At 51.3% G+C, this 60,948-nt stretch overlaps 1 protein-coding gene across 1 annotated transcript; it reads left to right on the top strand.

Annotated features, from left to right (window-relative positions):
* Window positions 1-4,071: 4,071 nt before the first annotated feature.
* On the top strand, window positions 4,072-33,052 carry UBE2D2 (ubiquitin conjugating enzyme E2 D2; the record flags this gene model as incomplete). Its single annotated transcript, XM_082006325.1, has 7 exons — window positions 4,072-4,095; window positions 13,782-13,845; window positions 18,820-18,851; window positions 18,943-19,020; window positions 19,109-19,214; window positions 30,970-31,063; window positions 32,949-33,052. 7 exons carry the CDS (start codon window positions 4,072-4,074, stop codon window positions 32,992-32,994), a joined length of 444 nt encoding a protein of 147 aa, XP_081862451.1. The 3' UTR covers window positions 32,995-33,052.
* Between the last annotated feature and the right edge of the window lie 27,896 nt (window positions 33,053-60,948).

Here is a 60,948-nt window from a genome sequence, read left to right as displayed (position 1 = left end):
TCAGCAAAGAGAGAAAGCAAAGGACGTGAAAACCGTAGTGCCATGTGGCGAAAAGCCAACGGGAAATCTGACTGTGAGCTCGACAGGGCCAGGTACTCCCTGACTCTGCTCCCTGTGATCTTGGGTTAATGTGTATTTGTGCCTGATCTTTCTTGCATCTCATGGCATTTTTAGACATGTCTGAGCTCCAGTGGAAAGCATTTCATCTATTGCCACATCAGACAAAGCTCTAACTGTGAACGCTGAGGAAAATACCTTCTGGGTAAGACATGGCCCTATCTTCAATTCCCGGCAGCCTACACCAAGTTAACATCTATCCCTTTACAGCTACAGGCCAAATCTCAGAAGCTGCAACCGAGATTTACCTTTCAGCAATTCTAAGGGGACTGACCTTGTGAATAACAACGATGGAAATGACTTTTTTACTTCCACATCCATCTGGTAAGAAACTGTAGATCATAGTTACCCCTGGTACTAAAACCACGACAAAACTATTTTCCTATTTCTTTATTTTCAAAATTGTTTATTCCCTGAACTGAGTTTTATAATGCTTTACTACTTTTCAAGGCTTGACAAGGAAAAAGTAGCAATCCAGACTGTTTCTGTTGCTACTGTGAGCCAAAAATAATTTTCCAATTTGGGGACAAAATCCAATGCTTTTTTTCTGAGAATACTGGAAAAAGATGACTTTAATCTTGGCTGGTGTGCAGACTGCTGAGAAGTGAAGTCGTTAGAGGCTCTGACTTGAAGGTATATTGAAAATTGCCCCAGAAGCATGAGACGGATGCTTCCGGAAAGACGCTCGAGGGGCCAGAAGGCTTTCGTGCCCCAGCAGTCACCAGCAGGACTGCAATTCCAAACACTATGTGCCCTGTCAGGAGCTGGGTCAAATCTGAGCAAGGGGCAAAGCTATCGTGGCTGTACTGCTCTCGGGGACCAAGGGAGCATCTCCTAGTAAAGAGGAATTTGCAATGTCACTTCTGGTTCAGCAGGATCAGGCTGCCTGACCGGGATCAGATGCTGTCTGGGCAACAAAAGAGGAAAGCAGAAAACGTTGGAAGAAAGGCAGTTTTGCCTCTGACCCAGGACTCGGGGCGGGGGTCTTAAGAGCCACGACCGTTTGGGATTAGTATTTGAGCATTTCCAGTTCCCTTGTGCTGGGGGTGGCAGAGCAATGAACTGGGGCAGGGCTGCTGGCTGTTCTTCTGCAATCAACGGGTGTCTGGCAACCCAAAAAGTGACAGGAAAGAGGGAAAAGAGCAAGAAGCCACAAAATGAACCAAAATAGTTGAAAAAACAACACCAGAAAACCATTTTTATGAATCTGTGCTTTATTTTCTCCATACCAAATGTGGAGGAGCAAAGAGAAATTAATTCAAAACACACCCTATGCTAAAGCCACCAGTAAAGAAATCTTGAAGTGTTGCAGAAAGGCTGGCAGCAACATCAGCATGAGAAGAGACCACAACTATCACCAAGAAGCAGCAGTCCCCAGGCTCTTGAGAGGCCAGGGCAAGTGCTACCAGAGATCCTCACCTCCACCCTGAGCAGCAGCTATGTGGGCAGGAGGAAGGAGCAGGTGCTTTGGGAGGAGCAGGCACGAGTCCATCATCACCAACACATCAGAAGTAGGATGGTGTTTCCAAACTTTGCCTGTTCAAAAGCAGCAAGAAAATTAATCCTGCGGGTAGCTCTGCCGGCTACAGGGACTGGCTGGCAGAAGGGTGCTTTAGCAAAGGGACAGCCTGACCCCGAGGGAAGTTTTGGAGCTGAGCTCCAAGCCCAGAGCTGCTTCTTGCTACTTGGAGTGGAGTATTTCACTTACCTCTGAAGTCTCCTATTAAAGCCTTTCATCCCCCTCTGCCAAGAGATGCACAGGAGGTGTGGGATTGACAAGAACAGCGGAAAACAAGCCTGCTGCAGTACCAAGTGAGAAGACAGACAATAACAGAAAATCATAGTATAATTCACTAAAAATGTTAGTTACACAAGAGAGAAATTAATAGGAAATCAGGCTTTCCTATGAGTGCCTGTAAAGGAACAAAACCTGATGCCTTCTTGGAAAGTCTTACGACTTCCAACCCCGATTAAAAATGCTCTTGGCATTTTTCTTACTTGACTCGGTAGCAGGGCTGCCAGCCTGGAAGGGTCCAAGACAGCCCAGGGCACCATCCACCACAAGCCTAAGATGGAGGGGCAACCATCCAGTCCCAATTCATGATCCAAAGCTGGCAATGGGAAAAGAAGCAGGACCAACAGAAAAGACTCCAATTTGATGTAGATTTTAAAGTGTCTTAAAGGATGGCCCATGGGTTTGTGTACATGCGGGCAGTTTGGTTGTTAGGCTGAACTCCCCTGCATAGGTACCTTGTTTGAACATGTGCACAAAGTCCTTGTCCCAAGCAGTGCCCTGTTCCCAGCCTTGTTTGCTCAGTTTCTGATGTTTCAGACCTGAAGGGAGGTTTGTTTCTGAGCTGGCTCTTTACGGCAATTGCCCATTCATGCTTTGATTGTGCAGCTATACAAACAGTACCTGGTTATGGGGCTTGGAGGTTGGCTGAAGCTGTGCAGAACCCTTCAGCTCACTGGTAGCCATCAGACATATTATTTGATGACCTTTTTTTTGATACAAGCTGCTCAGTCATCTGAGAACGATTGTATTTTTGTCTGTATCGGTGTTCTCCACGGGCATGCTGGATGGAAGTGCATTTTTCTTCTGACCCTGGCACCAGGGCTACGGATGCCGTTGCTGCTGGAGTGCCTTTGCCTCTCGCCATGATGCCGCTGGCCTGCTGGGTCTCGAGCCCTTGGTCGGTTGCCTTGTACTCTTCACTGAACAGTGCTATTGGCATGAATCGTAAGCCTGATATTTGATTGTTATTTCGCTACATAAGTAAATGCCTGTTTGATGGCTCAAACCTTTATTATGCAGCCACGTGCTGATCTACTTGGTGCACTTTGTCCATCCGTCCTCCCAGGCCTGAAGAGGAATGACCGTGTGCCAGCCCTGTGCCGCTACCCATGGGTAAGGGACACCGAGCCATGTGCCACCCCCGCCAGGTACAAGATGTCACCAGCACGGCTCTTAGTGCCACTTCATGTGTTCCCCGAGGGCCTCTGCCTGTCGCGGATGCCCCCCTGGCAGGGTACACCGCCAGCCCGTGCCCCGCTGGCCCCAGCCCTCCTCTGAGGCCTCAGCCCGGGCACCTGGGCCCGGCCACCATCTCCCGGGGCAGGGAGAGCCGCAGGGGCGGCGGCCACTCCCCGCCAGGCTGCCGAGGCGCGAGGTCCCGCGCAGGCCCCCCGCACCGCCTCCGGCCCAGGCCCGGCGCGGCCCTCACCGGCGCCTCAGGCCTTCACCGGCCTCACGGCGGCGGCGCGACCGGGACTTCTTCCCGTCCCGCCTTCTCGCGAGAAGCCGCCGTCACACGCTCCACCGTCACACGCGCCTCCGTCCAACCACTGCATGGAGCAGCCGCCGCTGTATCCTTCCGCGCTCTCCCCCTCCCCCTTCTGGAGAGTTCTGCACGGTGTCCACACGACAAATAGTCCCCGCCGTCCGCCGCTCCCGCCCGGTCCTATCCCACCGCTCCCAGCCCGGTCCCGGACTCTGTCCCGGCGGCCGCCTCCGCGCCGCCAAGCGCGTGCCCTGCGGCGGCGGCGGCGGCGGCGGCGGCGGGAACGCGGCGGGAGCAGGGGATCCGCGGCGGAGGGATACGCGGAAGGCCGGCGAGGAGGCGCCAGCGCATAAAGAGGCGGCGGAGGGATGCGGTAGGAGCTGCGGCAGCGGCAGGGAGCTCCAGCCCAGCGGCGCCGCCAGGGGAGCAGCGCGCCCGGCCGGCCCGCCCGCAGGCCCCCCGCCCCCCCCCCCCCCTCCGCCGCCACCTTCCGGGGGGGCCCCCTCCCCCTTCCCTCCCCCCCTTCTCTCTCTCCTTCCCCTCCCCCCTTCCCCTCCCCCCTCTCCGCGCCGCCGCCACCTCCGCGCTCCTCCTTCCCCCCCTCCCCCTCGGAAAATAGTCCCCGCGGGCTGCCCCCTCCCCGCCCGCCCCTCCTCGCCGCCTCGCGCACACAATGGCGCTGAAGAGAATCCACAAGGTAAGGGCAGGCCCTGCCGCCCCGCCCGGCCCCGGCCCCGCAGCCCTGGCCGAGCGCTCGCCTTACATAACGCGGGCAGGCGGCCGCCGCCGCCGCCCCGGGCCTGGCAGGCGGGGAGGCCGGGCCGGGCCCTGCCCGGCGGCGCGGGGTCCCGCCGGGGCAGGCCTGGGGCTGCCGGCGCTTCTCTCCGCCCGCGCTGCGGGGACGGGCGGCCTCGTCGCGGGGCGGTGGGCGCGGGGGAGAAGCTCCCCGGCAGCGCGGGGGGCTCCGGCCCGGCCTGCCGGGCGCTTTGTTCCGTTCCCTGTTCCACCTCCCCCTCCCCCCACGCCGGGAAGGTCGCTCCTCCCCGGGGCCGGGGTGGGGGCCGTGTCCCGGCCCCCGGGGGCGGGTGCCGCGGCGGGGCAGGCCGAGGCCGGCGGTGGTCCCGGTCGCCGGGCTTCTCCGAAGCAACGTGGCCCCCGGAGCCAGGCCCCGGGGCCGCGAGGGGGCGCCGGGCCGGGCCGCGGGCGCCGGCAGCTGATGCGGCCTGAGGGGGGGGGCTCCGCGCCCCCCGGAACCGGGCGGGAGCAGCGGGGAGCCCTGCGCCGCAGCGGGGCCGCCGTCGTTGGCAGGAGACGGCCGGAGGAGCGGAAGGCACTGGAGTGTCGGCGTCGCTGCCCCGGGAGGCGGCCAGAGGCTCCTCTCGCCCGCGGGCAGCCATGGCCCTGGCGCTGGGAGCTGAAGCGCTGAGTGTAGTAAACTCGCCGCGTTCAACTGGTCAAAACAGTGTGATTTACTGTTTTAATGGAGCCAGCGCCGCTCTACAACCCGAGTCATCTGGTAGGCTTTCAGGGAAAGGTATGTGAGCTGCCTTCTCCTGGAGCAGGAGGTGCAGCGTGCCTGCTGTCCCAGCCTTTTGCAAAAACACTTCTGGCGAATATCCTGTCGTCTTAAAACCGTACTTTTCTTGATCATTATAATATCTTTTACCAAGAGACACACACACACACGCACACCCCCCCCATTCAAGAGAGGAATATTGAAGTGCTCTTTTATTACCTTGGTGAGTCAGGCAGGGAATTAATGTCCTTTTCCCTGCAAACCATGTACCTGTCAATGTGGAGCCTCTATGCAAGGTTCAGGTGTAGAAGCCAGTCTTCCTATAGGTTTTCTGGTCTCAATTACTGTGTAAATCTGACTTTTGCCTACAGCCAGATCTGGATCCACTAACTAAACATTTCAGATCAGTTTGCTGGTTCTCTTGTTATGTATGTAGCGTCGGATTTGGATTATATGTTAACATCTTTGCTTTGGTTGTAGGTTATCTTGAAGTTTTTGTGAAGCTTCATGTGTCATACAGATAAATTAAAGCTAAGGTGGAGAAGAAAACTGAAGAGAGCTTGAAGGCTTACTTATGCTCATGGAGTAGGTAGAGCTGTAGAAAGGGAAGGATTTTGAGTATAACTTTTGGGTATTGAAATTTCCGGAGGAGCGTAGGGTGGTGGGTTACACAAGGAAGCTGTGCTCTAGCTGAGCATCGCTTGTCTGCAGCATTCTGTCACTCACTCACTGAGCCATCCTCAATGCAATGTGAAGGTTGGTCCACAGTACGTTTTTGGGCTCGCAGGTGTTTTGAAAGAGCGCTTCCTCCTCGGGAGCGGGTTGTGTGCCTGCCATCAGAATAGACCTGGGAGGCACGGCAGTGAACGCTGAACAGGATAAATGGGACTCCTGAGGGTGGGGGACATGCACAGATAGTGCAGCGCTTTTGTAGAGAGGGTGTATCTTCTATCGGATAACTCGGGAAGCCGGCAAAGCTACTTTATTGTAGTTTAATGCATGCTGAGGTTCAGGATTCAGCGCGCTCAGAGCACTTCTGTTTCTAGTCTGTGTTTTTTAACAGGGGAGAAGCTGAATGTGTAGAGTCTTTGTTAACACTGGGTGCTTGCGGACTGATTCTTCATGCTGCTTTTCAAAGACAGGCATGAGTGGTAATGTGTAAGATTACGAGAGTCTTTAAAGGCTTGGGAAATGGTGAGAGTGTTGCCAAAGCAGTGGTGTACTTTGCAGAGCTCAACATACGAAGTGTTTCAGTGGAGAATGAGTGGTGGCTGTTGAGGAGAAGGGAGATGATAGGGATGTAGGCAACATTTCCAACAGAAACAAAGTATGTGAAGGGAAATAAAACCACTTTTTCTAGCAGACCAGATGCTTTAAAAGTTAGGTGGGAGTTAAGCTACAGACTAGAAAGGAGTACCCTTAATTTGAGTTACTGGGGTTGTCTCGCTCAACTACTTAAGTAATAATCACTGGTTGTTTACATTCTAGCGATTTTAAATCCTGTGCAGAGCATTTGTATCATCATCATCATCTTGTTGTTCTGGTCTTTGAGTAAAGCAGTGTTAGTGACCATCCCCGTCAGGATAGCGACGGGAACAGCAAGTTTCTGATCTTTGCTGTTGCACCTTGTGGCAGGAACAAAAGCCTGAAGAATGTGGATTAAGTAGACATAATCCCAGTAGACTTGAGTACAAAGCAGCGATGGGAAGGAAAGCTGCTGCTTAAGCATTTTTTGAGGGTATTATCAGTCTCGATATATCAGTGTTCAGGACTCAGTCTTGCCACTGGCTCTTGTGCTTGGCAATTTGGGTTTGATGCTCGACCACAGACTACGAGGTTTTCTCCAAAGTTTTTGTGTCCTTGGATAATATAGGGATGAGAACTTGGAAAGAAGCAGAAAATCCCAAGAGTAAACCTTTGATATGGTGTCAGCAGTGTTACCTGAAACGGCCTCTTGCATGTTGAACTCTTTTGGGCTGAACAGGGGCAGAACAAGAAGTTGTTTGCAGCCAGATAAGTGGTGGTGTTGCTGGTGTGTGAGGTAGCACAAGAAGCTGCACAGTCTGTCCCAGCATGTCTCTGGCAGCATGGTTACTCTTGGGGTTGGCCAGAGACTTGAGCCGGGGTAATGTGTCTGCAGGAAGCAGCAGCTGTTCTTTAAGCAGATGCTCTGAAAGAGCTCAGACATTTGACCTATCAGATTGCTGCTTCTTATTCACCACAGTCTTTCAGGCTGTGTTGTCCTTCGTTCTTGCTTAGGTGCTTACTGGCTTGCAGGTCTAAAAACTTTTTTTGGTGAGAAATGTTTGAGATGTAGGCAACTGTGCCATCTGGAGTCCCTGTGAAGTGTGGGGATAACAATTTCATTGGTATTTTTAGATCTATAACAATGACCTATTTTATCATATATATATATATATATTTAGTAAGAAATGCAGTGTGAAGATATCCAGAGGTAGGATTGCAGTGGTACTAGAGGGCCGTAATGAATGGCTTCCATTTTAAGGTTTAAGCCAAAACACTTTGGATTCAGCCACATCCCCATCTGTGTCGTTTATCTTTAGGAAACGGGTTACCTATAACTGAATAAGTAGGACACTGTTTGGAGTTGCTTTGGGTGGGAGAGGCAGTAAAAGGTTAGTTCACTGTCTTTTATGGATTTTCCCATATGAGCGTGATGGACCCTGCAGTGAGGGGGAAGGGGAAATCGGAAGCTGTGCCTCAGCCCTGCTGAAGTATAATGTTTTCTTATAGCAGAGGAGTGGTGGCTTATTACTGCTTGTAATGTAGAAGCCCAAAAACCAGGTAATGCTTTACAAAACTAAACTATATTCCATAGTGATGCCCCTGTTTAGCTGCAGAAGATGATGGGCCTGCTTGTGATCCAGAGCTGCTTGACCTGCTGGGGTGCTGAAGTATCACCTCTGCCAAAATGAATGCTACCTGCAGTTGGGATATGTTAAACTCACCGGCTCATTGAACATAGGTAGCGTTAACTGAGTTTTATGCACGCTACCTGTGCTGAGCAAACTGTGTTACTTTTGTGCTGCTGGTTCTGCGTTACAGCAGCCAGTGGAACAACTTGGTCCTTCTCTTACGGCCTCTTGCTGTGTTCGTGGAGCTGCCAGCACAGCCCATCTGTGTTAAACATCTTGTGTGTCACCGGTACAGAGAATACTGGTTGAGCTTCTGCTGCTGGCCAGGTAGGTTTTTCTGATACTTGGTTTCCACACCAGGAGGAAGTTGGGTGTTCTTGCTGTTCAGGCTTTAAAAAAAAAAAGTGACAGTTATATCAGAGCTTGTTTATAACGTGTACATTGGTTATTCCTGTAGTTCATACAGCTTGACTTTTCTCATGCTACTCGCTTAACTACTTGCCTTTTAACTTTTGCAGAGTCTTGTAAGAAGTCAAAGTCAGTGGATCTGAGCCATTTCAGGTATTGAAAAAGAGATTCTGTCAAAGAGAAAGGATTAAAATCTTTCTGAAGATTAAAATGCTTCTGTTAATAGGAGAGGTTGCCTTAGAATGGCAGATACTCTGGAATCACAAGAGTCCTGTAGACCAGGAAAGCACGTATGGCTGCTGTAGGGAGCTGGTGATCTGACCTTGGTGTGCACATGCAGGCAACAACCTTACACAGAGGGACCGCTTGGCAAGTAGCAGAGTTGTGTGAAGCACGTGGTGGATGTAGGCTCTTACACATCATCTTACACAGTACTTTCTGCAACGGGTAAAGGTAGAACCTGCTGGCCCAAGGGACGTGCAGCAGGCTCGTACCCAGCCTTGCGCATGTAGCTGGCCGCTGCCTGTCTGCACTGTGGTCGTGCTGCTGTGGTAAGGCAGGGTGCTGCCCATTTGACTTGGGCCCTGATTCTGTATTGTGTGGCACTGCTCTCTTGAAAGCTGCTAGCAATTCATGGTTAAGTGGCTGAAAGTTCCTTTTTGGTTAGATAAATCACAGTTTTGTAACACATCCCTAGACTGCCTCTCACAGAAGGGTTCAGGGGCTTTCAGGCAAATAAACCTGCTAAAGTCAGATTAAAAGCTTGTTTTGCTGTCAGGTTGCTGCTGTAAGTGAAAATTTGGCAGTGAAAATCAAGCTGTGATGTGGTCTCGGAGTAAAGAGGGTTTGAAAACAGCTCGAGCTGGAGTAGGGAGGAAAGACAATGGAGTCCAAGGTGAAAGGACTTTGGATAATCTTTGACTGTTTGAAGGCAGGCATCTAGTGTGTTGGAGTGTATTTGGGGAACTCTGCTGCGTACCAAGGTATATTAAGATTGCTGGAACTGACTGCTAAAGGATGATGAGTTTTTACTTGCATGATTGTTGCCAGTTATATTAGTTATTCTTACTAAAAGTTGTGCTAGTATTAACTTAATCAATCCTTTAAACTAGTCTTATCTTCTGTCCAGAGCTGTTTTTACCAGGAACCTGTTAGACTGGGGAGGGAATTGTCTAGAGGAATACCTTTGAACTCTCTAACAATTTACAATTAAAACTAATTATGATTTGAAACGTGCAGGGTTAAACTTCTAAGGTAAGACTGAAAACACTTGTGTTTGATAGTATTTTAAAAACTTCCTGTGCAGTTTGTGAACTCCTTGATCAAGATGCATTTTAAATGCAATGTACTAGCTGCTGGGTACGGGAGGAGGGTAGCAGCTGATGGTGGCATGGGTCTGAGTGAGGCTTATGGCCCTGGCTTTCCTGTGTGCCCTGAGGCCTTACTGGCAGCGGATGCCTTCATGACTTGGGAAGCACAGCTAGGGTTGTCTGTGGCATAAGCATGATCCATCTTTCAAATGCTTTCCTGGAACCCCTGAGTAGGGGTATATTTTGCTTTGCCCCATGCTTCCACTTCCTCATTTTTGCTGAGGAACTAATTAATACTTTTAACTGTAAGATGGGTCAGGTTAATGATATGATCCTGAGCAGTGGGCCCAACCCCAAGGGTATTTTGCTTTAGGGGAGATGGCAACTTTTAAGTTCTGTAAGTTGGCTTTCCAGCTGAAGGCAATTCCTGGTGAGGTAGCCTCCTGGGAGCTGAATGACTCAACCCAAAACTTCATTTAAAGGATGCTTGAGTCTTCACTTTTGAGTTCCTGAAGCAAAACCTTCTACGTGTTCTTAAGGAACAGAAACTGTCTCAAAAGGTAACCAGCTACAGCTTTTTCAGGTTTTGGTTTAAAATCAGTGTTGTCCTGATCAGACTTGGTCATTGACTAGAAAGCCTTCCCAGATCACAGAGAAACAGAGCAGGCCTTGCAACTTCAGGTCTAATACATGCAGCAATGGCTGGGTTGTAGATGATACCAAACTGTAATTGAATCCTCCATGTATTACGAGTTCCAGTTTTACGTGAACTCCAGAGTTGTTTATTCTGAGTTACAAACGAAGTGGTTCTCCGTCTCCCTCAGCAACCTCTGGAAGCAACGACCTCGTGAGGTCTGGTGTTGTGGTAGCATTACCTTGGAAACTGCACAGGAGTTTTCAAAAAGTAGAGTAAGCTTTTGGACATCCACTGTGCTGCAGCAGTGGATGCTCCTCTCGCTTGTACCTGGGATAAATGCAGCTGTATGTAGCTACCATGCCTGTTCTTAAACTTGGCTCTGTGGGTCTGACAAGTGAGTAGTGGAAGTCTTACGAGCATGTCAGCAGCTTGACAAGAATGGCATGTTCATCCGTGGAGTGAATGGCATGTTCATCAAGTGACCATCTGTGCCCTGCCAGGAAATCCGGTAATGTGCTAGCCCCTCTGGTGAGCCGAGGCAACTGGCGGTCTACTGCGGCTACTGGCTGTGTTCCAGAGGTGTCTTGTGGAGGTTCACCTACCTCGTTGTTATCTGAACTGTTGTCTACAAAAGCAGGGAGGTTTTGTATCAGAGGGGCTTGAATTGAGAGTTGTTCCTTCAAGCACAAGGAGCTTATGCATTGCTTTTTACACAGGCCTTTTAATCTGTGAGTTTATAGAGCAGAACCTGAAATGATGCCTTCGGTGAGAACTGCATCACTGAGACAAGAGTGGTATTGGTATACAATGAGTGACAAGCTCATTGTCAATGAGATACACAGCTTCAGAAAACCAAAGTATTCCTTCTAGCTGGAACTGAAGATTGAAGAGAAAGAAATAGTATTTTGATGAGAAACAGGGCTGCTGCTAACAGCTTCATTGTTGCCTCTACATCTGTTAGGAGATTTACGTCATTTGGTATCACTGAAGGTGTGTTGTTTCATCGAGTTTGGTGGAGCAGCGGGATGTAGGGTGAATGTCGGGGCAGCTTTGGAGCTGTGTTTTGTACTAGCTGGTAGAATATGTGCTCAAGCTGCAGCCCATGTTTGTAACTGTTTCCCCTTTATAGTAGGGAAGGTGCATGCTAGGTTCTTAAATATACTCTGTAGTAGGCTGTGGTCTTGCATGGAGAACATGGATTCTTACAGTTGTACTCCTTTCAAGTCTAGTGTTGTTGCGTTTTATTTACACATAAAACAGGAGTGAAGGGTATGAGAAGTGGTAAGCAGAAGAGGCTTAAATGTGTTTGGGGTTTTGGGTACTGTAGCATTAAATTGTCTTTTCCCAGAAGATTAGAGTCAAATGGCAGTTGGAAGTGGCCTGTACTATATACAACTTAAGAAAATGTAGGTGTATTCCTGTTTAAGTTTTCATGCCCGTACTTCTGAATCTGTGCACGCGGAGACTCACTTCGTTCTTTGTGGCAGCGACTAGACTGACCACGAAGAATGCGTGGCCTTCAGGTGCCAGTGAAGTTGTGTGTAAAGTGGCTGCGTGTTCCTTTGCTGCACTTGTTGTGCAGGGTGTCTCTTGGCTTACTGATGCTGAAGTAGAGCACAGTGCAGTTTGCAACTCTTTTTCAGGCTGTCACTATCTGAAAACTTTTAGAGTACATGTGCTTCTGTAGGGTGGAGCAGTATTTTTCTGTTGCTCAGGATGATACTTGACATGTTTAATGTTCTGGAGTTAAAGCAGGGCGGTGTACAGCAGGTGGTGCAACATGTGCTGGTGGGGAGTGAGTGCATTACTGATCTTCATGCTCGCTGATACCTGCAACCAGGAGGTACGGAGGGAATCCTCACTCGGCTGAAGTTGGCTACACTGAATTGACATGTATAACTGACAACTCTGAAGGGCTTTCCTCCTTCAGAGGATATCGGGAGATGATCCCCACCTTCAGGAGGCTGTAGGCTCTTCAGCAGGTGTTCCATGCTCAATATCTACTCCTGTCCACATCAATGTTGAACTGTGGTGGGAGCAAGGTTTGCTTGGGTCAGCACTGTAAGAAGCTCAGCAGTAGCACTAGGAAGGCTTCAGTAGTCTGTAGTGTCAAGTCAGGAGGCTTTCAGCTGGGCTCCTTAAAAGTTGAGAGCCACTGAAAACAAAACCAAACTTGTGTATGCTTTACGGTAGTTGGGGTATGTGGAGCTCTGCGTCTCTACTGCAAGAATTCTGGGGGACTTCATACTTTGGGGAAAACCCCAAGATTTACCTCTTTGATGTAATGCAACTTTCTGTTGTAACAGAAGAGGACTTGGTTAGTGGTGGCCTCACAATTCGTGGGAAGTAGAAGCTGGAACTCCTAGAGCTCGTCTTTTCAAGAGCTTAAATACTGCCTGTAAATAACAAAAGGCCATTAAGTGACAAGCTTTTTCCATTCCTGCAATCAGCTTGTCTTGATCATTGTCCTTAAATGTTTTGTCTATCAAAAGCTTCACATAAGTCTGGTATCCGAGACTCCACTGTGGACTGTTCCTGGTAACCCTTGCAGGCTGTGAGGTGGAAAGCTGAACGTATGATGGGCCAGGGACAGCATGGGAGCATTTCCTGAACACTAGATTTAGTTGTCCTGGTAATGGTTGTCTGCTGTTTGTTTAACTTTCTAGACTGAGCTAGTACACAAAAAAGTTAGTGTGTTTGGGCCCATCATGCAAAGCAGGTCAGTGGCTGAGCCAGAAATAGAGCTGACAAAGTTTCACAAAATTTTACTCTATTTGCACTTCCCACTAAATGTCCTCCTCCTGAGCAAATTGCCAGTGTGAGTTACTGGTGACAATGTGTGGACTCTCTTTCTGTTCTGGGCTGAAATTTCGCTTCAAATTGAAACTCGGTCTAGTTCAGCAGTATTCTGAATTACTCAACCTGTTCAGCCAGAGCAATTGAGAGTCATAATAGGATTTCTTCAGAGGGAAAATGTGACTGACACAGGTACTTGAAAATTGAGGATTTCCATTTGTGGGCTAGAAGTTCTGTAGGTGCAGAAGGCTTTGTGTTTTATTCCATTTAACCTCCTGTATTCCCTGATGCATACGTCTGGAGGTGAAACAACCAGAGGTTATTGAAGTTTTGTATACTGCAAAAAGGATACTGCAGGCTTGAGATGAACTAGATCGCTATAGCTGGAGCAACCTGGGAGCCGTTACAATACAGGGGATAAAATAAGGCTATTGAGATACTGAGAATTGTTGGATTGAGGTCATCTTACCTCCCCGTGACCTGGAGATAGTGGAGCATATAATACCTGATAGTGCTTTGGATTTCTTAAGTTCTATTATCAATGAAGGCAAACCTGATAGACCCTGTGACTTGATGAGGATTGCTGTGACTATTGAGTGTGGAAACCTAGAGAGGAAACTGATGCCTATGCCAAATGTGTTACCTGGATTTAAGATGTAACTTCACTTTCTGGGGTCCTGGCTATTAGTTTTGTGGTGTTGCCATTCTTGTGGCTTCAGGAAACTCACTGATGTGAGCATCATGAGCAAGAATGGTAGCCAAAGTGCCCCTAGCAGCTTTTTTAGCAATAACATGATTGGTTTTGAAATTAAATGAACTAAACTGTTCCTGTTTTTTTAGGAGTTGAATGATCTGGCACGTGATCCTCCAGCACAGTGTTCAGCAGGGCCTGTTGGTGATGACAGTAAGTATGCTACCATCAGCAAACACCTGCAGTCTCTAACTTTCTTTCCTTTCTTCTAAAATGGGATGTCCTGTTCCTTTAGCAAGGAGAAGCTCTCTGTTTCTTTTGGTTAGAGTACTAGATACTACTTAGCATACTAATCTTAAATCAGTTACCATTCTGTATCTCTTAATACCTTGTGCATCACTGGAGATCTATGTTACTCCCATTTTATTGATTGGGCGACCCTGTGCACTGAGGACACCTTAAATGACGCATTTTGAATTAACTGTTCCGGCGTTCTTGTAGGGCGTGCTGTCTGCAGAAGTTCGTAAACTTTAGTAGCTCTGTGGCCAAACCAGCAAGCAGCTGCACACAGCTTTCTGGACTATTTTGATAGCTAAACTGTATATGCTGTAGTCACATGGTCCTGTAGCAGTAAAACAATCTACTCCTAATACTAGATGCTAGTACAGCAAGGTCAAAGTTAACTGTATCTTAAACAGGAGTTAGTTAACACTGCATTTTTTAAGAGGTTTACATGTAGTCCTTGGGGATAAGAGGTTAGAATGTGAATGGAAGGAAAACTGGTTGGTAAGTTAAAGCTTGAATCGGGAAGTAATGTTAAATTTTTTTTAAAGAAGTTTATTAGTTACTGTGGTCAAGTGAGTTATAGGAACACTGGAAACGTTGATTGTTCTTTAATCTATTTTTGTGCTATTATAGAGCACACCAGGGTATAAGAACTGAAAAACAGGTTTGACTCGTAATTTTTAGGCAAGATTTCATTCAATTTGGAGTACTACTTGTGGCTTTCTCAGTAAGCAAAATCAGAATGTCTAAATCCTGCTGTTGTGACTAAGTTGTTGCTTGATTTGGACATAGCTGCTTAGGTATGAGATAGGAGGTGCAGGTGGCGTATCCTTACATCACATGATGCTGTTTGATTTGAGTACAGTTTTCAAATATGTTAGCCCTGCCAGGTTGCATGTAAGGGATAGCCTAGGACTGTCTTTTTGGCCTACACATCAGCTGGTCATCTTTCTTGGGGAAAGGTGCAAGGTGTGTGATTTGGAGTTGTTATTCTGTCCTTTTGAAGCTTGAGGAGCTGTGTTAAAGCAGCAAAACCCCAATTATCCCTTAAAGTCCTACTTTTACTTTTTTTTTGGTCTAACATCATTTTACAGTAGGATCATCTGTCACCTTGTGCATGTATTTTTGCCTAGGGAGGAGGCCAAGATACATCATGTGACTTGACCTAATGGTGTTTTTGTGGATGCTTCGTAGTCGTAGGTAATGTTCCCCAGTCTGGTTTGATTAGCTGTGAATAAGGCAACTTAATTGTTGCCCTGTACTTTATGGTGGTTTTCTGTGAGAGGCCTTTAAACTGCAGTGGTTTTGCAAGCTGTACAGTTGTACATATTAACTAAGTTTTCACACTTCCTGGTGAACTGCTTTTTTTATAGCAGCATTAAACTCTTGGTCATAGCTTAGATGAGCAGGATCAGTAGGATGTTTGCAATGAGAGAAGAACGCTTGCAAATTCACCTTTTTGCTTTAACTTTACCATGGGCCTGCATTAAATGCAGTGGCATTTATGCATAAAATGCCTGAGGTGAAGGAATGTTATGCTCTTGTAGCAGCTCTGCTGTGTAGAAAAGGCTACCTAAGAACACTTGGAAGCCTTGACTGGGATGCCCATTAAACGGTTTGCATTGAAACTTGCTCTGCAGTGTGGTCTCTGTGACAAGTGTGCTGTTCGGCAAAGTATCCAAGCTCATGAGTAAGGGATATTTAAGTAGGGGAACCCTCCATCTATGTGCGAAGAATTCTAGGTTTAGGTATCCTTTCTAAAAGGAAAAAAATTAGCTGCCAACCTCTTTCTGAATCATTTCTGAACTATTCAGAAGTGCTGAAGCATATAGAAACTTACACATTCCTATAGAAATCTAGGACTAGATAGGTTAAGTGCATTTTTTGAGAGAATGAAAATGGGGAAATTAGTGGAGATGTTACTGTTCTGCAATGCTCTCAAATAAGTGAAAGCTGCATTTGGTTTTGAGGGTTTTTAGCAGTAGTGTCAGGCTGCTTCTAGTTACTCCACAACTTATTTCTGCTTTCAGAATAGAATTTCAAAGAAGCTTGTAGTTCCATGGAAGAGAAATCACTAAGATGTAGAGCCAGTCTGAGGCTTTTCTTCCCTTAAATTATCATGGCACAAATTACACTTGCTAAACTACTTCATAGTTCAGAAAGACTATCGAAGGTGATGGAGATTGTCTGGTGCAGGAGGTGGTATCATAAGTTGGTGAATGCTTGTAATGGAAGGTTAACTGCTGAACACAGAAAGCTTTAAAGTAATACTCAATTCTTCTCCTCATGCCATCTTTCTGAAAGACTTCTAATGAAAGACTTTGACTATTGAGAGCAACACTTTGGGTGTATGTAAGTGGGATAGCAGTGGCAGCAACAGAAAGGTCCCTTCGCTGAGATCGCTGTGCTCTAGGTCTGCCTCAGTTGCCTTGTCAGAATGGCGTTTCTCAGAGTTCAGGACATGCTGTGCTTGCAAAGTGGTACCTTGTGGCCAGTCCAGCCGATGTGAGCTGTCCCCAGTTACAAGCTTCTTGTCCCTGTAGTTCATAAGCTTCAGGAAGTGAAGAGCTGTTTCTGCCTTATTAACTGTAGGGACAGGATTTTCTTTGTTGTGGTAACATAGTTTTAGTTGTCTTCCAACTACCTCTGGCCTTTGTTTTAGAAATACAATTGGGACTGGATTATACTAATACACTTCCGAAGTGCTATGCAGTGGCTTAGTTCACTTCCAAATGTGTACCTGTGCTTAGCTACTGAAAGTCAGCAACCCCCTTACTTTGTAAATAACTTTTTGAATGGCTGATTTCAAAGTCAAGAGTCAATTGAAATAAGCTCTGCATGACAATTCCATCATTTAGTTCATCAAACTTGTCCTGGATGTTGTGAGAATCTAAAGGTTAAACAAGGACTTTCTTTGAGTCTGGGGTGGGAGTTGGCAGGGGGGAACCAAAACCACCAACTGACCTCTTCTAGTTTGTAAAATGTTAAGATTCACGGTGTTTTTCTTTCTGGTTTCTTCTTGGGTTTAAGACAGAGTTGGTTATATTGGCTTCCCTTTTCAGTGTGCAGAGGTATGCAGGTTAATGTCCAGCGCTGTCGATGTGTGCTCCAGTGCAGTCACAGTGAATCTTACCAGCATCTACTGATGCCTGTGAAATTCTTGGTGTTTTTTCTTGTGATTAGCCACACTCTTCACTGCTGGGTTTCTGCCCCACCCTTTGTCCTCTTCTAGGTTTCTCACTGTCCTGCTGCGGGTGAGGCAGACTTCCTGTAAAGCTGTCTGAACCTTTTAAAATGGGTGAACACTACCTGTAAACACATGGGCTACTGTCTTGATTTCCTGACACTACAAATGAGTGTAGAGTTTCTCAAAAGGCTAGCTGGTGTTACCAGCTGTAGTACCCTTTGTAATAAACCTGCTGCTTTAACCAAACGCTCCTCTCCCCTTGCCTTGGCAGGGCTGTTCCCACTCTGCTTTTTTTTCCTTTCCTTGTATGAGATCATTCCCAGTTATAATGCCTGTACCATGTGTCATTAAAAACTGCTTATGCTAGACTAGAACAAGTAGTGCCACTGTGGGCCAAAAGTACTTTTGGCACAGGTAGTCTTAAAAGCTATAGATATTAGTTGCAAGTTAAGTACATAGCTGCAGGTGACTTCAACTTCTGTCTTGAAGACTTGCCTAGCAACAGCCGGAGTCTTCTGTACAGCTCCCCAGTTGTATATAGCTCTGCTACATTCTGAAGATGCGATGTAGCTGATCTTCGTGCAAGAGGGAAACTTCCCACAGTACTGCATAGCAAATGATTTGTTAGGCTGGTGCTCTTAGCACAAGCTAGCGTTAGAGCCTTTGGAGAACGTAGGAACCTCAAGAAATTCCTAATGTGCCTCATACAGATTAACAGCTTTGATGGTTTCCTTATGTTCTGCAGCATAAAGACATTCTTCACGAATCTTCTGTATTGCCAGATTAAGACGTTCTCTTGGACAGATGCATACAAGTGAGACTTAATTTTTGTCCATTTAACCTGAAGTGGGTACTAGCAGATCCTGGTCACAAGTGTTGAGCAGACTATCATTCTTGCATTCTCTTAAGACTTGTATTGCTTTGTGCTGCTTTAATGAAATCTTGAGGCCTCTGTGGAGACTAAGCTTAAACGCTCAGTCAAGGTAACACTAGCTTAGGTTACCTCTTTACATATGGTATATTCAAAGCTTAGGCTTGCCCTCCATTTAACTAAGGATCCATGTAGGAAAGATCACAGAATCACTAGGTTGGAAAGGACCTTCAAGATCATCAAGTCCAACCATTAATCCAGCACCACCATGTCCCCTAAACCATGTCCTGGAGTGCCACATCCACATGTTTTTTGAACACTTCCAGAGATGGTGACTCCACCACCTCCCTGGGCAGCCTGTGCCAATGCCTGACCACTCTCTCAGTGAAGAAATTTTTCCTAATATCCAATCTAAACCTCCCCTGGCACTCCCCTTACCTAAGCAAGCTCTGAGTTCATACTGTACCTTTACTGTAGCTCGCTCTGAGGGCAGTGCAGTCATTGGAAACTGGGCTTTCATTCGGGTGCTTCACTGGAAACAACAAAGCTGAACTCACAAATTTGTTGGATCTGAAATGTTGACTGTGACTGGATTTCTATTGTAAAGGGATTTTTTGCAGGGCACAACATGTGTGTGGCATCACAGCAATCCCAGAGTGTGCACCAAGTGTATGTGGAGTGTTGAGTACTTAGCTCTGTCTCTGTTTAATTCTTTGGCTTGCTTCCCTGCAGTCTTTCAGAAGACTTTGTTTTTAAAATAGACTTTTCTGTGGTGCTTTGTCTGGAAGTAAGTAGTTCATTACTTGAGCTTCCCCAAACTGAAGTAAATCTTTCTCTTTTTCAGTGTTCCATTGGCAAGCTACAATAATGGGACCAGTAAGTATAGGAGAATCGATGTTCATAATTTTTTATGACCAGTCTTCTTGTAATAACTCCTCAAACTGCAATGATTCTTTTTCATTAACAGAATGACAGTCCCTATCAAGGTGGAGTATTTTTCTTGACAATTCACTTCCCAACAGATTATCCTTTCAAACCACCTAAGGTGAGTGGCTTGTACCATAAATCTATTAATTACCATATAGTGTGATGTACATTTGTGACCCTACACTGAAATTTTCCTTCTTCTGCAGGTTGCATTTACAACAAGAATCTATCATCCAAATATTAACAGTAATGGCAGCATTTGTCTTGATATTCTACGATCACAGTGGTCCCCAGCACTAACTATTTCAAAAGGTACCTCCAATGCTCGTTTCATTTTATTCTGCTGAAATGTGTTATTGATTTGGATTTAGAATGTAAAAACTGCTGCATTCCTGCTGTCAGCCATTTCTGTGGTCACTACTTCAGTCTTGCAACTCTAAATCTAGCTTGCAGCCAATTCATGAGCACAGGATGCTCTCGACATCCAGTTTCCCTGTCACCACAGGGAGACTGTTCAACTTTGCCAGTGGATCAGAGAAGTCCTCCTATGCTAAGTACATAGTCTTGCCACCTCACCTCAGTCTAAACACTTTAACTAAAAAAAAAACAACTAAACCAAACACAGAACCAAAACAAACAAAAATCCACCCCCAAATTAAACCTAATACATGACAATGGAAGACTTCAGTGTTCAAAATGCACACCAAGTAAAATACATAGGGGAACAGTTGTGGCCTTTACAAAGCACTGAACTGCTTTGATTCTTTGTCATTTTAAAAAAAGTCCCTTTTTCAAGAGAACATCAGAACTCGGTGTTGGTCACATTTTTAACAAAACTTCCAATGATGTGAGTTACTAAAACATGTTTTAAAACTTAACAAGCTTGCACTATCTTAATTTTTTCTTTAGCTAGAAACATCTTGGTCCCTGTGAACTGTGTTAGCTTGTGGGGTGCTGGAATATGTCCTTTGCCTGGCAGAACAGTATTCATATTTAATGCAAATAGGAGGTTTTAAATACCTTCAAAGAAGACCCAGCGTGCAATTTGACTGATTTTTCTGGCTATTGAAAGTGTAGATCTAGGGATTGTAGATCTAGCCATGGCAATAGAGGATACTTTTGGTCTCTTCTGTGCATGGACCATGTCCTCACCATTTCATTTTTTGTAGCTTCACGCTGTTTTGTAATTAAATGCTGCAAACACCACATTTAATTACTATATCCTTCATGTTGTGTTTGTCCCAGCTCTGTGAGGCTATCTGGTTGCCTGTAATTATTCTCTCCAACTACATGTGGTGTTCCCACACACTTTCTTTTTGGTTCAGATGTATGACTTGTGTTAAATCATAACTGTCCCCCTTTTACTGAACTCACAAAAGTTCCTACCTTCTCTGTCCAGCTAAAGGCTTCTGTAGTTGTAGAAACAGATGAAAAGGCAAACCAATATCTTGACTTATCTCTTTGACAGAAATTAATCTACCAGTGCATGAAGCTGAAAGTCTTCACTGAGTTGAGGGAACTGAAGAGATGGTGTCAGTCAAGGGGAAAGTGATTGTCAGGTTGATGCAGCTTTGCTTACAAGTGCTTTCAGTCAAGTACTGGCTACTGTTGGAAGCACTAAGTTAGCAGACATCAGTTCTTAGTACTACATTTTGATTAAATTGCTCTATAGCTGGTTAGAATACTGTAGTTGGAGAATGTGTAATGTGGCATGGTATATTACTTTCATTTGTTTTAGAGTCATAAAATGACCATATAGGCAGTGGGGTGATAGCACGTTTGAAAATACTGGAGGATAGACTGGAATTAGGACAGTTGGAAAAAGATGGGGTAAGAATTTAAGAAGGGCATCAATAGACTGCTTATTAATGGCTGTCAGCTTTAGTCACAAAATACATCTTGACATTAATTTTGCAGCCCAAATACAGTTGCAGTTTGCTCTTAACATCTCTTATCTTCTCCTGTTCTCTGCCTTGAACTCTTTTTTTTCTTACCCTCTTTAAACTGCATCCTTGTGGCCTAGCTAGAGTAAGCCATGGGATCGGTGTGGCCATTCTAGGCTACTTAGCCCCTTCTATCACCCAGTCTCTATCTTAAAGTATGCTCCCTGAGATTAAGTGTCTTTATTGTTGATCACTTTTCACTCATTGCAGAAGTGTTCATATGAATGCACAAAACCCATACAGATGTCACCAGTGAGAAAACAGTCTTGTCCGAGTTCCCTTGGTGTTCATTCCATTAAGGAATTAAAGGCAGCAAAAGAAATTCTTATGGGTGACTTCATAGAAATTCAGAATACTTCCCTCAGAAATAATAGGGATGTCTTGTCAGAAAGCAGACCTCAATAAGAGGCAAGAGCTGATACTTAAAAGAAGCATTCCCATCTTGAACAAGTATAAATAAATTCCACGAAGGCAACTTCAGTCATGTAGGATGGAGATCTTGTTTTCAGTCAGTTTAGAATTGTGTCTTTGTAGACTCTGGAGCTATTTCAGCTCTCTAGTAACTCTTTGATTAGCCTTATCAAAGAATAAATGTGTTGCTAGTACGAAAATCTGTTGCGATAGGTAATTAGAAGCGAGTAACCAGACTTAAGTTATTCAGCATGAAGCTTGCATCCCTTCAAACCAGCAATTTAGTATTTGTAGTGTAGGTTTCTTAAGAGTATTTCTAAATTGTGCCGCCCTTTAAAAAGGGATGCTATTGGGAGTAAGCTGTTTGAATTTAAAACTTGTAAGCAGGTAACTAGAACACAGCTATAAAAGTGTATAGAGAAATCAGGGAAGACTAGAAACAGTTCTTCTAGGAAACAGTTTATCATACACAACTTCCTGCTCCTGGGGCATCTGGTAGACAGCATTGTCAGCAGCTCACATGGGCTAGATGTTATGTTGCAATTAATGTGTGGTACATGAATATGTTTTTCACTCTCACCTGCAAGGAGAAAGGTGAAGGGGTATACATTGACTTCCTTTTAATCTGTAGTGCCACTCTTCTGGTGGGAAGACTGAAAAATCATGACAGTGCTACCTAATCATCCCAGTTAAGGTGTTGGCTCCTCATGCTCTGGAGGATGGTAGGCTGCTCCAGACAGCACTCAAAGTATCTGGTTTGGGAGCCTGCCCCTGCTCCCGTTGGGTAAGACGGCAAAGGCCTGAGTGTGGGGCTATTGGAGCAGTTTTGAGACAGCTAAATAAATAAGGAAGTTACTCTCCCTCTGTAAGCAACTTGATAAAGTCATCTTGGCTTGGATGTGACAGTAGAGGTGGCTAGTGTCTTGGGTTTTTGTTCTGTCTTTCTAAATGTTTGTCCCTCCTAGACTTGTTAAAACAGGTTCTGATGAATTGGGAGAACACCACTGAGTGTCTCAGTAGAATAGCTAACTTCCTTGTATTAGTAATACTAAAGTAAGTGTTCCTTAAAGAATATATACTATAGAATAGATAATCTAAAAATACAGTCTTAAACACACCTTGGTGGTTAATTTAAACTCCAAAGCTTAAGCAGAATGCGTAGGCCTAAATTAAAAATGTTGTCTCAAAAGTCTGCATAAATAAGAATCCCTGTGGCCTTAAACAGGGGAATAAAGTGTTTTAACATGATCATAACTGTTCTCAGACATTTTTGGGAAAAAACCCGCTTTCTCTTGAATTTGGCAAGTGAATGTGCAAGAGTTAATACTAAACTGAGGTACTGCTTCAGTAAAGGTCAGGCTTACTTGCTCTGTCCCATCCCATGTCTCCCCACTGTATTTTATAACTAATGAACCACGGTGCTTATATTAAGTGTGGTGAAGACCCTGCCTGGTGAATGGCAGTGAGCAACTTCAGTCTTATTCACTCAGGAGTTCAGCTCACACTCTTCAAACTCTTCCATGCCCAGTGCAGTGTGAATTTTCTGTGGTGCTGCTCTTACAGGTGTTCAAGAATTGCGTTACTAAGACTTACTGGGTGAGAATTCCCAAGTACCCAGCAACCTAAATGAACTTGATCTTCGCAGTGCAGTTTTCGAAATTGGGAAGTTGGTTTCTGATCATCCTCTTGGCATTTAGTTTGCCTGTTGTAGTGCTTAACCAAATGGCTGGGGGTGGGTCATGACTTTGTCACATAGCATGGATCAGTCTCTTCGTATGTGCTGAGTTAGGGTTGTATAGGAGAATTTCAGTCTAGAACTTCTGCAGCTTTAATGTAGCTTCTCATGTAACTTCCCAGATGTTGCCCTTGCTGCAAAGAAGGCTGCACTATGAGGAGTGTTGCTAGCAGGTTGAGGGAGATGATTGTTCCTCTGCTTGGCAGTTGGAGCACTGTGTCCAGTGCTGGGCACTCCAGAACATGAGAGACATGGACATACTGGAGAGAGTCCAGTGGAGGGTCATGAACATGATGAAGCATCTCCTGTTACAAAGACAGGCCAAGAGAGCTGGGACTCTTTAGCCTGGAGAAGAGGAGGCTCAGGGGGTATCTTACCAATATATATAAATACATGATGGGAGGGTGCAGAGATGGCAGAGCCACTCTCCTCAGTGGTGCCCAGTGACAGGACAAGAGGCAGTGGGCACAAACTGAAACACGGGAGGGCCCCTTGGAACATCAGGAAACACTTCTTTTAATGTGAGGATGCTGAGCACTGGCGCAGGTTGCCTTGGGAGCTTGTGGAGTCTCCCACATTGGAGATATTCAAAAACCATCTGGACATGGTCATGGACAACCTGCTTTAGGTGGCTGTGCTTGAGCAGGGGGGTTGGACAGGATGATCTCCAGACATCCCTTCCCACCTCAACCAGTCTGTGATACACTGGGCAAAACTTAACTTTTCTTCTCTTGTCACCAGAAATTGTTGAACTGACTTAGCAGGAATTCAAGTTGCTTTGAAGCAAGAAGTTTAAACTGCTCAGATTTAAAGGTACACTTCCTGTGAGACTAGGTAAGACTGCTGGAAGAGTTTGAAATGGGACTATGGTTAAGAAATAGGATTTAACTCAAGCAGAGTCTGGAGTTGCTTTAATTTGTGCAAATGCATCTTGCCCATTCGCAGTCAGAAGACAGTAATTTGGTAGCTAGCCCTTGAACTTGTTGGACAGTAGTGTTTTCAGTTGTGTGTTAATGTTACAAGCTTAACATTTGTGAGTGCTAATGAAACCTTCTGACAACTGTATGCCTCAAAGGTTTCAAGGGTCTGGGGCCTGAAACTCATAGTGATTGTATGGGTGAAGACTCCTTCCAGGAGTCAGCTTTCTTCCTATTTTTGAGGAATAGTGATGTAAGTAGTAGTGGACCTTGATGTGGAGGCTTTTGGCTGTCAGGCTGATGATTAGCAAGGGGAGGAGCCCTAGCTGGTGTAAGAAGTAGGACAGCTGGATAAAGCCTCCAAAATGGAATTAAGAATTCCTCAGCAGCAGTATATGTCCAAAGCTCAAACTGATGCCAGCAGGGATGTTTTATAATCCTCAGAGTTCCAGCCTGAATTAAACCTGAGCTGACAAACTTTGTTACTTTCATATTTAGAAACTTGGCTGGATGAGCTGGATCAAAAAGAGCAGCACTGTCTGTCAGAGCCTGTGGCCTGGTCTCCAGGACGATGGCAAATTGCTTTCCATAAAGAACTTACTGTCGTAATATGTGTCATTCACCTGGGGCAGACCAGGCAGGATGGGCTGCTTCCATTACTGTCAACTCATGATGCTGGCATGGTGTGCAGGAATTGACACTTCCCTGATATATCTGACTGCTCCATGTCAGTGCACGAGCTTTTTGATTGTGTGGTGATCTTAAGACTACTGTGTTACTTCAGGTAGGACAGACAGCTGAGTAAGTATCATCCTGCTGTCCTGACAGTCTGGTATACAACGTAACAGTGTCATCACCACCTCAGTATTGTGACAAAAACTTTGTTGGTGCAGTCTTTATGCTTGCTTAAGAGATGGAGAAGACTGGCTTTGGGTCTGCTGAGGCCTTTTGCCCCATGCAGCAGTTGAGCCTACAGGAATAACTTTTTTTTTAAAAGGCAATTTACCTATTCCCCTCATCCTACTGACTTAGTGATGTGCTCTTTGCCTTTAAGATAAAAGTTAAGATAGCAGGGGCCTTCAGGGAGAGAGCCAAGGCTTTCACTTGTGATCAGTGTTTGACCTAAGCTGCTTGGTGCCCAAGAAAACTCTTTGCTCCTAGCTGAATTCTGGATTGGCTATCTTCAGAGAGCAGTAGCTGCACCAAACAGCTGTTGAATCAGAACACAACCAGTTAAGATGTTTTTTCTGTGTAGCTCATTACCTTGGAAGAATTGATGCTTCCTTTTTATTTCCCTGCAGTGAGTCAATTGGAGATTCCATTGCTCCTCAGTTCCTTCTCCTTATCCTGCAGTGTCCCATAGATGGGTGCCTTACTGAAGCAAGTTTTGTTTGCAATTCCAGCTAGGCTTAAACGGTAGTATCTATAGTGGCTAGTACCCTATACTGAGGGGACAGCTGGAAGTGATGGATACTGGACCCATTTAGGCTTTGCAAACTAAGTGAATTATTTGAGTTTTGAATTTGGAAGATGACTTCTTCATTGAGAAAGTGGAGATAATCATCAGCTCCTTTAGGCAATCTTTTGGGAATCCATGCTTAACAGGTCGCGTCTCAGCCTTCTGCATCAAAAGCATTTACACTTCCTGATTAACTGGGATCACTGTTTCAGTACAGGGTGATAGGGCAGAACTAATATTTGCCTTTCTAATGCTGATCTCTAAGAAACCAGAAGGTGTAGCTTTTGGGTCTACAATGCCCTAACAAGGCCTAAATAAAGTCCTTCAGTGATGAGCTGAATGGTTGAGCTTCTGTAGAAATCAGTTTAGTCCAATTGACTTGAACATCAGCACAATGTGTGCAAAGGTGTGTTAAACACTGACTTGTACAGAGCTGCTTCTGGCTCCTAAAGACCACTTCCAGCAGCAGCTACATGCTCTGGACATACAAGGGTGTGTCATAGCTGCATGATGCACTTGGTTATAAAGTCATTCCTGACATCAACGGAAGCTAATTGCCATGTATAAACTGCTAGGCACCTTTGACTTCCCCTGTTGACACTCTAGAGAAGATGTCTGTCTTCTGGCTGTGGAGCTTATTCCCTCCACCTGGAGCTGAGGGCTTGTGGCTTTTAAGAGCCTGTTCACCTCTTGAGTTCCAGGAGGTTTGACACGTGTCAGATTTGTACGGGCCAATAGACAGATGGTTTAAATTGTTTTCCCTATTACTCATTTGGCTAGTGCTGGAAGGATCTGTGGAGAGCTGACTTCATGGATTGTCCTGACGAATGACTGGGCTGCTTCATAGCAGAAGAAACTCAGCCATGGAGTTTATGTATTGAATTTGCATCTACTCGCACATTCCTGGCAGAACCAGGAAGATGTAGTTGCTATTTCTGATGGGCAACTTCTCTTAGTGATGTAAGAGCACAGCACAGAAATCTGGGAAGATGAGGTTGATCTTGCAGCAATAAGCTGTAGCTAAACTTGTTGACAAGCTGTAAATGGCATGATTCTCTGCATAGAGGAGCTGCCTTGAGAAAGGCTGTCCTTTCACTTCAGAGTGGTGTGTACTCTGTAAAGGGAAGTCTTGCAGTGGAAACTGGGAGCAGAGTTATGCTGCGCTACACTAGCAGACCTCACTTTGCCTCAAAGAGCACATTGCTGGAGCATTCTTTAGTGTTAAGTGATCATTCTGCTTGATGAGAGTGCATTTGTATCTTTGCTTTGTGGGGAAGCTAAGCCCATTACTTTTTTAGAAATACTCTGTTAGCAGCCTTTCTGCTTGATTAGTTTGGTTCTCCCAGTTCCTTGGTCATGAAGTACTTGGTCCATGCTAGTCCATAGCAGTAGGAAGCCCACTAAAGGCTGAGTTGTTTTTGTTGTCTGCAGTAGATAGATGGGGATCATAGCTGAAGTATTGGAGTTAAATAGGCTGCATGGTTGGTGAAAGAAAACAAAGCTGAAGCAAAACCAGTTTTTGAAAAGGAGCTTTAAACTGACAATGCTTAGGTTGTTTAACGTTTTGCTCCAGACTGGACTGCTTTGACAGTTAAGAGTGAAGAGGTGAGAAATAACTCTGTACTTGAACCCCGTGAATCAATGGGAAATAAAATTATTTATATTGCTATTACTGACAAAATCCAAGCTTAAGTTCTGAAGAGTGCACACTTCTGCTGTCTCTTTTGGTGAAAGACTCGAGAAGGGATGCTGTCAAACTGATACCACTAAGAGCCGCTTTGCCTGTGGTCATGCAGGATGGGTAGGACAAGATGTAAAACAGTGTCATTTGCCTGTCTCACATACTTATTCAGCCTGATTCTGTGGTTACAAAAACTTGATTTTTGTGAACTGTCTTTTAATTGACTCCTAATCTTGTAGTTATTTGACTAGTAAGTGTTGAGGCTTTGCTATGAAATTCATTGCAATAATGCTTGATGGCAGAAAGACGGTGGTCTGTTGATTCTCTCTCTGTTCTGCAGTGTTGGTCTAATTAGTCGTTCTGATGCATCAAAGAACTCTTATACATAACTGATTTTTTTAAGGATTACTTTCTCTTTTCTCTTGTACTTGGCTCCTTAAACTTTATGGGAAAGTCCCTTTTTCTAAGGGTTTTTTGTAGTGGTCTGGAGGCTGCTTATATTGATTGGTCTACAACATGTGGATATACGCAGTGGTCTGGTGGAAAAACCTTGAGAGAAGCTTCCTGAGTTTATTTTGGACAAATAGCTGGATTCAGCAGGCTATTAAAATCTATTTTACATTCCCAGTTTAGATAAGTCTCAGTTAATGTTTTTCTTGCTGAGGCTATACAGATAAAAAGGGAAAGATGTGAAGTTACCAGCAAGAGAAAGCATAAGGGAGAATAGTTTTGATTAATGAAGACTTACAAAAATAAAACCAAGCAGCTGAATGTGGCGGTGTAGTTTGAAGACAAATAACTGTGTCCATTTTTATTCAAGGTTCTTGGAGTGATGCTTTTATAAAACAAGTGAATTGCTGAAGAATGAAATCTAGAAATACTTTTTTGAAGTGACTAGACTGGCAGAATTCATCATGGGAAGCATTTGGCTACTGACTGAGTTCTAACAAACCACAGCCTGTTTTAGTAAAGAGCATTAGTGGCATGGGGTTTTTTTTAATGGACAGCAAGTAGCAATGATATGCTTATGTTGATAGCCTATAAAGCAAGAACTAAAACTCCTAGACTAGGACAGGGGTTAACTCTCCTTCTGGCAAAGGAGGTGCTGGTCAAGGCAGACTTGCATCTTGCCAGATAAAACTGGCTTATGGGCAGCGTCAGCCTGTCGGACTGCTGTTGCTCGGAGTAGCAACACCCTGGTTGTCCTGGTGCCTGTGCTGACCAACAGCTGAACACAACCCTTGGTCAGATGCTTAGAGCAGATTGCGGTGGGGGTTTTGCAAGGCTGATGTGAGGTGTACACGGAGGAACTCCCACCCAGTAGCATGGGTGTTGGGGAAGGGGGAGTTGTAGTGGTTGGGGAAGGTAGTCGGAGAGGACTGGACAGACTTGCAACTTGGTTCTGCTGACGAACGGTGAGCCATCTTGTTCGAAGTCCTTGGTTATTAAAGGACTGTGGTAAGATAAAACTTGAGGGAGAAGTTGTAATAGGTGACTAGAAAACTCTGATGGGATTGCCTGTGCTTCCTGTTAAAGGGAGGGGACAGATGTTAGCTGTTTTAGTCATCCTACCAGCTGAAGAAGCTTCAGTGACCAGAGCAGTGGAGTCTGACAAATACAAAGAAATAAGCTACAGGAAAATAGCTGGAGAAACAACTGTGGTGAAGCCAAACTGACAGCAACAGCTGCGTGTAAGGTGGCAGAGAGATTCCCAATGCTGAACACGAACATGAGTTTTACCCAGTGTACGTGGAGGGGAAAAAAACCTAGCGCTGAAGCTGATGGAAAGTGCTATTGGTACTAAATGTGCTGCATCCCTTGCTAAGGGACAGCAGTTCAGGACTAGTGGCTTCTACATGCCTCCAGCACAAAATTGAAGTCTCCACGCTCTGAAGCTGTATTCGAAGAGGTAGTTGAATAAGTGATCTGAGTGTTAGTTGATGGTAGAGAATAATTAGGCTCTTAACTCTTTCACAAGAGTTCAGTAGAAAATCAGGAAAAGTTGTTCTTTGTTCTAGAAAGAGAAATATATTCACTTAAATCAGGAGCAGTTTATTACTAAACGTGTTCTACAAGCATTTAACTTTTTGAAATTGACAATTCATTAGTGAAGGGTCTACAGAACTATGTAGGAAAACTGAACTAACTGGGTTTCTGGGTTCTTGGTGTTCTCATCACTGAGCAGGTAGCTCAGTTAAGACCTAGTAAAGCTTTCACTTTTGTCCTGCTTGGAAAAATCTTCCCCAGTTTACATGAACATTGGCTAAGAAGGCTAATAGCATCCTCACTTGTGTCAGAAATAGTGTGGCCAGCAGGAGTACGGAAGTGATTGTCCCCCTGTACTCAGATCCAGTGAGGCCACATGTTGAATGCTGTGTTCAGTTTTGGGCCCCTCACTACAAGAAGGACATTGAGGTGCTGGAGCGTGTCCAGAGAAGGGCAACAGAGCTGGTGAGGAGTCTGGAGCACAAGTCTGATGAGGAGCAGCTGAGGGAACTGGGGTTGTTTAGTCTGGAGAAGAGGAGGTTGAGGGGGGACCTTATCGCTCTCTACAACTGCCTGAAAAGATGTTGTAATGGGATGGGTGTTGGTCTCTTCTCCCAAGTAACAAGAGATGGGACAAGAGGAAATGGCCTCAACAACCTAAATGAGGCTGTGAATATCAGGCCTATTCTCCCCTTTTTTCTCTGGCTATATCTAGCTGTTCTTTTTGTGATCTGTTTTAAACTATCTTAAAAAATTAACCACCACACCCCTCACCCCCCAAACAATAGTGGAATGCATGCTGTTCTCTTCCATTTTTTCAGCAGGGTAGCTCTGCCTCCTGCTCCACAGCACAGTAGCTGATGGAAGTTTGAACAGATTTGTGTTTAGTGCCTTCAAACTTCTAACTGCTGTCATCTCCAACTTGCTTGGAGGATGCAGTGTGACAACTCAGCTGTTGCTGCTATTGGTGAAGGGACATATGGAGTGGCAGTGTTTGATTAAAACAGGCTGAGAGAAGGCAATACAAAGGAATGTTTGGCATTTCTTAAGGGGGGTAAGACATCCTTGACATGCCTCATGTAGTGTTGTCCCAATATGCTTTGCTTATAACTTGCTGCCTTCTCATCTCTTCTACTCTGGTGTGAACGTAGGAATGTGCACGTGCTATTTGTAGCTTTACAGGCAATCTCCTGACTCCTTATTACGGATGAAGGTTGCCGCCTCACTGAGCGGCTTCATATGAGCGGGATGTGGCTTCTGGGTATATATACAGCATCTATTTATACTGAAACTTCAAAGTTCAGGGCTTTCTGGCTGGTATGAGTGCAGTAAGCTATGCTTTCTTGATTAATTTTGAATACTGTTCAACAGTTCAACTCAACCTACCTTATGCTCAGAAAATAATTGGGTAAAGCCTCTTAATTCTCTGCAAGACTAGCATTTTTTTTTTAAAACAGTTCTTAGGTATCTGAGCAGCTCATGCTTCCTTCACCTCAGTTGGATCTGTCTGCTGTTTGACTTTCAGTGCTTCTGCAAGTCATTAACAGTGAGGTTGTCTGGTTTAGGGAAAAGCTGAATTTCAAGTGCAAAAGCAGGGATGCTTTCTGAGAAGGCTTGGCAGGTATGGTTTTGGATAGAACACTTCTGCTTTGTGATTTAAAGCTGTTACAGATACACCTGTTCGAGGTTCCTGTTGTGGTGGTGGTATTTTAAAAACTTGTGGTCATGCAGAGTTGCATAGTTAAATGGTAAGGATTTTTGTTCAAGATAACTTGGCTGAAGGTATGTGGGATTACTGCTCCTTGGCATCTAAAAAAAGGTGCTAATACTAATGGCTAGAGGGGAAGAAAGTGGGTGGGCTGACTTCTACACTTCTGAAGGTGTCTTCAGCTGCACTTAAACTCTAATTCAGTATCTGTTTTTTTCTCTCCTTAGTACTTTTGTCCATCTGTTCTCTGTTGTGTGATCCCAATCCAGATGATCCTTTAGTGCCTGAGATTGCACGGATCTACAAAACAGATAGAGAAAAGTGAGTATGGAAGCCAAAAATTATATAATGTTCTTGACACAACAGAATCCCCACTTAAATAGTAAATGGGAACTGAAAGGACCTGCTATTTGGAAACGAGTGTGAATTTTGAACTGTGGTCTTTTTAGTGATTTTTTTTTTTTTTTTTTTGTCCTGGTATCTGTAGTACAGCTATCTTAACAGCACCGCATTGCTGTAGGAAAAAGGTATCTATGTCAGTAGAAGTGAAGGATGTAGAGGCCTTGTACTTCTGTGGTTTTATTACTGCATTTTCATTCCCCACAATGGTCTTTCGTTAGTGTTGTAGCTGTTAATTACAGGTTTGCTTGATTTAATGAAAATGTGAACAATGCAAATCTGTTTCCTGTGGAGCTCTTAAGTTGGATGTGACCAGCTTTTAAGAGCCTTGACTGCCTGCTTTAATTCTACATAACCAGCAGAGGGAGAACAAGTTACTCTAGTGGGAGACTGTTTCCATGCTAGCTGTTGGTGCTGGAATCATGCAAGTAAAGAAATAACGAAAATACCCTGTTTCATCTTCATTTGACAACACAAGGGAAGAAAAAGTGGTGTAGGGGTGGGGTGGGAGGACTCCAAGCTTCTATGAAGTAAAAAGCAAGAATGGAGACAACTCTAGCACTAGTGAGCACTATAAAAGCAACAGCTTAATGACAGTTGTAATTGCTGTTCTACCTCACTGTTGCCTTCCAGAGCTGATCAGTAGTGTTAATTTCTGCAGCTATATGGTCATCTGATGAGAACAAGATAGGAAGGGAAAATGATCCACAAACTTGCTTTCTCTACTGCATACTTGAGAAGCAGTGTTAGAGAAGTTCATGCATCCTGTTTTTAATGAGAGCTGCAAGAGTAGTAGTATGTATTTCGAGACACAGCTAACAGTGACTGACTGCACTTAACGTATGCAGGACACTTCCCTATTTTTTCCAAAAACAGGGGAATAAATTTTGTGCATAAACGTAACTGGACTTGCTGCGTGAGTAGTCTCAGAAGAGTGAAGTAACAAATCCTCTCGCCTTCATGAGTTGATTGTCAGATTCTTTAGCTTAAAGAACACTGTCTACAGACCAAATTCCAGCACGAGAACCTAGCTGATGTACATAACTAGGAAACTTCTTGCTATAAGTGTCTTAGGCTTTTTCTACAAATTCTGTAGAAGACAAACAACTTGCCTTCTGTTGTCAGAAATAAGCTTTTATCAGTGTGTCAGTCACGGTGACTGCTTTGTTTTACATAAGTATCTTGAGCTTCCTTTAGCAGTGGCTCTGGCTTCAAAGGATATTTGGGTGCAAAAGCTACAGGTGGATTGGGAAAAGGAGCATATTGTGCCTTCAGAATAAAAAAAATTCCGGTGGACAAATAGTTGTGTCCTGATAGTCATTGAAATAGCCAAATGCAATGTGTAGCGTGAAACAAGCCTGTCGGGGTTTGGCAGCTGTATGTACTAGGTGTAACTTTCTAAGGGAAGAAGAAGAATGGGGTGGGAGGGAAACATTAATGTATTTTTTCCAGAATGCCAAAACTAAAACCTGCAGTAATAGCTTCCCCAGGGATGTAGCAGTTGGGGGCTAGGTAAAGACTTCCTGAAAATACTTTCCCCTCAGACCTGTGCTAGCTCTGTTTTGTGGCTTGAGTCGCCAAGATCTCACATTCTTGTTGTAAATATGACTAGTTATTTCTCTTCCATGAAGTACTGTGGGCATTCTTGTTTCTGTCATTTGCCTAATATCTCCATTTGCTCTCTAACTTTACAAATCCATGATATTACTGGAGAGAATGTAAGTTCATGTCATGTGTAGACTAGACTGCTGGAGTCGAAATGCTGTTTGGATGTTATGTTAAGTAAATCCTCTTTTTATACATACAGGTACAACAGAATAGCTCGGGAATGGACTCAGAAGTATGCGATGTAATTAAAGAAATTATTGGATAACCTCTACAAATAAAGATAGGGGAACTCTGAAAGAGAAAGTCCTTTTGATTTCCATTTGACTGCTTTCTATGAGCCCACGCCTCATCTTCCCCTGTGCACATGTTTACCTGATACAGCAGTGCTGCGTGTTGTACATACTTGGAACAACAAAATAGAAATACTGTATTTCCCCGTACCAACATTGACTCCTAGCAGAGAAGTGTGTGTGTGAAAAGCTGGTTCTTCAGTCATAACTTTGTGAGCCTAAAAGCATTCCTTGTTGGTTTAAATTGGGTAATAAAATGTGAATGGGAGAGTTACGGTGGATTTCATATTTCTAGGGACAGTGTTGCCAATCTGTTAAGGATTTTGAGTGGAATCCTTTTAAACTCATAACAGTTATGAAAAGCAAGGTGAAGAACTTGAAGCTGTTTCTGTATTCATTTTATTCTGAAGGACCTACACCTTAGGTAAATGTTATGACCAATGAGATAAACTGTACCCACATCCTGTGTTTAAGGTCTAAGTTTAACTGGTCAACATTTAAATGGATTGGAGCTATTAGTGCATCAAGTGATGTTGATTTGTTTCAACTCTCTCCCCTCCATACTTTTTTTTTTTGGTTTGTATGTGGTTTCTCAGTTAATACATAGCTAATAGCTCTTATTTTTCTTAGGTTTTTTAACTGCTTAGGTCTTTCTGGATGTAAGGGTAAAAATCCATTTGACAGAAAACTTGTGTATATTTAAAGACCCAACTGCTCCCCTGGAGCTTGTACGTTCAAGAATGATTAATCTGTGTAATAAACTGATTACTACAGTCATTACATATAACTTTGTGTGAATAGGCTTTTAATTTTAAGAGCAGTTTGTTACAGGCTAAAACGAATGGTGGATTTCTCTAAAACTTTAGCATTCACGAACGGTTGCATTTGGAAGTCATGAAGCAGGTTGGTTTGCATCACACAAGGCTATGCACCTGAACAAGACAAACGTAAGCTTAAGCACTTACATGAAACCAGGATGTGTAGTGTGCCAGGAACTTGACTGTTAAACCAAATAAGCAGTTTACTAAATGAGAATCTGAGTGACATTTTACAAAGCCTAACGGTATTATTCCCACTTGCATGGGACCTAACACAATGCATATGTACTGTAGGTAAGTGAAACCTTATGTAACTAAAATAATGGATGTAAAAGGGTAAAAAAGACAAAAAAAAACCTACCAAACACATCAGCACAAACTTTCATAAAAATGTAGCTTTTACATAATTACTTTGCACTAAACATTTGCAAATGTTCATACAGTTTTAAATTGTACTTGTATGTGTCTTTTTTTGAACAAAGTCTTCACTTGAATCTAGTGACAAATGTAGTTTGAAACTTTTCTTTGTATACAAGTGTATTTGGCAGCATCGTTGGTGTGAAATAGGTGAGTCTGCAAGTTTATCTCCTAGAATTGTAAACAAAGCCATCGACTACGAAGCAGAGGCTGTAGCCTCCAGCTCTCCAGCCACAGGGGTCTGTCCCACCCATTTTCAAAATGCATCTTTACACTCTTACACAAATGAGGAATAAATGTCCACTGCTTTTGGTCTAAATCTGTTCCACTTGTCTCATCTCTCAATGTCCTCGTGTGTGCACCGCTGGATGTAAATGTTCGCAGTGTTTCTTGGAGTCCTCTTGCAGCAAGCTGTAGGTGAAGCGGGGCTACGTGTGCATCTCCCGCAGGCACGAAGACTGCGGCTCTAGCAACGGGACGCTGCTGTGTGGGGACGAAGCAGCTCTCGCAGTGGAGCGGAGCTTCACTGGGAAAGAAATGGAGCGTGTGGCCGTGCTTCCTGCCCGAGTGACAACGTAGGGGTGACAGCTGCTGCGGGGAGGGGGAACGTGACGTGCAGGAGTATGACCTGGCTCTTGGGTCATCTTGAGCTCTTGGTGCTCTTACGTTACGTCACAAGGCGTTGGCGTCTTTACTGGTTTAGAAAGCAGTATGTGGCCTGTCGCTGAAGCGTGGCCCTGGGTAAAAACCTGTTGCGTTGTCAAAACTAGACGAAGCTGGTGGCTGCTAGTGTGTCTTTGTGTAACTACCTCTGGCCTTACCTTTTACTGAACTGTTGCAGCGTGCAGGCTAATGCTCCTGCTCCCCCCCGTGACCAAGGGAGAGCATCCATCTGTGATGGAGTTGTCCTTCCACCTTCTGCAACGGTTCACCAGATGTTCAGTTTCTGAGAAGTACGGGGACGGGGGCTTGGAGTGGTTGCAAACCTTGCAGCAAGCTTTTTTGGGGATTCCCCCCTTAACTGCTTTGTGAGCCACCCAAGAACAATTGATTTTATTTTTCGTGGCAGATTTGGCTGGTTTTTGATACTGGCAGTCACTGGGAGAGATCAGAGGCCAGTACAGGAGAGGAGAAGAGAGCAGTTAACAAGCGTGGAGGTTGGTGATTTTCCTTTCTGCTGGGGCAGAAGCCACATACGACAGGTGACAGGAAGGTCATACAGCCATACATGAGCTGAAACAGTCTTGAACGTTAGAACAGCTTCAGCTTAGATACAGTATTAGCACATCTGCTTGCGTTGGGGTGACTGTCTGATACTTGCAATGAAGTGTTCAAACAGACCAGACTTCCTTGCTGATGGCTTGACAAAAACTTGTGGTATGGTAAAAGTAAGGCTGGTGATCCTGAACTGGGGAGTACGTATGCTGTCCCTCATGTGGGCTGACCGTTTGTTGTTGAGGGTTGTACTGTGAAGGATGTACTAGATGAAGGAGCCTTTTTTTCCTAGGATTTAACTTAAAACCTGATCCAGCTTAGCCTTTTTTGGGACTAGAAACTTGGTCTCTTGAAACCATGTATTGTGTATGTTCTAATGTAAAACAGCACAAGAAGCCAGGGGCTCTGGTCGTTGCCTTTCTAGGAAATCTGAACTTGTCACATCATGAACTTTTTCAGTCCCTGTCCAATTTTTTTTTTTCACTTGATTTAGTATTTTGACTACTTCACTTTGCATGGCTTTCTTTGTGCTGGGACTTCTATGGATGTAGACTACATGCAATTTCCCTTTTTTCCTGTCATGTGCTAAGCAAATGTGTTTTATTAAAGAAAACAAGCGGTGGGCTGCTCCTCCAGCTCCGGCAATGCTATAAAGCTGAAACACTGTGCCTGGATGCATTGCTTCTGTTCATCTGCGCCCATCCCCTGCAACGGAGTGAACTAGAAGACAAATAACCGGGCTGTACCGCATGTAAATCTAGGACCGCTGGCGAGCGGCTGGCATCATTTGACAGTGCATGTACCTGCTGTAGCCTGTGTTGCCCGTAACTTGTGTTTTCAGGGGCTGTCTGTGTACGTGTACTGTGCTTGCATACGAGAGAACGTGAGCCAGTCGACTTCAGAAACGCCGGTAGCTCAGTACTGAGTAGCCGCTCGTCAGTGTGCAGGAGTTGCCGGTGAGCTTAAACGTTAACCGTGGCTTAGAACCCAACAGCCATGGGCCTACGGACTGGGATGGAGCTGCTTCTGGGCAGTACTGGAGACCTGATGACCGTGCTTGAAATGTCTAGCTTGTCCTTTGGTAGTATGTGCTGCTGCATTTCTTCAGTAGCTTTTTGGTAATGCAAGAGTGAATTTTTGGGGGTGTTTTTTGTGTTACCTTGCTAAACCAACGCTTTCAAGTAAGCCACATACTGAAGCATCTACAGACTTCAGTCTGCACATGTTGAATGATGTAGAAGAAACAGCATGACTAAGTTGGATATGATCTTGTGTTTGTAGTGTGCTCAGTAAAGCAAACCATAACCTGTCACTTGCCACCAAAGGCCATGGCTTTCCTTGCTTTTGGTAGCTGCAGCTGCTGACGGAGATGCCTGTGTATTCTAACAGTCTTAAGTCGTCATCTTGCTATTCACAGCAGCAAAACAGCTCTAGGGCTGCTGCTGTTCCCAGTTCTGATGAACAGTAGAAGATCAGAAGCCTAAAGGAAGGACAAGGAGAGGTGCTTTGCCCAGTTAAAGGTGGATTTCCTTGTGCTCTGAGCAGCTCTTGCTGGGGGACAGCATGGCAGAAGACCTGGGCATGTGGGAAGTGCAGAAGAAAACTACTGCTCAAAGCAGTTAGAACTTACTCATGTGTCACCTTGCTCTAAAGAACGAGGATAACATAACAAAACATCTCTGAACATGCTCAGCACTTCCACTCCAGGTGGAGGAGCTCTTGGGTTTAGGCTCCAGGCATGCCTGCTTGCCCAGGCAGAGCTTGGAAGCCACCTCCTGCAAGAATAAATAGTCCCATGGTGTATTTGAGTAGAAGGAAGGCTGTTCTCTTTAAAATAGCCTTGGAGCAGTTCTGCTCTCATCCCTTCGACGCTGGGAAGCCTACCTCTTGTCTCCTACGGAGAGTTAGAAAGAGTCTCACACACACCCCCAGTTACTGTTTCCTTCTGTTCCTTGGCTCCTTTGTGCAGACTTAGAGCAAGTCCGTGATCAAAGTTGGAAATCTTAGTTGTTCTGGGGTTTGGCAGAAGCTGTTTCCTACAGGGACAAGAAGTGCATTGAGGGCACCTGATGGAAGGTTAAAAGCGGGAAAAACCCTGCTGTCCAGTTTCCTGGATGTGTGGAGACCAACCCCCTCATGAGTAACAGCAACCAGAGGCTTTGAGAGGGATTTCTGTAGCCCCTGCCCTCACCTGGACGTGTGTGTGACTAGACCTATGCTAACACTACCTGTACTGTTGTAATGTGTTGCAATTTGATCACCATTAAATAATTCCTTTAAATTTACTGTGGCTTGATTTGCTTTTTTTGCTTTACCTGTGCTGTGTACCCTTTTTGCTCATTTTGGTTTTTTTGATTCTTGTGGCTGCTCTCTCCCGTCTCCTCAGTGATCCAGTTCTGCAGTGTGCTCCGCTCAGCTGTTTCCAGTCACCTTCATCTTGGGTTTTTTTAACTTCCTGAGAAGCCTGGCTTGCTCTCTGAACATGGGCAGTACTTTGTGGGCAAGGTTGAGTAGCCTTGGAGGTCTCCCGACTACTTCTTGGAATGTAGAAACGCGTATGCTCTTACCAAGCCCAGCACCATCCTCTTCCTTGTTGGAAGCTGTGATTTAATAGCAAGATCACTGGTGCTTTGATTTCATAGCAAGCTGCTGCTTGATTCAGTGGGCTCGCTGTTAGTTTTGTAAAGCTGAGATCAGCTCTAGTGCATGAGCCCAAGGCATGTGTGGCATCGGAGGAAACCAGAGCCATCTTGACTGTTGGGGGTTCCCACAACTTGTGACTTACCCTTGTGGCTTACTCTTCCTCTGATTTGGCATCTACAGATTTTGTTCTATTGTTGTGTTTCTGCTTCTCAGCATTCCCCCCCCCCCGCCCCCTTTCCTACCCTCTGTGAGAATATTTAGTTTTTATTGTCATATGGTTCGGTCAAAGCATCTCGGGGTGCGTGGAGATCGGATGTATTTACAATTCTTGCCCTTTCCTGAACAAATGCATTTATAATGAATCCTCCTTTTATGGATAAATCTCTCACCGAGTTACTCGAGTGTGTACTTGGCTGTATAGACTTCTTCCTTGCCCCCATCTAAGGGGAAAAATTGTTCAGCTCCCATTGATGGAAGCTCTTGCTAGTCTGGGGCTTCTTGTAGGTAGATGCTGGGTCCACTGAGCCTGCAGAGCAGATGCAGGATGGAAGTGCAAAGGATTGGGTTGAAAGACCAACTCATGGCGTGTAGACGAAACTCAGCATTTTGAATAAGTTGGGAACTCACATTCGTTTGGTCACTGCAAGCTCTAGTGTTGGTTCTCGGGCTCTGCGCTGCCTTCCTGCGTAAGAGAAATCATGTTTATTGGCACTGGAAGTCTAGCTAGACCCTATTCTTTCTCCAACAGCAACCAAAATAAAGGGCGTATGTGAGAAGACAGGAACAGGATGGGCAGCTCGCTCTGCACTTGTTTCCAGCTGAAGAGCTTCCTGAGGGGAGGTGTGGGTTCTGTGACTCTCTGGTTACCCTGAAGAGACCATCCTCTGTCCTTATGTTTGTGTAATCTCTTGTTGTTTATCTGTATTTTGTCTTGTCAATGGGAAGGCGTTTAGCGGTGCTGGTGATGATTGCAGGGTTTGGGGGAAGCGGGGCTTCTCATAGATGGTCAGCCAAGGAACAGTCAGATAGAGGGGACTTGGAATGGCATTGCCGGTTAGAGCTGGTATTAAAACAGAATTACTGTTAAACTGCTACCCTGGAAAACTCTTTGGTGTACGATGCCCGCGATAGAAAAGTATTTTTTCTTAACTGAAGGTAAACGCAGAGGGAGCAGCTTCCAGAGCCTGATGAAGGGGAGTCTGTGCCATGGTGCCCCTGCCCTGGTCTGACAGTCTGCTTTGCTTCACCACCTTTTTGGTCTTTTTTTGGTCTGCAAAGACCGACTATTTTGTAGGGCTTTTTTCTTGTGGGTCTTTGACATCTTTTTTTTCAGAAGACAACCTAGTTTTTGGTTTGTTGGGGTTTTGTGTTTTGTGTTTTTTGAAAATTGAGTTACGTGACATCCTTCATGAGTTGGCACTGGTAAGAGGGTCCAGCAGACCAAGGGGAGCTGTGGACCTGTGTACTCTCAAGCTGTTGTTACAAGGTGAACATGTAAAAAACATGACGCCAGAGCTGTTGGGGAATACCTACCCCTGAAAGCAAAGTTTTGGAAGAGAATATGAAGTGGGGTAACCAGGACCATGTTACAAAGGCCAAACTCTTAAACTTGGACCGGCTGATGGAGTGAAGGGAGCTGGCAGGGTGCAAAGCGGTGGTGCCAGCGGCCTGGCTACAGGCATGGTCGTCCGTGTCGTGCTGCAGGGCTTTGCCCATCGTCTCAGCACTGGCTTCCGGGGACTGTAAGCTCCTTCAACCGTGTTTTCCAAGTTCCTCCGTTACGAGATGGTAGGTGTCCTGAAGCCACGACGACCGTACCTCTGATTTCCCTCTTCTCGGCATGTATGATCCCTGTGTCCAGCTGACACAGCGTGGTCCTGCCCTCACCCAGCCCCAGCTGCTGGAGGTGGCTCAGGAGACAACTCCAGCTCCAGCAGGCAGCGCCTTGCTCCACACTCTCGGCGGTGGAGGAGGCATCTGGGCTGATCCGGCTGGGGGAAAGGAACAAGCTGGCCTTGGGCCACCATGGCAAGATGGGAGAAAGTGCCAATGATAGTGTTTGGTGGGGGGGAAGCGTTAATTTCTTGGTCTGAGGGAGCAAAGGGGAACCCGGAGTTACCATTGCAGAGGTTTCTGACTCTTCAACAAAACCTGGTGTTTTGTGTCTAAATCCTCTCCTTGCTCACCCAGTAGTTGTGTTTCTTGGGAGATTTGATTTCCCTGTCTTGTCTGTTCTTGAGCCAGCTTTTAGCAAGTTTTATTAAAACTCTCCTACAGCTTTGGGACTGTGAGTTGTTTTGGGTTTTTTTTCTTAATCTTGACCTAGAGCTTTGTGCATTGATGCAGTGACACTGTCGGTGGCTGTTTGTGGGGTCTGTGTATTGCCAGCTCAACGTGGGATTCGGTAATCCTGCGTTTCTGCGGGGCATCGTGCACGTCCCACACGCCGTGCTTGGGAGCAGCCCCAGGAAATTCAGCAGTCCTGTCGCGAGTCATGTTGAGCAGATGAATAACTCGGTGTCACCAGACGTTCAAGAAAAACATCATTGTACCTTATGGCTTAGCCTGGGCTGTTGCATGGCTTCCTTCTGTTGACCTGCCTCCTGCTCCGCTGGAGGAAGGGTGCTCTGAAATGTCCGATCCGCTCTCCTCCTGTTAATTCTGTGCTTAGCTTCCCTGATTTGCCCCTCTTTTTCTTTATCCCCCCCTTGGCACTGATGCCTTGCAGGACAACCCCTCAGATTTCCGGGAGAGCAAATGGAATCGAGCAGAGCAGTCGGTGAAGATGCGCGAGCCGGGTGACGCAGGACGGTCTTGCGGCAGCCTGGACCTGCTCAGACCGTTTGCTGTAACGAAGCCGGTGCAAGCGGCAACTCGGCTGCAGGGATGAAGGCTGCGTGCGTGGCCCAGACGTGGCACCTCGGTCTCTGGTGAGCTGTCAGCAGCACGTGCTGCGTGTTGGTCTTGCCGAGCTAGCGACTGCGATTGACCCTGGTGGATTTATCACTTGTATAAAGCTCCATGTAGGTTTTTTCCTGTCGTAACCCTAAATACCAACATAAAGTACCCGGTGTTTCAACTTGCAATCCCTTCTTGGAAGGCACTGATGAAGGAGCCGTAGGAGCTTCGCCAAATCCACGCTGGACGCCTCGCGGGAGGATAGGCTTTTGCCAAGTGGATTTTACTGGGTTCGCTGTGGGGTAACTGTTCAAATGCTGTGGTCTGAGATGACATACAACAGGTAAGCATAGATGCTCTGTATTTAAATGCTAAAATCTTTCCTCGAGTCAAATCTTGCCTCCGTCAAGTAACTCAACTCACGAAATGATGTGTTGGCCTCTGTAAGGGACCCACCAGAAAAACCGTATTCCTTGTCCAGATGCTTATTTGTAAGGCTTCCTCATGTCAGTGCCGCCTCCAGAGAAGAGGTGGTCTTGGCTGGACGTCTGGGAGTTGGTGCAGCCCCAGCGAGGAGTAGATGGGGCGGAGCTGGGAGCACCTCCGGCCGGCAGCGCCTCGAGCCCCGTGCTGAGGGCACCTGCCCTGCGTGGAGGTGGCAGGGGACACGCCTCGGGGAGGTGCCGGTGAGGCCCTGTTGGTGCATACCTAAAGGGGCTTTGCTGTGGGACTTGAACATCTCCTGCTTTTGACCGGTTCCTTTCATGCAGTAGCAACACGCTCCTGCCCCACGGGGGTGACCCGCACTGCCTCACCACGAGCAGCGTGCAAGTCGTAATCCTTTGGGCTGCTTGCCCTCATCGCTGCTTTTTCTCCTAGCAAACTCGACTTTCTGCCGGGCTGTTTTGGTCCCAGCCCTTGCCCAAGCCCTTGGCTGCGTTAGCGTCTGAAACTCCCACCTCTGCCCGGACGCTGCTCCCGAGTCACAGAATCGTTAAGGTTGGAAAAGACCTTTAAGATCGTCACGTCCAACCGTCAACCTAACACCACCATGCCCACGAAGTCCTTCCTAGGAAGGCAAGCGTGCTGAATACCTGCTTCGGCTGCGCTGCGGGGATGCTCGTGGGAGCCTGGGCAAGGGGCACGGCCCCTGGGCGATGGGGCCGGCTGGTGGGGGAGCCCAGCCCTTGCCTCCCCACCACGGCTCGGCAAGGCTCCAGCTGATGCTGTGGAGGGTCCCGTGGCTTTGCCAGTGGAAGGGCAGCCAGCAAGAGCCGTGGGACCATTTTCCCCGCATAGGTTGGTTTAGGATCGGGCTGGTGGGGAGCTGGAAGCCTCTCGGGGCTGTCCAGGCACCGAGGGAGAATCTGCTTGTACCACCACTGTAAAAACTGCTCCATATTTCCAGGTTCGGCGTTTTTTTTTCCTAGCTCTGCCTTCCAGCCTACGCCTGTGATTCTTGTTGCAGTTTTCTTTGCTGGGAGAGGAGCCGGAGCTGGTGACGAGACCGGGAGTCCTCGAACGTCTCAGTGTAAAGAGAGGACCTGCTGAATTCATGCCCCTTTCTTGGAGCCCGAGGCAAATCTGCCCTTGAAAGAACGTGGCCCGGCCTGAGCCTTCACCACAAGGGGGGAAACCCAGCCCAGAAACTCCTTCCGACGAGGAACCCGTCCTGCCTGCCCCGAGGCTGCCCGTCTCGGTACCCGTGGAAGCTCGAGGGCTTCTCCAGCAAGGACCCATCGGGCCCGTCTCCTCCCCGCGGCCTGCAAGCGCCGGGGGGCTGAGGCAGAGCTCATGCTGCCTTTGCCGAGCTGCTTGGTGGGCTGGGGGTTGCACAAGCCCCTGCCCCACACTGGCCCCGGAGCTGCCAGCCCGCTCCGGCTCCCTTCCAGGCGGGGGTGTCACACCCTTGCTGCCCGTGGCTTTGCCCGGGAGGAGGGGGGACGCTGGGGCAGCTCTTCCCAGGCAGCTGCCTGCAGCCAAGGGTCCCGGGGCGGCTGGAAGTGACCCCTCGAGTCAGGGGGGCGCGGGACGAAAGTGCTGAGGAAGCAGGGGCGTGGGAGGGGGCAGGCGGGGGCGAGGGAAGCAGCTTGAGCCCAGGCGCAGGGGCGTTTATCACCTGGGTGCGCTTTGGGCTTTCCGGGGCGAGTGGAGCTGCGCACGGGGGGATTCCCAAGGGAGGGTGCCCCGGGTGGGCACGGGCCACCCCGCGGCTGAGCCCATTGCGTCGCGCGGTGTGGGCGAAAAAAAATACAACTGACAATAGGAAATACCTCCCCCCGCCCCGGCAGGGACCAAAAATGGGAACTAACCCCCCAGTAAGGGGCCGCCCGCCCTGCGCCGGGCAGCGGGACCCCCCGGGCCGGCGGGGAGCCGAGCCGCCGCTCCGCCGCGCCGCCGGGGGATGGCAGCAAAGGCCCGGGGAAGGCGGCGCTGGCGGCCCCGGCCCCCCGCCCCGCCGCCCGGGCGCGGCGTGTCCCCTCCCCTCCCTGTAGCCCCGCGCTCTCAGCGGGGCAGGGCACGGAAAGCCCTTTTCTTTGGGAAGCTGCTGCTGTTAGTTTTGTTATTAGTTTTTGTTATTATTAGAAAAAGAAAACTTCGCCCTCCCCAGGTGGGCAGATGCGCTCTGCAGTGCCCCAAATCCCCACCGACGAGTGTCCCCTGGAGGGGTAGAGGGCTTGGCCTGCTGCTGTGACTGGGGGGGGGGTCCTGGGAAGCCCACTGAGCAATACGGGGGAGGTCCTGGGGTGCCCCCCGGCACAGGGAACGTGGGCCGTCACCTCGCTGCAGGCGTCTCTCGCAGAGCCAAGGCTGGGAGGGGGGATGCTTGGACCTGCTCCCCACCCCCTGTCTGGCAGGAGCACCCCGAGCCTGGCCGCCCCGCTCCCTCCAGCACCCATCCTGCCAGCCTGGGGCCGAGGACCTGGTGCGGGCACACCTTGCCAGCCGTCTGCTGCAGGAGGCACCTCGGGCTCCGCAGCACCAGGCTGGGGTGCAGCATCCTCCCACGGATGGATGGACGGCATCCATCCCAGGCCAGCACCTCTGCCAAGGAGCTGTTGGCTCCGGGCACACGGGAACCCCTCCTGATGCCCGCTGCCCCACGGGCAGGCGCTGGCTCAGGGTCCCCCCATGGTGCCGGCTCCCCCCTCCCCAGCCTGGCTTGCTCCGTGTCCTGCCATCTTGCGCCTGTGAATAATTCACCGCCTCTGTCCCCGTTGTTTCCTTGCAGGTATTTATAGCCTGTGATCGCGTCTCCTTGGAGGCAGCTTGCTTCGCGGCGGTGTAAATTTAGCTCCCGCCGTCTCTCACATGTCATGCCCTCCAGTCCTTGCGGGAGCCCTTCCGCACGGCTCCTCGCCAGCGGGTGCCGGAGCCCCACGCTCCCCCTTCTGCTGCCACAGCCCTGTCGCTACCCGCCATGGCTGCCTGCTGCCCACCCAGGCAGCCGTCCTGGGGTGCAGCGGGGAGATGCCGTGCCGTGCCGTGCGTCCTCCTCTCGGCAGCCCGGCCCTGGACGCCAGGGCAGCTCAGCTCGCCTCCGGCAGCTGCATGGGGCCACCGAGCCATTCAGCTGCTGCGGCACGGGGGATGCTTTGAAATTCCTGGGCTGCCATCTGTGCTATGCAAATCCCCCAATCTGACGGCTGCGTGTGGACCCGCTTCCGGACGCAGCGACGGGAGCTGTTATTATCTCGCTCCTCCTCCCTTCCAGCATCCAGCGGCAGATTCGGAGCAGCAGAAACATCACCCTTCCCCCCAGGAAGAAAGCTGACATCCTTTGGCAAAAGGCCTTTGCTCTGTCCGAGCTGGGCCACGGGGTCAGCAGGGGATGGGTCGGCCATGGGGACGGTTGTGCCACCGGGTCACCGGTGTCACCTCGAGTCCCCAGCATGCTGGGTCTGGCTGCCGGGATCACGGTGTCCCGGGAGCATCCGTCCACACCGAGCAGGAGATATGAAGCCAGGGCTGGGGATGAGGGGCAGCAGGCTCAGCGCCTGGGGACGGAGCCGGGTGCGTGGCTGCGTGACTCGGCTGTGCTGCCCATGAGTGGGCTCTGAGGGAGGGGACCAGTGGGGACTGAGGCGTGCTCAGCGCTGGAGCAGCCGGCGCAGCTGGTGGGGCAGAGTCTGTGGGCTGAGTGGGTCCCCGGCACCGGGAACAGCGCAGGAGGAGAGTGCAGCCCCAGGAGCAGCACGGATGTCAGGGGCGCGGGGTGAGCGCCGACCGGATGGGTGGCACTCAGGGCTCAGCTGTTCCCACAGAACACCCTGCTTCCCCACCCCAGGGACCCTGTCCCCAGACTGGGGTCTGCAGGAACCGCACGCAGAGGCAAAAAGAGCAGAACCAAGCACTGGCCCCCACTCCTTTCCCTACCGTGGAGCTGGCGTGCAAATACCTCAGTGAGTTGCCCTGACTTTTCCCCGAGCTCACGCTGAGGTGTGTCGGGAGGACGAGGCCGTACCCAAGGGTGCCAAAATGGCAGTGAGGGGCCACCTTCCCCCCCGCTACATGCTCTTGAAATGCCGAGCCGGTGGGAAGGCGGCAGCTCCCCCGCCCGGGGTCGGAGCGTCAGTGGCTCCCCGGGGCGGTGAGGGAAGCAAGGGGCAGGTTTGCCAGCGCCGAGCACGGAAGGTAATTAATGAGCATCCTGCGCCGCTCCCTGCTGTGCCTCCGTCCCCCCAGGGACCCCTTGGCCAGCAGTGCGGGTACCGCCTGCTCCTGCCGGCATTGGGGGCCGGGGGACCCGGCAGCACGGGGCCTCGTTAATATTTTAGGAGCTCTTTTGTCCGCAGGGGATGGGGAGGCTCGCTCGCAATCGCCTTTCATCTCCGTGAGGCCTCAGCGCGGGCTCCAGCCTCTTATCTGCCGCCTCCTCCCCGCTTCGCTACAGCCAGCTTGTTATGGGGCTTGTTTGTTTTTTTTTTTTCCCTGGGAAGGGCTGGAAAAAAAGCCTGGCTGCTCCTGGCCAAAGGGCATCCGCCAGCCACGCCGGCGGCAGCTGCCGGAGCATCCCTGCCTGCCCGCCACTGCCGCTCAGCTGCCTGCGCCTGAGCTGGAGCCCCTGCCCCGGCAGGGCTCTGCCAAGGGGCTGGGGCTGGTTGTGGCCCCCGTGGCCCTGGGAAGGGCTCAGAGACGGCTGCTGAGCCTGGGCACGTGCGGGTGCCCGCGGTGGCAGAGAGGAGGCTGGGGGGGCGGAATGCTTGCCGGGTCTCTGGCCATGGGTGAAGCTGGGGTGGGACGCGCCAGGGGCTGGCTGCGACCCCGGGGCTGTGCCAACGGGTGCATTGAAGCCCTGTTCCCTGTGGGGGATGCCCAGTGCGGCCATGAAATGCCAGCCCTGGCGCTTCCCGGAGGGCTGGGATGGGGCAGAGCCAAGGGGCAGAGCTGTGCTGGTGTGAGGAGGAAGACAGTGATGAAGGAGCTAGTGACTGGAGGGGGAAATGGGGGCTGTGCTGCATTCTCCCCCGAACTAGAGAGCATGAGCAAAGGTGGGAGAGCAGAGGCTGCCCTGGGAACAGGTCCAGCTCAGCCCCGGGGCTTTTTCCAGCCATGCCCCATGGATGGTCCTCTCTTGGTCCACTCCTTGGTCCTCTCACCAGCTCGGCCGATGCCCGGCTGTCCCCAGCTCCCACACTCGTGGGCTCAGCCCCTCTTGGCTTCCCCAGCTTGTGGTGCCAGTCCCAGATCACTGAGAGGTGTGGGCAGCTCAGGGTCCTTGCCCGGGGTCGCTGGGGACTCTCCAAGTGACTCCCCCCCCCACCCCCCGGGGCTCTGCTGGGGACAGCATTGCATGTCTCTTGCTGACCCTGTCCATCCCCCATCCCCTGTGTCATAGAGGAATGATGCAGGAGGACTCACCTTGCCCTGGAAGAAACCCAACCCACGTGTCTGGCCATCTCCAAGCGTAGGGAATGGCTCTGGCAAGGACAAGACGCAGCTGCCCACATGTCTGTCCCACTGGAGTTGAACCCATCTGTCTGTCCCTTTGCCCAAGCAAGAACTTGGGTCCCCGGAGGAGATGTGGCTGAAGGCCTTCAGGTGGCTTTGCCAGCCATGTCCTGCCAAGGTTGACAGCTTCTTCCCATGGGAAGGTCCTTCACCATCCCCCAGTGATGCACGCGGGGGTTCAAAACTCCTTCATCCCACACCCGTGCCAGCTGCAGGCAGGGACCGCTGCTGTCCCCTGGGGACGTGGGCATCCCTCCCGGCACTGGCACCGCTGGCAGGCCAGGCTGAGGGACTGCAGGGGCGGCTGGCGCCTGCGCTCAGGAAGGTGGTGAGCTCATGGGTTTAATTTTCTCAAGGCTTCGTTTGGCTCTGACATGTGATCCTCGTTACAGGAAGGACGCGTCAAGCGCGTCGTCCCCCGGGGCTGGCTGGCTCGACCTTGTGGGAAGAGGTAAGAGCACATCATGGCTTTTCCGCCCTGCTGGTGTTGCTTCCAACAGCAATTTAATATCTCCCTGATAACCCAGGCCGAGTTTCAGGCACCGTTAAAAACAAAAAAAGAATAAAAAGGCATCTGCTGACAAAAGCACCAGTCCTCAGCTGAAATCCCCAGGTGCGCCTGTGCACGGCTGGCCCCACGCCGCGGCTGGGCAGCGCTGCCCGTCGCCAGCACTGGGCCTGTCCTTGTCCTCTGGCAAGGAGCAAGTCCCCCCAGCCAGGGACCCGACGCCCTCCCAGAGAGGGGAGCGGGACTGCGGGGGCTCCCAGCACGGGATCTCTTTGCCCGGAGGAGGGGGAATGGCCCCATCTAGGACAAGGTGGGGACTGCCACAGCTCCAGCCCACCCCATGGCGAAGCTGCTGTCACCTCCCCAGGCACCCTGGCTGTCCCTGTGTGAGCCCCCCCAGCTCTCGCCCCGGGGCCTTCCCCAAGGGGTTCCCCATGGGATGTTCCTGTGGGCTTTGCATGGTGCCGAGCACAGCTGCTGGCCGTGCCGGTGGCCAAGCACGGCCAGCAGGGATGGGCCTCGCCTTTGGATGAAGCAGGACTGGAGATGGTCTTGGTTGCCAGGCATGGCCCTCTTGATTTGGCTCTCCAGGCCGATCTAGCCAGGCATGGCTCTCCACGTCCAGGTCTCCGAGCGCAGTTCTTCAGACTTGATTTCCCAGGCTCCCTTCCTTGGGCTCAGTTCCCTGTGCTCACCGCTGCGAGCTCTCCATGCTTGGTCCCTTGGGCAGGGCTTGCTGGACATGGCTCTCCAAGCTTGGCTCCCCGGGTACCACTTGCTGGAGATGGCTCTCCAGGCACCACTCGCTGGAGATGGCTCTCCAGGCATGGCTTGCTGGAGGTGTCTCTCCAGGCTTGGTGTCTCCTTGGTGGTTCCCCAGCCGGCTCTCGGGGCCGGGCTCCCCAGCCAGCCCGGTGCCAGCAGAGGGCCTCCCTTACCAAACAGAGCGCCGCGCCGCCACGAAATTATAAAACACATTATCTATTTGGCAAAACTTTGTGCAACGACCAGGAAATGGGCTGGAGTTCGTTCTCCTCCAGAAGACCAGAGACAACGTGTCCCCCCTGCTTCTTTTTTTAATGCCAGCACTTGAGACGCATTAAAGCCGCGGGAGTGTTCATCATTAAAATGGCAATTGCGAAGTGAGGCAATAAATTTAACATCATAAAAGGCACTGGGAGGGTCTCGCTCATCTGTTGCTCTTCAAAGAAAAGTGTTAGTTGCTTCAGAAAAAAAAATTAAAATTGGGAAGAAACAGGTGAGAGGGGAAGGGGTGGCACCCTCCCTGGATGCTGGGGTGCTGTGGGGGAGCCAGCGGCGGGGCTTTGGCCGGGAGACACGACCTTTCGGGCTGCCCATCTGGGGCCGGGGCTGCCGGAGGAGGGAGCGTTCGGGCTGTGACTCTTCGCAGGGCTGGAGACGCGCGGCTGCGCCGCCCGGCAGCTCTCCCTGCCGGGGCTTTCCTCGCCGGGTCTGCGCATCGCAGCGGGGACGAGCGGCGGAGAGAGGCTGCGCCCCGAACGTCTCCCCGTCGGCTGGGCGGGCGGCCCCGTCCCCTGCCGCGGCCGGCAGCAGGAGGGGATGCGACAAACCCAGCAGCCAGGGTGACAGGCAGACAGGGACCCCCGCCCTTCCCTCAGCTGCTGCGGTGCCGGCGGGTGCCCCCGGGAGCTGCCCTGCGCTGGGACCCCCCGGCTCCCGCCGCCAGCCCCCGCCGCGCCGGCCCATGCTGATAGCCATCTCCCCACGCCGGGCTCCGGCAGCCGGCGTCTGCCGGCAGAATTAGCCGTCGTGTTGGAACCGTTTGCTAAATAATTCAGGAGATTTCTTTTTTTCTTTCTTTTTTTTTTTTCCCCTCTCTGAGAAAGCTGTTTTCATTTCTTTTTTTTTCCTTAAGGTCGTAGTATTTTCCAAGCCGGGTTTGGAGCGGGGAGGGGTACAGACACGCTCAGGCAATACCGCCATGTGTTTACAGCTCAGCTCCCGGCGTTATTTAGGGATTGTAAAACCACAGCAGCTCGCTCGCTCCCTCTCTCTCACCGCAGCCAATTTTTTCCTCCATGCGGCTCTCATTGCAGCGGCAAAGGTCAGCTCCGCTCCTTTGAAAGCAGCACCCCCCGCGCCGTTATCAGATTTAGGAATCCTGGGGGGACGCTGAAGCCAAAAGGCGGGCGAAGCCATCTGACCGTGGCCTGGGGAGCCGGGGTGCCGGGTGCCGGCCGGGGGGCACGGTCAGGCTGGACGGAGGCTGGAGGAGGCTGCCGGGGGAGGCGCGGGGGCGTGGGATGAGCCCCCACGCCCGGGCAGCGTGGGGGGCTGCAGGGCTGGGAGGGCCGACGGCATCGAGCGCCTGAATAATGGGGAGGGGGGGAGATGATATAGCTGATGAGAGGCGGCTACTGCGAGGAGACGCCGAGCCGGTCTCGGGGTGGGGGTTATGCTGCAAGGATAAAAATCTCTGGCAGGGTGAGGCGAGCGTGGCTTTGGGGGGGTGCGGGGTGGGGGTGCGCCCCACGCCAGAGGGACGGGGGTTGTGGCAGAGGAGTGAGCCCTGCAGAAGAGGTGTGGGCGTCACGGTGATGGCATGAGCCCCATGGAAGAGGTTTGGGGGCTCACATCAGTGGGAGCCCCACAGAAGAGTGTTGGGGGTCACGGTGAAAGGATGAGCCCCATGGCAGACGGATGGGGGTCACAGCAGGGGGATAGGGCCCATGGCAGGGGGCTGGGAGCGGGTGGTCCCCTGGGGTGCTCTGCTCTGGGGGCAGGGTGGGAGCCCTGCCTGCAGATGGGCAGCCAAGGGGCACCCCCAGCCGTCTGCCCCCCAAGCTGGGCAGCCCAGGGGCACCTCAGCGAAGCTGGGCACGGAGAGGGCTCCCTGTGGGGCATGGCCATCTATGGGGTGCCCAGGGGACAGTGGAGCAGTGGCTCCGGGTGTCCCTGGAGAGAGGGAATGAAGCAGGAGGGAGCAGAGGAAGGGGCGAAGGCAGAGCCCAGGTGTGGGGCAGGACCCAGGTGTGGGACAGGACCCAGGTGTGGGGCAGGAGGTCCTGGCAGCGCTGCGGGCAGCCGGCAGCCCCGGTGCCGGTCGCTCCTCTGGAGCCGTTCCCTGCTGGCCCTGCCCTAGCCCAGGCGCTGCTCACGCCTTCAAACTTTGCCAGGGGATGGTTTTTAATTAAAACCAGAAGACGTTGCTCTGCGCCCCGGCCCTTCAGGGATGACCGCTGCTCACATCCTCTGCCTTTGGTCTTCCTGGCTGCACAGCTTGATGCGGGGAGATGAAAGTCCCCCCCGCCAAAAATGTACCAGAAAAAAGGCAGTCGTAAAATCACGCCGCCAAGACATCCCCAGCCGAGGGTCCGGTGAGGCGCTGGCTACTGTGAGCCATGGCCGGAGCCGAGTGGCAGCCCGGGGAGCGGGGCCGTCGCCTTCAGCCCTTCTAAAAATAACAGCTCAGAGGACGGCAAGCACCGGGTGTCTAACTGGAACCAGCTTTCTAAACTCCCAGCTGGAAGCGGCTTTCGAAGCCTACACCAGCCTTTCTGGGAAAGAGCAATTAAAAATAGCGAAGGACTGAAAGCGGCATCCCTGCCGCCCGTCCTGCCCCTGCCGGGGAGGACATGGGGAGCCGGGTTTGGAGGGCAGGCGTTTCCCCTTGCTCAGCTTGGAGAGACCAGCAGGGCCTGCAGCAACGGAGACGGGGCCGGAGGGGCGTCATGGGGGGGATCCAGCCTCCCTGATCCCAGGAGAAGGGGAGCAGCGGGGCCAGAGTCCCCCCCAGGGAGAGTCACTGGGGCTAGTCCAGCCTTTTCCCCCGTCGGCTGCCAGAACGCCGGAGCTGGAGCTGGCATGCAGCTGGGGCCGCATCCAGGCGGGAGCCCGGAAGGGCAAAGGCCAGGTTGTCCCTGGGGCGGGTTGGAGGGAGCATCATCCTGCAGCCCGGCCGGCCGGGGTGGGAGGACGGCGCTGGGGCCAGGCAGGGCGCCCTGAGCAACACACAGGAGCCCCAGCCCATCCTCTCTAAGGCTCAGCCCCACCACTCCTGCGGGCGCCCATGGGTGGGAAGGGCGCTGGACCCCTGCCGGCGCTGAGGCTGGAGGTGGCCTCGTGCAGGTCTCGCCAGTGACGCTCGCCCGATGCCCCATGCCAAGCCCGTCACCTCTTCGGTCAACCCTCCATCATGCTGGTGTGCAGACCGCAAGCCCAAGGCTCCCCGAACCCACTGCTCCCCCAGCTCCACGATCACCCACCTTCCCCACCACCAGCCGCGCGGCTCAGCCTCTCCCCCCGGGGGCTGGCTTGTTCCCTTGGGTGGCTTGGCTGTCCCCTTGGCTCAGCCGTGGGTCGCCTGCCAGAGTCCGCTTGCGTTTCCTTCCACCTCCCTAACGAGAGCGAACGGGGCCAGGGCAGAGCCCCTGAAACGCCCCCAGCGGCGGCTCCCCTGGCGTTTGTTTCCTCTCCGCTGCATTCGGCTCGTTACATCCTAATTCTCTAACGAAGGTCCATGAGAGAGGAAGTCTTGCGGAAGCCCATCCTGGCAACAGTCTTCCTGCTACCAACCCTCGCATCGGCTCCGACAGGACGTGATATCCTTGGGATTGGACAAGGACTACCTCGCGTATTTGGACCAGCATAAACCATGCAGCCCTCCTTCCCCTCTTGCCCCAGGCATCCCCCAATTTTGCATTTAGCAAGGTCACAAGTGAGGGTGTCCCACACCCTCCTTTAAAATACCAGCAAAATGCTTGTTTTTTTCCTGTGCCATCAGCATTCGATAGATTTCAAGGTGCCTCTGAGCATCTCAAGCTCTCCACGTGTGCTGGCAGCTGCCAGCTGAGCAGCCACTGCTGGTACCTGCGGCCAAAGGCATGGGGACGTTTTGTCATCGTCCTGGGATAGCGACTGTCCTGTCCCAGCAGGGTTTCTGAACACAAGTGTGAATATCCACCATCACAGGTTCTCCTTAGCAATGCACTAATGCCCCTGATCACCTTGTCTGTATGGCTGCTAGGGAGAAACCCTCGCCCTTTTCCTCTTCTCCATGGTCCAGGGAGCTCCTGCACCCCTTGGCTTCCCTCACCAACAACTTCTAGCTCCTGCAGTCTCCTTTTCCTCCCTCATCGCTTGATAACGGCCTTCAGATCTGTGAGAAACGGTCCATGCGTGGGGCCACGTGAGCCCCTCGGGGCTGGGGCAGAGGGCCAGAGGAGGGATGGAAGAACGGACATCACCGAGGTTGTGCAGGTGGTGAGGAGCAGATCTGCCACCTCTTGGCACGGCGCTGAGCCGGGCTGCCTGCTAGCCACCCCTGCCAGCTCCAACCACGGACGTGCTGCCACTTCCCGCTAATGAAATCCTTCTTCCCCATACGTATATGCACAGTCAGGGGCTTCTATTGGGGTTTTTTTGTTCTCTTTCAGAGCCAGCCGCGCCCACGCAGCGACACCGGAGCAGCGTAAGCAGGTCTTCTCCGCGGCTGCTGCAGGGCTGCGGCGTCCCGGTGGGGTCGGACGCACACGTGAGTGGGTGCAATTAGGCTGCGTGTGGGTAACGAGTTTAACGGTCTGGAAGCCTCCTTTGGGGTCGTGGAGGAAGATGCAAAGCCTCGCAAAGCGGCAAGCGTGGGGGTGTCCGCCGGCTGGGAGGCAACCCCGTGATGCGCCCGGCTCGCTGCCCGGCTGGCTGGCGTAGCCCAGCAAAGCTCAGGAGAACATGGGGATTTGCCCCTGCACCCCTTCCTGAGGAAGCTTTGCTCCTGCAAAGAGCCAAGGGGAAGCCCAGGGCAGGGGGCTCAGCAAAGGGGGGGTGCCCCGGAGGGGATGCCCGCGGCAGCGACGGTCCTGCAAGGTTCACGGGTGGTTCACTGGGAAGAGGGGCAGCTGACGGGGGGCTCCACCAGGCAGGTGGAGACCAGCTCCGGGAGCCTGGCAGAGACCAAAAAGGGAGACGGGGCTTCTTCCGCCTCTTCTGCGCTCGCTGCCTTCCCAAGCGTGGCTCGGCCTCGCCAGGTGAAGGCAGGAAGGCGGCAGGCAGCCGCGCAGGCTGTGCAGGCAGGAGCGCAGCAGGGGCGGTGGGAGTAGCACGGTGGGGGGCCCAGCTGGTGCGTGGGCCCACGGAGAGGCTGCTCAGAGGAAGGAGAAAAGGGAAAACGGCTTCTTTAAATCCCTGGGCTCTGGGCGCTGTGGGAAGGCAGGAGGGGGGCCAGGCGGGGAGGGCAGAGCCCAAGGGGACCCCCTGCCTCTGGCCCAGGAGGGGATGGAGAGCTGGCGTCCAGGCAGGGAGCTGGGCAGGAGGAGGGCAGAGCCCCTGGGGCTGGACCCAGCTCCAGCGACCGAGCTCCACCAGTGACCACGGGCATTGCCGACACAGCCGCCGGACTAGGAGCAGGACTGTCCTGGTAGCCTGCAAAGCCCCTAGAAGCTTGGTCCCCGGGAGCCACCAACACAAAGACTGAGCCCCAGCATCACCCCCAGCCCCGCTGGGCTCCCGGGAGGCGAGGCGCAGGCAGGAGCTCTTTCCAGAGCCACCATCCTGCCCTGCCCAGGGAGGTGCTGGGACCTGCCCAAGGGAACAGGCTCCCACCTGGGCATTTTCAGACCTTCTGGGCTTGGATCCTGACTCCCAACGGACCCTCCAGCCCAGGGGGGTTGGGGGGCAGAGCTCCAGCTCTGCAGAGCTGCGGTAGGAGATCTCCTCCAGACTGTCAGGTACATGTATGGTTCAGGGAGCGGGGCATGTTGCTAAGCTGGATCTGGATCTGTTCTTGGATACATGGGACATCTTCTATACATATCCACCTGTCCATCCTTCGCCTCCTGTTCAGTACCATTCTTTTCTCTGATTAAAGGCAATGGTCAATGATAGACTCCTCCATTGCCCCGTGAGTGCCAATTCTCATTCCCAAGGGGACAGAAGCTCTGGTGAGGGAGCACAGCCTGGTTGCTGTTGACCTCAAGTGCTCGGCTCTGCCCCAGGAGCACCTCTATGGCTGCCTTGGAAGCAAAGCCAGAAGCCCAGGGAAGCCCTGGTGCTCCGCACTGTCAATGGTGGTCAAAAGCTGGAGCTGGGCCTGCAGTGGCCTGGGGGCTTGCATTGCTTTTTGCGTTGATAAGACATCCAGCACTGAGAAGACATCCAGCACACTTGGGACACGGAGAGAGTCCCGCTACAAGATGACCACTTGGCAATACCTTCATGTCTTCAGAGTTACCAGCTCGGCTCCTTGAGCGTGTCACCACATCTGCCTCGCTTCAAGCCACCTGCGTGTCTTTCTGCCCACGGAGGAGCTGGTCCGCCGGGGCAGCTACCCCCAAGAGCTGCGTGAGCAGGCTCATGACATGGGCAACCACTTCTGAGGACGGCATGTCCTGGGCACAGCAGCCGATGGAAGGCAGACTGAGACCAAACCGTGAGCTGGGCTTGACCTAAAGGGATCGTTTCAATGAGGTGCAGGAAAAAATGAGCCGGGGCAGGAGCCCTCTGACCAGTGGGAGAGGGCTGCAGAGGAACGGCAAGGGAGGAGGTGGCACCATGAGAGGAGGACCCCGCGTTGGTGGGAGGTTTCGTAGGGGTGAAGGTGTGGCAAGGTGTGTTTAATTCCCGGGATGGCTTCAGCAAAGGACACCCCAGCAGCACGGTGCCGTTTCTCCCAGCTGTGCTTGTCTGCAATACAGCCATCCCTGCTTCCCCAAAATACTTGGGAGGGCTGGAGTAGGCCAACTCCACCACCCTCATCGATGCTGCAGGGAGCCTATTTTAAGCCTTGCTAACGTAGGAGGATTAAATTTGGCTGGCTGAGACACGTCCTGCTCCCAGCTGTCCCCCAGCCTCCCCTGAGGTTGGCAGCTCTGCTGCAGGCACGGCTCATGATGCAGGAGGCTGCCCTGGACCTCCAGGGTCGGCTGCGCTGCACAAGGGGAACCCAAAACTGGGGCATCTCCTCGGCCGCAGAGGCACCCGGCCCGGATTGACGGCAAAAGCTCTTCCAGGAGTTGGCGTCAACGGGGCGACCTGTGGGAACCTGGTGGGAAGCACCGTGGGATGAACCCCTGTGAAATGGATGGGTGTGAAGTGAGCCGAGGTCTCCGGTCCCACAGTCCCCTCTGCGGGGACCAGTGCCCTTACTGGGGGGAGCTGAGTGATGGGGGCGTCCATGCTTTCCCCCCCACCCCGGCCAGCCCCCTGCCAGGGCGAGGGCAGAGACCCAGCCCTGGGCTGCCTGCCCCTGCCCTGCCCGCCGAGGGTGCAGGTGCCCGGGGAGCCCTGCCAAGACCAACTTGGTGACCCACCTCCGCTGGTGTCGGGCTGCCCGCAGGGCGTGCGGTCCTCTCGCTTGCCCTTGCTCCTCCTGACCCCCCGCGTACGCTATACGTTCCTGGTCAAGCGTGGTTTTTTTTATTAATTTACAGCGTGGTTGTTGCTGGAGGCCTTGCAGAAGAGCCTGATGGAAAATTGCATTTTGCCTGCGCAGATTTATCTGCCCGGAGCCTGCAGTGTGTATATTTAAGCGAGCGTCACACCCAGCCATCACCGGCCGCGTTACCAAATGCCGTCCGGAGGCTGGGCAGCGAGGGACAAACGCTGGGCCGGAGGAAATGAGGCAAGCGGTGGAGGGGAGAGCGCTGGCTGACACCCGGCGGGGCCGATCGCGACCTCCTCCCACGCACCGCACCCGCCTGCGTCGCTGATTCCTGCGGCTACCGGGAACATCACTCGATGGCTCTCCCTCCGTTTGCTCCTTCGGAAGACGGGGGGTAATAATACCCGTCACCTATTTGCGAGGCTGTTGTGAATTTTCATGAGCTACCATCTGAACGGGGCTTTGAGCAGGAAAACTGCTGTATCAGCTCTAGGCAATGATAAACAATACTCAGCATTTACATATTCAAAGCACTTTGATTAACTCTTGGGGTTTAAGGACTTGAGTCAATTCCCACCCAAGCGTAATGGCAGCTGGACGGGGATGGCGGCGGCGCTGGGTGCAAGCTGGGGGGAGAGCTGGGGCTTCACCCCACCGGGTAGGGCCGGGGGAGCCCCCCGCCGAAGTCACGCAAAGCACCTCCCGCCTTAAACCCCTGCCTAATAAAGGGGAAATAAATAAGGCTCGTCCCCGCCTGCGGGAAGGGGTGAGAGCCCATGATGCGAAGCGGGCGCAAAGCGTGGAGTATCATCGGTTCTGCCGCAAAAGCTGTAACCAGGTGTTAAATAGCTGTGAAATTCTAACTTGATTCATGCAGGAGTTGCCAAATAAAGGGATTTTTTTCCTTTTTTTTTTTTTCCAAAAAAAAAACAGAAGGGAAAGGTGGGCTTATGCCTCCCCTGATGCAAAGCGCTGTAGATACAGCATGACCTCCTCCCGCCTGCTAATGCCACGGGGGCAAAAAGTGAAGGAGACCAAACCCAGGAGCATGATTTATTGTTTTATTCAGCAGATTTTTTTTTTCTTACCAAGTCTTTTCAGTCCCCTGTTTTTAAATACCCCCCCATCCAGTGGATGATCGGTCTCCCCTGGGGCGCCTGCTGCAAGAGGATCCTTCAGCATTATTATTAAAATCACTGTCAAACAAGAGCAAAACGTGGTGAAACTTTGGTCCCGCCGTCATCCAGTGACTTCAGATCAGGCAGCGGCCAGGGCCTGCCTGCGCCGGGGAGGGGTGTCCGCGGGGAACTGCCAGCTCCCAGGCTGAAACCCTTCCCAAGCGCCGCCGAGCCGCCCCGCCAGCTCCTTCTGCCATTAATTAAAGGCACTCTCACAAAAAAAGTAGCTCTCCCTGTTCCAGCGTTGGGGGACAGCCGCCATCCCGCCCCGCACGATTTTGCTGCATCCCCCCCACCCCAACGAGACAAGGAGATGCTGCTGTGATGTCCGACGCCATCGTTTCACACCGCCGCTGCGTCCCCGGCCCTGAAAATCCGGCACCGGCTGGGAAAGATAAAGGGCAGAGACACAGCCATCCCTCCCGGGTGGCTGCAAGCGGTGAGCTGCGCTGCGCTGGCCGCCGGCGCATGTGCGCTGCGAGCCAGCCTCTTTGGTTTCCTATATTAAAAAAGGTTTCCCTGCTGCCAGGAAGGAAACTTTGGGCAACGTCCCCTGCGCAGCAGCAGCCTGAAAGCAGCAGCCGGAGCAAAGCCCTCGCCAGCTCCGGGGATGGCAGATGCTCAGAGCTGGCAGGGTTGGGGCGAGTGCGGGGGTCCGCATGGGCACAACTGCGCTGGTCCTCGTCCCAGTGCTGGTGGCCAGTTCTGGAGCTCTTTGCGCTCGGTGGCGGAGACACCTGCGAGGAGCTGCGAGGCCCAGGGTTGTGGAAGCCAAACGGGACCGGCGGGAGGGCCGGATCCTGCTGTTGTGTCTGAAACGGCTCCGTAACCTGGGGGAGGGAGAGACCCCAAGCGAGGCGTCCCAGGGGCGCCTTCTGCGGGAGGAAGGGCCTGGGAGGGCACGGGGACAGCCCAGGCTGGGTTTGGGGCTCGGGGCTGACCCCACCTGTCCGTGTCCCGCCGGGCACCGAGGACACGGTGACGGGCCAGCGTCACCCCAGCGGGACGCGCCGCCGGCTCCCGCAGCCCCGTGTGCTCCCCCCAGCCCCCCCCTCCCCGCCGGGCGGGTCCTCCCGGGCCTGGCGGGACAGCCCTGGGGCTCACCCCCCCCGCCCCCTCCCGGGGGGCCGCGCGTCCCCCCGGGGGCGGGGGGGTGCTGCGGGGCGATGCCGAGCGGGGACGCCGCGGCGGGACCGGGCAGGGGGGACGGCGGGGGACCGGGGCGCCGGGCGCCGGGTGCCGTGCGGCGGTGCCGCCCGCGCCGCGATCGATCCGCATCGACCGTCCCCGCCGCGCTGCTCCACTTTCCAGCCAATGTCAGGCGGCGGCGGCGGCGGCCCGGGGAGCCCCGCCGGTGGCACCGCACACCCCGCCTGGCGCGCCGCCCGCGCCGCGCTGCCCCGAAGAGCCGGCCTGGACCGCGCCGCGCCGCGGAGCCGCACCGCCGGGCCGGCGGCCGGCCGGGCACCCGGCGGGGCAGCGCACCGGGCACGGAACCGGGTACAGGACCGGGCACCGGACGGGCACGGAACCGGGCACAGAGCCCGGCAACAGACCGGGCACCCGGCTGGGCAGCGCACCGGGCACGGGGCCGGGCACCAGACTGGGCACTGAAGCGGGCAACAGATCGAGCACTGCGCCAGGCACGGCTGCAGCGGGCACTGAATCGGGTACCGAACCGCACAAAGAAGTGTGCGCCAGGCTGGGCAGCACTGTCCCGAGCACCACACCGAGCATCGAACGAGGCAGAGGGCCAGGCACCGAACCTGGCACCACTGCAGCAGGCGCTCGACAGGGCATCGGGCTGGGCAGCATCATGCCAGGCGCCAAACCAGGCACCACCTCAGGCAGAACCGTGCCAGCGCCAAACCAGACACTTAACCAGGTGCTGGGCTGGGCACAAAACCTAACTAGGCACCATGCTGGGCAGCACCGTGGCAGCACCAAACCGGGTACTGCTGCACCAGCCACCAAATAGGGCGCTGAACCAGGCACAGCGCCAGGCAGCACCACAGCAGCACCAAACCCGGCAGTGCTGTACTGGGCGCTGTGCTGGGAAGTGCTGTGCTGGGCTCCACACGGGCACTGCGCCGCAGCGGGCGTCACGGTGGGCACCGCTGCACCAAGCACCGCACTGCCGCCCTACACTGCACCGCCGTCCCGCAGCGTCACCCTCCAACAACACGCAACGCCCTGAACTGGCCGCACCCCCCTCCAATCCCACCCCAGCACCCCAGCCTGCCACCAGCGTGACACCAGGCCACGTCCCTGCTCTGCACCCTGCTGCCCTTCACACTTGCTCCCTGTGCCAGCAGACCCTCGGGAAGGTGCACATGGGCCCCCAGGACACCAACACTGCAGCCCTGGCCCCTTGGCACCCGTGGGGGACTGCTCCTGCACCAGCCCAGCCCTGCCACCCCGAGAGCCTGCCCCAAGGGAGAAAGTGCCACCCACCACACACGGTTAACCGGGTGCAGCAGCAACAGGTCTGCCAGGATGGGCACAGCCGTACCCCACCGCCCTCAGTGCCTTTGGGATTTCAGGAAGGGGATGGACCCATGGAGCCGGGGGCTTCGCCTGACTTTATCCCCGTGGCCCCGACAGCACGGCCAGGCCTGCAGTCCCCCCAAAACACCCATGGCACCGGGAGGGTGCTGCGGCCGTCACGCAGCTGCAGGAGGATTGCCGGCTTGCGTTATTTCCGTGATAGCGCCGAAATATGTCCAAACACTGCCTCCATTATCTCCTCCTCGGTGCAAGCGGGAGAGCGACCCGGGCATGTTTTGAAACGCAGCCTTTGCGCTAGGTACACAAACCGGCGACTTTTGCTTACCACGGAAACGCTCGCCGCCGACTTAATAGAGCAGCTTTTGATTGTGTGGGTAACGCTTTCGAAACCCGCCCGCTGCTCGCCTCAACCGCTTTACAACCGGCAACGCAAACAGTTCAAAAACAAGGCTGGCCGGAGCCTGGTTTGAAATCAGCTCCTAATGAAGGTCCCGCCGGAGGAGCTGCGTTGGACCGTACGCTAAGACGAGAGCGCCGGCAACACGTTTTTCAAGGCATCCTTTGTGAAAAAGCCGGGGAAGAGGGATTTTTAAGTACCTAATGCCTCAGCACTGAGAACTTCAGAGGACGATTTTAAGGAGCAGCGAGTAGCTGGAGGGACCGGGAGAGGGAGAAGTGTTGGGAGCAGCAGAGATGGTGGGAAGCGGGGTCTCCCCGGGTGGGTTCAGAGCCATGGGGTGCCTGCGCCCACCGACGGACCTCAGCCCTGGGCTGGCATCCCCTGTCTCCTGCTGGGATGCCCCGTGCTGCTCCCCGAGGCCGGCAGTGCCCCTCTGGCCCCGGGGGCAGGCTGGAGAGGCTGGCTCAGGCTGATTGCCCACGCGGGACCGTGCCAGCACTCTGGCAGCGTGGGGGGCCCCTGTAGATCATGGGGTCTGTCGGGGGAGTGCTGCGTGCCACCAGCCTTCTCAGCGAGAAGGCAATGGGTGCCAGCCAAAGCAGGCAGCGAGGGGGGCTGGCGGGTCCCAAGGGTGGGTCAGAGCACCCCGACAGGCCATCACCCCCTGTGGCTGGGGCAGGGGAGGTGAAGCCGGGACCCCGGGGGTGGCTGTGGGCGGTGACTCAGTTTCCCCGCGCTGATGCTGGTGGGAGGCCGGTGCCGGTGCCGGTGGTGGTGGTGGCCGCCGTTGGGCTGGCAGGCGGGCGGTTGCAGAGGCTTCCTGTTTCTGCAGGATTCGGCTGGCATTGTGCCGCACAGCGAGGGGGGCAGAGCCTCTTCTTGCACCTGCCCAGAGCATCTGCTAGGGAGAAAATCTCCATGGCAACTCCGCCGGTTCCTCCATCCCTGTTCCACGGGGGACCAGGGGGCTCTGCCTCTGTCTCCCCCTACGCGGCCGGGATGTCCCCACGGTGGGG

Source organism: Phaethon aethereus (genome assembly GCF_964289735.1).
Source record: "Phaethon aethereus genome assembly, chromosome: 14".
Classification (NCBI taxonomy): Eukaryota; Metazoa; Chordata; class Aves; order Phaethontiformes; family Phaethontidae; genus Phaethon; species Phaethon aethereus.
This window is presented reverse-complemented; position numbering and strand designations above follow the sequence as displayed.